This window comes from Hibiscus syriacus, unplaced genomic scaffold (genome assembly GCF_006381635.1).
Source record: "Hibiscus syriacus cultivar Baekdansim isolate YM2019G1 unplaced genomic scaffold, ASM638163v2 tig00116962_pilon, whole genome shotgun sequence".
Classification (NCBI taxonomy): Eukaryota; Viridiplantae; Streptophyta; class Magnoliopsida; order Malvales; family Malvaceae; genus Hibiscus; species Hibiscus syriacus.
Genome location: NW_024063488.1, coordinates 3422541 through 3494629, shown reverse-complemented (window position 1 = coordinate 3494629; position 72089 = coordinate 3422541). Strand labels below are relative to the sequence as shown.

Sequence of the window (72089 nt, the reverse complement as noted above, 5' to 3'; positions counted from 1 at the left end):
TTCGTGTGACATTGTTGTTTTAAAAGCCTTCTAATTTTGATAAATAACTCGGGTATTAATAGTATGTTTATGCACAAAATAAAGCAACATGAAAAGATGTTAGCAAAAAAAATCAAAGAGAGGAAATATATATTAATGAAATATGAAAAGATTAAATTCAACTGGTAAATGAACCATAAAATATAGTGAATAAAACACATAGAGGAAATTAAATCCCTAACCGCATAATTTCTAATTCACATACAATTATTCAAAAATAATCTATTAAAAGACGAATGTTAAAGTTCATTTATCCTTTGTGTACACTTATTTAGGTACCTATGGACAGAGTTTCGGCATGGTCTTAGATCGGGTGGATTTCTACGATTTATTATATGCAAAGTTTTGGCTCTATGAGTAAAGGTACTCGAATTGTCCTTTTTGGTGCCCCCTTAGGCGAGCCAGATCCTCAATCATCACCTATTATAGGCTTAAGCAAATCGAGTTCAATTCGAGAGGGCACATTTCCCTATGTCTAACACGAAGAATAAATCCTCACGAAGACATAGGGTATATGAACCCCGAAAGCTACTTGCTAGGTCTGACATAGAGAATGAATTCTCACGAATACGTTGCTTTCACTTCAACTTAAAAAGGAAGAGCTAAGGTATAAAGCTTATGTTATGTAATACATATATTGTGTGTGAGGAGAAATTCTCAAACCTTTGACTAACAACCACACTAAAATAGAGCTAAAATGAATCCAAAATTTCAGTATCTGAAAATCAATCAAATACAAACACTAATATACAAGGATATAAAAATTAAAAAAAATCAAAGGAATTGTAAATTAAATAAAATTGAATTATCAATTTCTAACTGTAGATACAATATATAATCGATTTAAGGCTTGACCCTTTAAGTCCTCAACGGAGTCACCAAGCTGTCGACACTGTTTTTCGCCCGGGCGGGGAATAACTTTGTACGACGTGGGGGTTTTCTTTTGAAAAGATTTTGAAATGTTTTGGAGTCGCCATCGATTTTTTTGGTTAGGTAGGTCGAATACCCAAAAAATTTCTTTTAAAAGAGTTTTTAAGAAAACATCATTTTAAAAGATGCATCGATTTATGTGTAACTAGAGATTCATTCTTTTTTGAAATAAAAAAAGGGTTCAGGGATTGATTACGTGTGGAAAAGGATAAGCACCCCCACAAAGCCCAAAATTGGTACCCCATCGATTATAAATTGTCTTTAATAGTGGAAATCTAAGAATTCGAATATAAATTTAAGTTAGGATCCTATTATTCCAAATTCAACCATACAACTTTTATATAATGGGAAATTCTAAGGAGAAATAAAAAATATTCTAATATTTTCAATTGAAGAGAAAATAATCCCTAAAATACTTTATGACATATATTTCTCTTTCCAACTGAAATAAAAAGAATATAATAATTTCCCCAAGAATTCGAGATTAAAATAATTTGATTTGGCCAAATAAAAATTTAAGCCAATTAATCCATATTATATTAATCATACTAGATAATTTAAATTAAAATGGTAAAATTATAAACACAATAAGACATTCAATATGATAAAAACATGAAACATGCATATATATATATATATATATATATATATATATATATATATATATATATCATGTGACTAAAATAAATTAAACAGAAACTAGAGTGCAATAATTAAAGGACTGAAATTAAATTAATGAATAATACGGGACCAAAATATAATAAAACAAAAAATAGTAGTCAAATCAGAAATAAAAAAGTGTCTAAAATGAATAAATTGTAAATATCACATCCATATCATAATAACATAAGAAATAAAATCCAAACAGTGGCTAAAATGAATAAACATAAAAAACAGTGATTAAATTTGAAAATTAATAAAATTAATATACATATTCAAAATAAATAACAAATTCAATGACCAGAGTGCAAAAGAAGCTAAAATATGAGGAGCTTAAAGATGATTTTACTCTGATAGTGACCAAAATGTAAAATACACTGAACCTATGAGAATCTAGACTGCGATTTGACCCTGAAACAGATAAACAAAGCAAAAAGTAGCTAGAAGCTGGGGACCTAGTGTGTGATTTACCCAAAATAATTAAAATGAAATACCCCCATTTATCTTCTAGTAACGTGCAAAACTAAAAAAAACCTTCCCCTTTTCATCTTTTCTCTTATTTCTCCATGGATGAGAATGCCATCTCGTCTACAAAAAAAATCACCGTAAGTCAGCACTCTTCAACTCTCCGACCACCACCCATAGTGGTTGGTTCACTAAAAAACAAACCCCAAAATAAACCAGTAAACATCGATTCTTTCTCTACCTCAAAATCGACGCAAGGCTTAAATGGCCAAAGGATCCGACTTTTCAGTTTTCGATCTCCGGCAAGGAGAAACTCGAATGATACTTCTTGACCCTAAAGGTAAACGTCTCTCTCTCCACTCTTTCTAGTTTAGGTTCGAAAATAAAGAAAGATTGCATGAAAAACAAAGAAAAGAAAATGTAAAACCTTTGAAAAACAAATGTTCTTTTTGTATTTTCTTCTTCTTTGTTTGAATGAAAGAAAAAGATGAGGGGAAAGTTTTACAATTTTTCAAAATAAAAAAAATGTGGGGAAGAAGACCCTTTTCTCTTTTTCCCCTATCTTCTCCTTTTACACTGATTTGAGTTTTTTATATAACCATTACATATATAAAAAAATTAATTTGCTGATGGTGGATGCATTTGGTGATGAAATGATGTTGTTACAGTGTATAGAACTGCTTCACATGGGAGTCTGCTTGAGTGTTTGGTGAGGTAGAGCTGGCCACGGTAGAGAAGCATCATGGTGTTGGCTGTTGGTGGCAGAGAAGTATAGCATTGGCAGAAACTGGTTATGGACCGGGTCAGGTCCCCCTTTGGGTCAGGTTATACACTGGGCCCAAACCGGGTCATAATTTGGGTTTGTTGGTGTTTTGGACCTCGGGTTGGGCTGAAAATTAGTGATTACAAGCATGATAAATCACATTCTAAATAACTGATTATTCTGTCATCTAATAAACTCTTTCAATAGTGATTTTAATTTTCGGCATTCTATCATTATACTGAAGAATCATGTTTTTCTGTCTGATAGGATTATCCAGTATATCTGGAACCTCTAGTGTGTTCCCTGATCATATGGATGTTTTCTCTGATTTCTGTTCTGATCTCTGCTCTGATTTCTGATATCTCTGTTTACTGACTAAAAATGTTTTATTTGGGGTACTCTGGGATTTGGTATGAAGACTTTGGCAGGTTCAGTCGCTGCGGGTATTTCCTTGTATAGGTTCTGCACCGACTGGTAATTCCTATCTCTGGCAGGTTTAGTTGCTATTGGCAATTCATTTTATAGATTCAACACCATCTGGTAATTCCTTATGGATCTAAGGCGACCCTTGGGTAGACTCTAAGTCCCCGAGAATCTTTCTTGGGTAGGCTCTCATGCCCAAGTTGATCCCTTAGGTTATGCAGTTCTGGGGAGCTGCATATGGCGTTCAATTGGAGGGATTATTATGGTTTTGAAAACATGTTTTAAATGGTTATTGTTTTAAAAAGATCTGTATATTTTCATTGGTTTTGTGGGAACACACTAGACACCCTATTCTGATCTCTTGCAACCAAACCTCCAAAATATTTTCCTTTGAACTGAAAGCTTACTGTCTGTTACTACTGGAGATAATAGTGAGACCTCAACTCAGCCTAAAAATCTATAGATGTCTGAACCAATAAGGAAGCATATGCTTATCTGTTATTTGCATGTTCTTCAAAATCATCTGGTAGTTATGTATTACTGAGCTTCCCAAAACACTCTGTTAATCACCTTTTCAGGTTAAGAGAATTGAACCAGTGTAGCTATCGACATCTGTAAGGGAGTTCCCTCGGCGTTGCTTTCGGAGTACTGTAACATCCTCAATATCGGGCTAGTGACTTAAAGGTGAATTTTGAAAGTATTGTGTTCAATTTTGAAATAAGTTAAAAAGTTCAGAATTTTAATTGGAGAATTTTGAGGTTGGATTTAATAGTAAAGTTTGAAAGTAATAAGGGTATTATGGTCTTTTCTAAGACAAGATTTTTATTTCTCTTTTAAGGGATATAAAACGAGGGAATGAAGGGAAATGAGTTTCCAGAGTTTTCTTCTTCTCCTTTCTTCTTCACGCATGGAAGCCAAGAGCTAAGGTGAGAATTTTTATTAGTTGATTATTATTTGAATTCTAAGTTGGTTTTGATTCTTTGGAAATAAGAAAGCTTAAGGAAGTCTAAAGATAAGTAAAAACTCAAAGATGAAGATGTTAGAAGAGATTAAAGAATATGGGGCTTTAAGTAAAATTTTGAATAAGAAGGTTTAAACGAATTTGGAGGATGAATTTGACTTGTCATCTATAAGAATAAGAAGTTGGAAGTGTTATAATTAAGTTTAGATAACATGGAAACTTTGGTATGATTATTGATTTCCATACGAAAGATGGAATTTTGAGGTTAAAGATGAAATAAATGAATATTAATGAGTTTAAGTATGTATATGTAAGTTAGGAATATGAAAGGGGATGAAAGATGAAGCGTTTGAATTGAATCAAGTGGATTTTCGAGCTCAAAAATGATTTCTGGGCTAGGGGGAATCGGTACCCATTCAAAGGGGTACCGATACCCTCTCAAACGAGCAGAATTCCAGAATGTTATGAGGGTATCGATAACCCCAGTAGAGTATCGATACCCCCTAAAGGAAAATGGAAATGTTGATTTCTTAAAGTCGTTTAAGCTATTAGTATCAAGTTATAAGGTTAGATTTTGATAGATTGCCTTAAATTGTATATTTGTGTAGATATCGAGCATAAATCAGTTCCGGAACATTTGGAAAATAAGATCGATCAAGGGAAATATGAGAGATCGGTATTAACTTAGTGAGGCCAGGTGAGTGCATCTTATTTTATAGGATTATAAGGAAATTGGACTTGTGATAAGTCTATTTCTGATAGTTGTTTTATTATGCATGAAGTGTTGATTATAAGTAGTCGAATGACATGAAATGTATGTATGATTGATTATATGAGCTGATATGTTCTTGTATGTGTTATAATTTATGTAAGTATAAAGAATAAGTCATATGATAAGATCTATGTAATATATAGAATGGAAAATATATGTTTATGAAGAGTTATAAGAGAACCTACATAAATCATATGATAAAGGGAGTATAGGATTATGAAATAAAATATGTAAAAATAAAAAGAATATAATGAAAGTGAATCCACGAGAAACGAAAGAAACTAAATAAGATTGAGTTATAGAATGAAATGAGAATAATGTATCAATTAGGAAACTTGAATATGGAGTGATATGAGAAAATTATAGGAGTTATATGAAATTAAATTAAGTAAATTGATTAATTTGTATATAAAAGAAATAATAGAAGTAATATATATGTTTATCAGTATAATATAGGTTATGTAATATAAGTGTATACTAAGAAATAAAGAATAAGATAGATGATGCGATGTAAATTATATTATGAATTAGTGATATATGAATGTGATATAAATATGTAATAAAACTTATGTGTTGTATGATAAATATGAACATATGAGAAGAAGAGATAAGATAAGTGACTTGTGATAGGAACTGTATGACAATAAATTATGTAAATAGGAATAATTTAATTGATATGTATCTATGAATATTTGGATATGTATATAAGTGATGTGATATATGAGGTCATATGAAATATTATATTATATGACTATGTGAGTATATGAAAAAGAATATAAGTACATGTGAATTATATAGAAACGATTTATGTAAACATGTTTGATATGTATTACATGTATGTGAATATAAGAGAATAGAACATAAACCATATGAAAATATATAAGTCCTATGATATTACCTATGTGAATATATGAGAAAGTATATGAGTTATATGTATTACATGATATTTGTGATTTCACAAGAAATGACATGAGCTATGTGATTACATGATTATAAGAGATCAGACATGCGATAAGAGATAAGTAATATGAATGTGTGAATATGAAATGAAATAAATGATAATGCCTATGTTATGTGTCATGAGAGCTAGGGGTATAGTTGGCATGCCAAGAGTCGAGGGTCTACGCGGTCTTTCGGGACATATATGTATTCTTTGGAACATGTATGGGGTCTGTTGAGACACCTATGTGATCCTTGGCATATATATATGGTTCTTAAGGAATGATATGTGGTCCTTATGGACATTATTATATGGCACTACGGTGCAATTCTACGTGGCACTAAAGTGCAATTCTACGCGGCACTTCGGTGCATTTATACGAGCTGTGGTGACAGCATTTGTGCACAACCTCAATGCACTCAAATATCTTTAGTTCTCACTAGTGTATCATGGGCTAATAAAGAAACAATAACAAATACAATATATATATATATGATGGATATGTTTTTGATTATACGAAATGCGTTATATGAATTGTATGATATTATGGGTGTTTCTAGGTGAAATGATATATGTTTTATATGATATGCAGAAATGATAAATACAAGATCATGTGATAAATAATTTGATGATAATGATATAAATAATGATAATAATATATATGATAATGCTAAGAAAGTAGATGATGATATATGTACATGAGTGTATTTGTTATATAAAAAGATGTGTGATTTTGTATGAAATTGTTATATGATTTTGTATGATAAGTTAGTATTAAATGTTCATGTGTTTTGTTATATGGAATGTTTTATGATTTCTATTAGATGTTTTATTTGCCTCACTAAGTCATCGACTTAGCGTGTGATTGTTTCACACGTAGGTTCCAAAAGAATATAGAGAGCAATGTGGAGCTAGACAGGTCAGTATCTCCTTTACAAAGTTCAGATCAGAAAATATATGTAATTGGTATATAGAGGTAGTTGGCATGTAAATAAAGTTTTGGAATTTGATATGCTCTAATTGGTTTGTAAAATCATATGATACTATTTTATGTAAATTAGTCAATTGTATTTAGTAAAAGTTTTAAAATTATTTACTGTTTTGTTCAAGTAAAGGTTTTGAAAAGTCAATGTGACATCTCGGACTCGTAGCCGGATCGGGTACGGGTTGGGGGTGTTACATTTAATGGTATCAGAGCTACGGTTTAGCCGATTCTAGGCTTAAATCAAAGTCAACAGTATTTTTTTTATAAAAAAATATGTACATACCAACACGAAGTGAAAAAGTTTATGGTCTGAACGGTAAGGAGTGTGTTGTCTTGTTAATAGAGTTCAATAGTTATATTATATTAGATGTGTGATATTGAGAGCTTCAAAAGTGAAGCACAAGGCGATAGACCTGAAGGTAATAGCATTCACCTGCCCTGGCCAGGCAGGGAGAAGAGCGAAAAACCTCAGGGAATGCCTGTACAAGATTAGAAAATGTCTTCATGATGTTGAATAATATTTTGATGTGTTTTCAATTTTCCACTTCTTTAACTCATAGAATGAATGTATCGAATTAGTTGAAAGAGTTAAGAGCACCCGAGTTCAAGGGATTTGAGGAAGATTTTGTTGTTACAGACCTTTGGGTTAAATGATATGAAGATAATGATTAGAAGGTTTTCATTTCTGCAAATGGAGGAGTTAAATTGAGTAGTTTCGTTACTAAGTGGACAAGTTAGAATATGGTGAACAAGTGTCACCATAATAACGTTAAAGGATCGAATGATGTGGTTAGAATTGTAAAAGAGTTCAAGAATAAGTGCATTAGTGATATGTTTATAAGATGAATGAAATCAGAGCTATGAATATGAATGGGTAGTATTGTGTATAAGTAAGATTGTGGATATGATAAAGGTTTGTATTTCAGATGGAAAGAGTTAGCGTTGACTAACAAGATTGTGTGATGAAATGTATTGGAGTTATAAGATTTTAAGATATTGTCAGGATATGATAACCAAATATGAAGTGAATCTGGATACAGTTGTATACTGTAATCATAGTAAAGTGATATAGTGAAGGAAGTGAGGATTTGTATGTTTGAGTAAAGCTAAGGATTGATAAGAAGAATTTAAGAATGGATACATCATTAATCAGTTTATAAGATAAAGAAGTTAGAATGTTAAGTATGAATAATGGAAATTGCATGGTGTATGAGAATAAAGGTGGATTTATAAGTTAAGTAAATTATTGTTGAGATAATTTCGAATAGAAATGATGTATATAATTGATTGATTGATTAGGGCTTGTGCCCTAGATTGAACACTTGCTATTGATGAGTTGTAATAGTAAAAGTGATAAAGTTGTAAGATTTGGAAAAGATGTAAGGTTAAGCCAATCAAGTCTGATGTGGATTTAGATATGGTAGTATATTCAGATAATGTAAATGTGGTATAGTTAAGAAGATACAGATTTGTGTATCTAAAGGAACCTAGAAGAGTATGAGAGTCTGAAGAAAAGATATGACCTATGCTATAAGAAGATTTTAAATTAGGGAAAAGTAATTGAATAAGGAAATGAAATGATTGAGTTTAAAGGATCAGATATGATAAAGGTTATGTTGAAGTATAAATTATAAGTTGATTAGAAGTAAGAAAGGTTTTTTAGAGGATGTGAAAGATTGTTTGATTCTGCAAGATGTATGTTTTAATTATCTATGATGAAGGTTTAAAGTTATGTTTCTTGGTTAAGTAGAAGTAGTTAGAGAAACAAAGAATGATTTATATGATTAAAGAAGTTAAGAGACAGTAAAGTGATGATAGAATGAAGTTGGAGTATGATTGCAAGGCAATTAGAGATTGATGAGTAAATTGATTAATTTATGATTCAAAGTGATAAGAACTGAAGTTAGTGTATACTTGATAAGTGATATGATATGGATGTACAAGGGAAGAAGGTAGATGAAGAACTAAAGGAATGAAAAGTAAGTTTTCTGATGGCGACAAGAAATATTAAGTAAATGAAGCAACATGAAAACATTAGAACATATGTTCTTATCAAGATGTACAGTGAAAATTCGAGGACGAATTTTCTTTAAAGGATGGGAGATTTGTAACATCCTCAATATCGGGCTAGTGACTTAAAGGTGAATTTTGAAAGTATTGTGTTCAATTTCGAAATAAGTTAAAAAGTTTAGAATTTTAATTGGAGAATTTTGAGGTTGGATTTAATAGTAAAGTTTGAAAGTAATAAGGGTATTATGGTCTTTTCTAAGAGAAGATTTTTATTTCTCTTTTAAGGGATATAAAATGTGGGAATGAGGGGAAATGAGTTTCCAGAGTTTTCTTCTTCTCCTTTCTTCTTCACGCATGGAAGCCAAGAGCTAAGGTGAGAATTTTTATTAGTTGATTATTATTTGAATTCTAAGTTGGTTTTGATTCTTTGGAAAGTAAGAAAGCTTCCAAAGATGAAGATGTTAGAAGAGATTAAAGAATATGGGGTTTTAAGTGAAATTTTGAATAAGAAGGTTTAAACGAATTTGGAGGATGAATTTGACTTGTCATCTATAAGAATAAGAAGTTGGAAGTGTTATAATTAAGTTTAGATAACATGAAAACTTTGGTATGATTATTGATTTCCATAAGAAAGATGGAATTTTGAGGTTAAAGATGAAATAAATGAATATTAATGAGTTTAAGTATGTATATGTAAGTTATGAATATGAAAGGGGATGAAAGATGAAGCGTTTGAATTGAATCAAGTGGATTTTTGAGCTAAAAATGATTTCTGGGCTAGGGGGAATCGGTACCCATTCAAAGGGGTACCGATACCCTCTCAAACGAGCAGAATTCCAGAATGTTATGAGGGTATCGATACCCCCAGTAGGGTATCGATACCCCCTAAAGGAAAATGGAAATTTTGATTTCTTAAAGTCGTTTAAGCTATTAGTATCAAGTTATAAGGTTAGATTTTGATAGATTGCCTTAAATTGTATATTTGTGTAGATACCGAGCATAAATCAGTTCCAGAACATTTGGAAAATAAGATCGATCAAGGGAAATATGAGAGATCGGTATTAACTTAGTGAGGCCAGGTGAGTGCATCTTATTTTATAGGATTATAAGGAAATTGGACTTGTGATAAGTCTATTTCTGATAGTTGTTTTATTATGCATGAAGTGTTGATTATAAGTAGTCGAATGACATGAAATGTATGTATGATTGATTATATGAGCTGATATGTTCTTGTATGTGTTATAATTTATGTAAGTATAAAGAATAAGTCATATGATAAGATCTACGTAATATATAGAATGGAAAATATATGTTTATGAAGAGTTATAAGAGAACCTACATAAATCATATGATAAAGGGAGTATAGGATTATGAAATAAAATATGTAAAAATAAAAGAATATGATGAAAGTGAATCCACGAGAAACGAAAGAAACTAAATAAGATTGAGTTATAGAATGAAATGAGAATAATGTATCAATTAGGAAACTTGAATATGGAGTGATATGAGAAAATTATAGGAGTTATATGAAATTGAATTAAGTAAATTGATTAATTTGTATATAAAAGAAATAATAGAAGTAATATATATGTTTATCAGTATAATATAGGTTATGTAATATAAGTGTATACTAAGAAATAAAGAATAAGATAGATGATGTGATGTAAATTATATTATGAATTAGTGATATATGAATGTGATATAAATATGTAATAAAACTTATGTGTTGTATGATAAATATGAACATATGAGAAGAAGAAATAAGATAAGTGACTTGTGATAGGAACTATATGACCATAAATTATGTAAATAGGAATAATTTAATTGATATGTATCTATGAATATTTGGATATGTATATAAGTGATGTGATATATGAGGTCATATGAAATATTATATTATATGACTATGTGAGTATATGAAAAAGAATATAAGTACATGTGAATTATATAGAAATGATTTATGTAAACATGTTTGATATGTATTACATGTATGTGAATATAAGAGAATATAACATATAGAGATGTGTGCTTTTGTATGAAATTGTTATATGATTTTGTATGATAAGTTAGTATTAAATGTTCATGTGTTTTGTTATATGGAATGTTTTATGATTTCTATTATATGTGTATTTGCCTCACTAAGTCATCGACTTAGCGTGTGATTGTTTCACACGTAGGTTCGAAAAGAATATAGAGAGCAATGTGGAGCTAGACAGGTCAATATCTCCTTTACAAAGTTCATATCAGAAAATATATGTAATTGGTATATAGAGGTAGTTGGCATATAAATAAAGTTTTGGAATTTGATATGCTCTGATTGGTTTGTAAAATCATATGATACTATTTTATGTAAATTAGTCAATTGTATTTAGTAAAAGTTTTAAAATTATTTACTGTTTTGTTCAAGTAAAGGTTTTGAAAAGTCAATGTGACATCTCGGACTCGTAGCCGGATCGGGTACGGGTTGGGGGTGTTACATTTAATGGTATCAGAGCTACGGTTTAGCCGATTCTAGGCTTAAATCGAAGTCAACAGTATTTTTTTATAAAAAAATATGTACATACCAACACGAAGTGAAAAAGTTTATGGTCTGAACGGTAAGGAGTGTGTTGTCTTGTTAATAGAGTTCAATAGTTATATTATATTAGATGTGTGATATTGAGAGCTTCAAAAGTGAAGCACAAGGCGATAGACCTGAAGGTAATAGCATTCACCTGCCCTGGCCAGGCAGGGAGAAGAGCGAAAAACCTCAGGGAATGCCTGTACAAGATTAGAAAATGTCTTCATGATGTTGAATAATATTTTGATGTGTTTTCAATTTTCCACTTCTTTAACTCATAGAATGAATGTATCGAATTAGTTGAAAGAGTTAAGAGCACCCGAGTTCAAGGGTTGATTTGAGGAAGATTTTGTTGTTACAGACCTTTGGGTTAAATGATATGAAGATAATGATTAGAAGGTTTTCATTTCTGCAAATGGAGGAGTTAAATTGAGTAGTTTCGTTACTAAGTGGACAAGTTAGAATATGGTGAACAAGTGTCACCATAATAACGTTAAAGGATCGAATGATGTGGTTAGAATTGTAAAAGAGTTCAAGAATAAGTGCATTAGTGATATGTTTATAAGATGAATGAAATCAGAGTTATGGATTTGAATCAAATGGGTAGTATTGTGTATAAGTAAGATTGTGGATATGATAAAGGTTTGTATTTTAGATGGAAAGAGTTAGCGTTGACTAACAAGATTGTGTGATGAAATGTATTGGAGTTATAAGATTTTAAGATATTGTCAGGATATGATAACCAAATATGAAGTGAATCTGGATACAGTTGTATACTGTAATCATAGTAAAGTGATATAGTAAAGGAAGTGAGGATTTGTATGTTTGAGTAAAGCTAAGGATTGATAAGAAGAATTTAAGAATGGATACATCATTAATCAGTTTATAAGATAAAGAAGTTAGAATGTTAAGTATGAATAATGGAAATTGCATGGTGTATGAGAATAAAGGTGGATTTATAAGTTAAGTAAATTATTGTTGAGATAATTTCGAATAGAAATGATGTATATAATTGATTGATTGATTAGGGCTTGTGCCCTAGATTGAACACTTGCTATTGATGAGTTGTAATAGTAAAAATGATAAAGTTGTAAGATTTGGAAAAGATGTAAGGTTAAGCCAATCAAGTCTGATGTGGATTTAGATATGGTAGTATATTCAGATAATGTAAATGTGGTATAGTTAAGAAGATACGGATTTGTGTATCTAAAGGAACCTAGAAGAGTATGAGAGTCTGAAGAAAGGATATGACCTATGCTATAAGAAGATTTTAAATTAGGGAAAAGTAATTGAATAAGGAAATGAAACGATTGAGTTTAAAGGATCAGATATGATAAAGGTTATGTTGAAGTATAAATTATAAGTTGATTAGAAGTAAGAAAGGTTTTTTAGAGGATGTGAAAGATTGTTTGATTCTGCAAGATGTATGTTTTAATTATCTATGATGAAGGTTTAAAGTTATGTTTCTTGGTCAAGTAGAAGTAGTCAGGGAAACAAAGAATGATTTATATGATTAAAGAAGTTAAGAGATAGTAAAGTGATGATAGAATGAAGTTGGAGTATGATTGCAAGGCAATTAGAGATTGATGAGTAAATTGATTGATTTATGATTCAAAGTGATAAGAACTGAAGTTAGTGTATACTTGATAAGTGATATGATATGGATGTATAAGGGAAGAAGGTAGATGAAGAACTAAAGGAATGAAAAGTAAGTTTTCTGATGGCGACAGGAAAGATTAAGTAAATGAAGCAACATGAAAACATTAGAACATATGTTCTTATCAAGATGTACAGTGAAAATTCGAGGACGAATTTTCTTTAAATGATAGGAGATTTGTAACATCCTCAATATCGGGCTAGTGACTTAAAGGTGAATTTTGAAAGTATTAAGTTCAATTTCGAAATAAGTTAAAAAGTTCAGAATTTTAATTGGAGAATTTTGAGGTTGGATTTAATAGTAAAGTTTGAAAGTAAAGTAATAAGGGTATTATGGTCTTTTCTAAGAGAAGATTTTTATTTCTCTTTTAAGGGATATAAAATGTGGGAATGAGGGGAAATGAGTTTCCAGAGTTTTCTTCTTTTCCTTTCTTCTTCACGCATGGAAGCCAAGAGCTAAGGTGAGAATTTTTATTAGTTGATTATTATTTGAATTCTAAGTTGGTTTTGATTCTTTGGAAAGTAAGAAAGCTTAAGGAAGTCTAAAGATAAGTAAAAACTCAAAGATGAAGATACTAGAAGAGATTAAAGAATATGGGGTTTTAAGTAAACTTTTGAATAAGAAGGTTTAAACGAATTTGGAGGATGAATTTGACTTGTCATCTATAAGAATAAGAAGTTAGAAGTGTTATAATTAAGTTTAGATAACATGGAAACTTTGGTATGATTATTGATTTTCATAAGAAAGATGGAATTTTGAGGTTAAAGATGAAATAAATGAATATTAATGAGTTTAAGTATGTATATGTAAGTTAGGAATATGAAAGGGGATGAAAGATGAAGCGTTTGAATTGAATCAAGTGGATTTTCGAGCTCAAAAATGATTTCTGGGCTAAGGGAATCGGTACCCATTCAAAGGGGTACCGATACCCTCTCAAACGAGCAGAATTCCAGAATGTTATGAGGGTATCGATACCCCCAGTAGGGTATCGATACCCCCTAAAGGAAAATGGAAATGTTGATTTCTTAAAGTCGTTTAAGCTATTAGTATCAAGTTATAAGGTTAGATTTTGATAGATTGCCTTAAATTGTATATTTGTGTAGATACGGAGCATAAATCAGTTCCGGAACATTTGGAAAATAATATCGATCAAGGGAAATATGAGAGATCGGTATTAACTTAGTGAGGCCAGGTGAGTGCATCTTATTTTATAGGATTATAAGGAAATTGGACTTGTGATAAGTCTATTTCTTATAGTTGTTTTATTATGCATGAAGTGTTGATTATAAGTAGTCGAATGACATGAAATGTATGTATGATTGATTATATGAGCTGATATGTTCTTGTATGTGTTATAATTTATGTAAGTATAAAGAATAAGTCATATGATAAGATCTACGTAATATATAGAATGGAAAATATATGTTTATGAAGAGTTATAAGAGAACCTACATAAATCATATGATAAAGGGAGTATAGGATTATGAAATAAAATATGTAAAAATAAAAGAATATGATGAAAGTGAATCCACGAGAAACGAAAGAAACTAAATAAGATTGAGTTATAGAATGAAATGAGAATAATGTATCAATTAGGAAACTTGAATATGGAGTGATATGAGAAAATTATAGGAGTTATATGAAATTGAATTAAGTAAATTGATTAATTTGTATATAAAAGAAATAATAGAAGTAATATATATGTTTATCAGTATAATATAGGTTATGTAATATAAGTGTATACTAAGAAATAAAGAATAAGATAGATGATGCGATGTAAATTATATTATGAATTAGTGATATATGAATGTGATATAAATATGTAATAAAACTTATGTGTTGTATGATAAATATGAACATATGAGAAGAAGAGATAAGATAAGTGACTTGTGATAGGAACTATATGACCATAAATTATGTAAATAGGAATAATTTAAGTGATATGTATCTATGAATATTTGGATATGTATATAAGTGATGTGATATATGAGGTCATATGAAATATTATATTATATGACTATGTGAGTATATGAAAAAGAATATAAGTACATGTGAATTATATAGAAATGATTTATGTAAACATGTTTGATATGTATTACATGTATGTGAATATAAGAGAATAGAACATAAACCATATGAAAAGATATAAGTCCTATGATATTACTTATGTGAATATATGAGAAAGTATATGAGTTATATGTATTACATGATATTTGTGATTTCACAAGAAATGACATGAGCTATGTGATTACATGATTATAAGAGATCAGACATGCGATAAGAGATAAGTAATATGAATGTATGAATATGAAATGAAATAAATGATAATGCCTATGTTATGTGTCATGAGAGCTAGGGGTATAGTTGGCATGCCAAGAGTCGAGGGTCTACGCGGTCCTTCGGGACATATATGTATTCTTTGGAACATGTATGGGGTCTGTTGAGACACCTATGTGATCCTTGGCATATGTATATGGTTCTTAAGGAATGATATGTGGTCCTTATGGACATTATTATATGGCACTACGGTGCAATTCTACGTGGCACTAAAGTGCAATTCTACGCGGCACTTCGGTGCATTTATACGAGCTGTGGTGACAGCATTTGTGCACAACCTCAATGCACTCAAATATCTTTAGTTCTCACTAGTGTATCATGGGCTAATAAAGAAACAATAACAAATACAATATATATATATATATATGATGGATATGTTTTTGATTATACGAAATGCGTTATATGAATTGTGTGATGTTATGGGTGTTTCTAGGTGAAATGATATATGTTTTATATGATATGCAGAAATGATAAATACAAGATCATGTGATAAATAATTTGATGATAATGATATAAATAATGATAATAATATATATGATAATGCTAAGAAAGTAGATGATGATATATGTACATGAGTGTATTTGTTATATAAAAAAGATGTGTGATTTCTTATGAAATTGTTATATGATTTTGTATGATAAGTTAGTATTAAATGTTCATGTGTTTTGTTATATGGAATGTTTTATGATTTCTATTAGATGTTTTATTTGCCTCACTAAGTCATCGACTTAACGTGTGATTATTTCACACGTAGGTTCGAAAAGAATATAGAGAGCAATGTGGAGCTAGGCAGGTCAGTATCTCCTTTACAAAGTTCAGATCAGAAAATATATGTAATTGGTATATAGAGGTAGTTGGCATGTAAATAAAGTTTTGGAATTTGATATGCTCTAATTGGTTTGTAAAATCATATGATATTATTTTATGTAAATTAATCAAATGTATTTAGTAAAAGTTTTAAAATTATTTACTATTTTGTTCAAGTAAAGGTTTTGAAAAGTCAATGTGACATCTCGGACTCGTAGCCGGATCGGGTACGGGTTGGGGGTGTTACAAGTACAATGTATGTGTTTAGGGGGCATGTAGGTTGTATTTTGTTTTTATATCCGAGTCCGAAAATCTGTTTTATTTCTTAATATTGATAAACTTTCCTTTTGTATTTATAAATGATTTTATGACTTTACGTGTTTTAACAAAAAAATTAATTTTTTCGTGATTTTTATGGGATACAAAATGTTATAAATTTTCTTTTTAGAATATTTAAGAATGTTTGTACCATTATGAGTAGTTATTCAAAAAGTTATAATATCCATAATAAAAAGTAAAATTCTCGCAACATTTTAAATAATTAATTAAAATAGTAAATGTTGTTAAGAAAAATGAATAATTTTATAATTTTTTGGATAATTAAAATAATACAATTTTTTAAAATTATACATTTGAGAGTTTTGTACCATTATTAATATCTACTAAAGAAAGTTATAATATACTAATGATGTTGATTTAAGTGATAAGTAACTTGATATCGCTTAAGTATGTCTCGAGTTTGAATCCTTGTGTATATAGAAAATCCTCGCCAGGAGACTTACCCATTAAAATCAGGTGTGACTCAGATCGATCCGTATTAATTAGGGCGAAACCTTAAGTACCAGAAGGGCATCCAAAAAAAAAGTTAAAACTAACGTGTACTTTTAAATATATGTATTGTTAAAGGCTAAGAAAGTTCTGAATAGATACTACCTTATAATCCCCTCAAACATTTAAAAAAAAACAACTTTGTAACATGGGGGTAAAACACATAAAAAACATGGTGAATGTAAAGGGGTGATTAATGTACACTTGCATAAAAACTATAGAAGTGACCGTTAGAAACTTGCAAGCAACAAATAAAGGACATGCATAGGTAATAAAATTTCACTTGGAGGTAAAACACCAACACAATCATATAAAGGTAGGAGACAACCATCATAAGGGCAACCCCCTTTGGCTCAAACACACCTATCATTTCCACCCAAAACATTCAAACCTCAATCCTCAAAAACATCAAATATATTTGGAGTATCATATATCCATACTCATTTTCGAATGAGTTCGGATATTAATACTAAACATGAATACTTTAAGAAAAATGAAGAATCTCGTACGACGTATCATAGCACTTTAGAGTTCATCCTATACCTTCCTGTTGGTCTGAGTGTATCTATGTAAAGCGCGTAAAATACTAGTATACATTAAAAAATTACAAATGCAATAAGTATTATGAGCTATGATTTGGATTCCTTGAGACAGTGATGGCCCTTAACTCCCCATACATTTTTGAACAAGCAAAGGCAATACCTGTCATTGCTCTGAAGAGCTCTGGCAACCGAGTTTTAAGGCTCACCAAAGACTTCTCCCTCACCTGAATACATAACCTCCGGTAGGCCTCTTCCTCTTCTTCCAATTTCGTTTTAACTGCTTCCACCATAAGTTGTCTCTCAGCGACGGCATCATTGCTAGGGTTGTCATCCGTCCTGGTTGGTTCCAGCTCCTCCGGTGTTCTTCTCTGCATATACTTATGGTACCAGTCCTCAAACTGTCGTTGCTTCTTCGCAAGCTCCTTCCTAGTTTCCTCGCATTTTTCCTTCAGCTTCATTTCATCTAGTTGATGCTGCATGATAGTATCAATCACGTGAGCAAAGTTATTAATGGCACTTCTTGCAATCTCATCTGGAAGTTTCTCAAGTTTTTCCAGCCAAGCAAGGATGAGCCTTTGAATAGGTGGAGTTTCAATCCTTGGTGGCGAAGAAACTTTCTCCTTAAGGCTGCTTTCGATGGGGATGAGATTTAGCCTTAACCAATTGTTTAGGGCTTTTATGTACTCTTTCTGGTGGTCTATAAGCTTACAAAACTGCATGTGCCAATCCTGCACAATTGCTAACAGCTGGATTGTACGCTCATGGTGGTGCTCGCTTGTTTCCTTCGGCGATTGAGAGAGGTCCAGATTATCCCTCAGGATTGCCACAATCCTAGATTGGCCTTCATGTTGAACTCTCATGGTTTCCCACATTGTTGCCATCCTGCAAATTGACACATCACAATGATCACCACAAAAACTTCAAAGGAAAAGGTTCAAGGACTTCGCCATCTGCTAAAGGATCTTAGATAGAGCCTATGCAAACACTGTAAATTGATGATAAAAATCATGAAAAAGTCCCCGATGGAAGGGGATAAAAAGAGGCAGAGAACTAAGACTGTAAGGTATCCATAAGTGAATGTTAATACTAAAAAAAGGGGGCTGCTCTGCCATTCAAAACTTTATTAGATCAAGCTCAGCCTTCTTTTCTTTTTGAGAAAGTCTAGTATAGAGTTAAAACAATGGACTTCAACTTACCGATCAATGAGCAGAACAAGTTTTGGGTAGAGCTGCTCATCTCGTAATCAATTTATCTCCAAAACTGTTGAATCCATGGATTGCATGTCGACAATGTATCTAGTATGTAGATGACTTACTGCTGCTTTTGCCTTTTCGAGTGCCTCAGAATTGGTACCTCGTTTCTTTAATTTGTTTAGAGTGGCTACCTTTCTTTGGTACTCAAACTTCATAAGCTCACCAGCCTATCCATAAACAATCAAACCCATCAACGAAGTGCTTAATTTAACGAATCTAACAAAAGAAGACAAATGCTGTCATTTCAAAAGGTGTTGGTGTACCCCTATGATATTATAAAAAGGTTACTTTTTAAGCAACTAACTCAATATCAGTCACTATTTCATGCCAGAAGATGAAGCTAAGCTCATTTGTAATTGACAGAAGAAGATATGTATATTTGAAGAAGCAAAACATACACTAGCATTAAAGAAAATCGAAAAATAAAAAAATAGTACAATATCTTGAACGAAAGTAGGCACCAGAATGACATTTTCCATTTCCTTCATCGTCAATCAGACACTACTAAAATGACTAAATTTTTTTTTTTTGCTTCATGTAGCTACAGCTTTCTGATGATCGCTGTCTATACAAGCATACATGGGTTCACATGATCCATATCTCATATGTGTCGATGTCAATGGTGACTCATTATTTTGAGGTATCATTTCTTCAGACAGCAAAGAAAAAGAACTTGACGTTGAGCAGTAACAATCTGAACTATGTCATAAATGTAAAAAATATGGGCCCAGAGGCAAGTACCAGCGGTGAATTAATGCACAACTATAACATCTCTAGCCTTGTGCAAAGTACTATTCAAGACAAGGTAATTACTTGTACAGGTTGGCCCTGAATTATTGAGTGTCAATCATGACAAAGGAATAAGAGGACAAAGAAAACAACTTTATGCCGGTTTAATTTATCAAGAAGCTATCAGTCAATCAGTACAAAATGAATAAGAGGACAAATGGCACAACAAGAAGAATAAATTCTATAATATACCTTCACTTCATCGTAAAGCTTTTTCTCCCATGCAAGCATTTTATCCAACACGGTGGCATGGGTCTCATTCTCCTCCGAAACAAAATCATCGTTTGCGTTATCAGCATTGTCGAAATTTAATCCTCTAAATGACCGGTTCCAAGTGATAACTCGCATTACTCTTGCGGAGTGATTAATGTGTCCTGCAAGCATGAATCAATATAATAAAAGCCCAGTCTAAGCTACATTACATGAATAATATATGCAATTCCAGGAGAAAAAGAACAGAGTTATTAGCCAAATTGTTAAACTCAATCTTATGGTGTGGCATAGCTAGACTCTAAAACAGAACCAGATAAAATGATCTCCATTCTTGAAAAGAAAAGTTATCCACAAATTGTATCAAAAACTTCAAAGTCAAAATAGCCTGAATCTATAACAAAGTTTAAACTACTGATATGCAGTATTCACTAGTTCTATGCTTCATGCAAGATCCGTCACTCAAAATCCAATTCCTTGAAAATTTTCTTTCTGCTAATTCAATGTTACAAAGGAATGAAAACCCATATCTACTTATAGCCACAGTCAATCCAAGACCGGACACATTTTTGTCAAAACACCCTTCAACTGCATGAAAACGCTTTACAAAAATTGAACATACAAACGTTGGAGACATACCCATATCTAAAACTCTCACCCTGAGTACAAGTACCAAAGTTTTTGGCAAACTCATGAAAGAGCTATTAACATTGGAAATCCAATCTTAGAATTCTCAAGCTGAATTGATGAAATACCAAACACTATGAAATTGAATGATAATCAAAATTCACTGTGATAGTACTTATCCATGTAAGAGAAATACCAAAAAATCCAAATTACCTCGATTATCAGCAAAATTAGAGTGATAATGCAACCTAGTAGCTTCCAACATCTTGGAAACCTCATGAGCGCTCTCTGAGGCCACCAAGAAATGATCATCAAGTTCAGTAAACACCTGCAACAAAGTGAAACTCCCCTTTCCCAACTTCTTCTCTACTGTACTACCAAAACCCACTTTCGCAGCTTTCTTGCTAACTTTCCCAGCCCCAGCTGCCATAGGCACAGGCATCTCCACCTCCACTGTCGCCTTCTGCCCTTTCTCCATGACTACTTCCTCCTCCCCCATATTCTCCTCCACCACCTCTTCGTCCTCTACTCTTCTCGGCATTTCCTCAGACACCTTCCTTTCAACCTCCCTATTATCCTCCCCCCTCATTTCTTCTACACCCTCTAAACTCGGTCCGGGCACACTATCTGCCGTGGGAAAGAAGTAATAGTAAGTTGAATCCTGGGGCGGCTGTGATTGCATTGCACGCGCCTGAATGGTCGTTGATGTTACTATTTCCTCCACGTCATCTTCCTCTTCTTCCCTCAGTTCCTTCCTACTCCTTCCGCCACTACCACTCCCTCGATAATTCCGCGATCTCCGCCTAACCAACGAACCACTGGCTTCCACGTCCTCGTCCTCCTCCTCATCTTCCATGATCGTGCGCGTCGACATCTCCTTTTGCTTCCCTTTCAACGGCATCTGTATCGGCATACTAGCCGATCGTTGGATTGGAACCACCGGATCGCCGGAAAGGTTCACGGGAGGAGGGGGCGGAGGTAAGAGCTTGTCTACCGGAGGTGGTTGCGGCGGTGGAGGTCCCACAAAGGACGGCCTGGGGTGAGGAAGGGGATTGGGATTCTGGACCACACCGTGGGCGTAATCACTTAAGGCGGCGCCAGTGTTCTTTAAGGACATGGCATAAGCAGAGTGGGCGGCGGCAAAGGCGTTTCGCGCGGCGACCGCTTCTTTCATGAAGTGTCTTCGCTCTTTGCATCGGGTAACCGCTTCTTCGTTCTCGATCCTCGACTGAGAACAACCCATGATTCCCCCAGAATTGAATCGAATAATTGAACGATCTTGAGCTACCGTTTAAAGTTGAAAAAAATGGAAGCTTTTTTAGACAGTTTTTTGTCTTGTGAGTTGTGAAAGTGTACGAATAATGAAACAGCAAAGCAATTTTTGTTACACAAAACAATGTCCGGGGCTGGACGATGCAGTGTTTTATTATCGGGTTAAACTACAATTAACGTCATTATTTTTTGTTTATCTTATTTTGGTCACAAATAAACAAAATGCTTTAATTATTTATATTATTAATTCAGTGTTTTATTTTTTTTATATTATCATCATTTGTATATGATCTATTAATTGATTAATCCATATCGAATATTGCATAAGCAAAGTGACTATCCCAACTCAATTTGCTTTGCAAACGCCAAATTTTAAACTTCTAACATTATTTAAGGATTTTAGTGTCTCATCTCACTAGACCACCTTATTATTTATATGTTTTAAATTCCTTTTTACGAGGAAAGGAGTGCAAAAGACATTCATTTGATTTTTATTTTTATTTTATTTTTTTTAATTTTTAATAATATAGATATTATATTCACGTTCGAGAGGTTAAAATTGATTAATTAAAATTTTTGAGGTCTCATGAATATCAGTGACAACGATAAGAGGTGAGTGATAGATTTTGACGATGACCAACAACGACAATGATTGGTGATCAACAATGTGAACTTTGATTAGATTCTTGAGTAAGTTAATATTTTATATAAAAATTTAACAATTAAATAAATATTTTATGTAAATTATGAGGTTAAATTGATATTTATCAATAAATCAAGGGTCAAACTAAAAACTAATCATTTTATTAACACGTCAGCAAAGTACTTGGAGTTAACACCTCTGTTTTTTGGGTCACCAATATAAACACATCTCTTCTCCGCCGCTATCTATTAGTTCAAGACCGTATCTTAGGGTTTCTACCGAATTAACTCAGTTCCAATGGTAAACGACACCATTCTTTTCTTCCTTTCCCACAGTTTGCTTCAATATATTTGTCAATGAAATGGATATTGTTATTTGCAGGGAAAGGGAACCGGGAGTTTCGGTAAAAGAAGGAACAAGACCCACACTCTCTGCGTCAGATGTGGCCGCCGCAGCTTCCACCTCCAGAAGAGCCGTTGTGCTGCCTGTGCTTTCCCCGCTGCCCGTAAGAGGACTTGTAAGCTGCCTGCTCCTCCTCCTCTCTTTCAACTCTAAATCTTCTAATTTTTGTTTGTGTTTTTATTGATTGAATCCCCTGCCCCATATGATGTCTTTCTGTTTAGTTGATTGATTCTCTGGGTTTGTAGTTTCCCTTTTGCTTTTTCGGATAAAAGTTCGTTTGCCTAAGATTAATGAAAATTAAAGAGGGATCTGCTCTGAATTTTTATTTCTTTGAAAAACTATGAACTCGTATACTTGCAAGAATGTGAATGTATTTCTTTCTGAAATATAAACTTGCATAACAATACTTGTAGTTACAGGTCATGGTTTTAGAATTTCTTAGCTTAATCTTACAATAAATGTTCTTATATTGGCGATCATGTAAACGGGGATAGGGTATTATTATGAATAGAGTATGTTGGTTTGATTCTTTATTCTTCTTGAAGTATCCATGTACATGGCTACGGATATGTAACCCGATTCCAGGTAGTACAGGCTATAAATTGGATATTAAATGTTTTTCGTTTGGATTATGATTGTGTTAATTGTTAAACCCAAGGGGAATTTTTTCTTTAATTGTGGAATTCAGACAACTGGAGTGTGAAGGCAATCCGAAGAAAGACAACCGGAACCGGTAGGATGAGGTATCTCCGCCACGTTCCTCGCAGGTTCAAGACGGGCTTCAGAGAAGGTAGGAAAATGCTAATTTCCTTAAGTTCATTGCCTTCTGATTTTAGTTTTCTTTGTGTATGAATTATGAACATTTTCTGTTGTAAAAATGTTTTTTTTCCTTCATATTGTTCTTATTTTTTATTCCGCGGTGGATCGTGATCTATAGGTACTGAAGCAGCACCAAGGAAGAAGGTTGCAGTAGCTTCTGCTTAAAAGGTTATTTATTTTGTATTGGTATTGAGGTTTTGTTGCTTCTTTGAGAGGAAAAGTCCTGTGGGAAACATGTAGCCTTGAGGAGTGACATTGGATGCTTTAGTATGTTTAAAATTTTGAACAATTATTGATGAAGCTAATGTTTGACCCTTAATTTCTTCACTCTCTTCCTCTCTGTATATATTAAAGAAAAAAAATCCTTGGCTTAAAAGTTTAAATCTCTGTTATTAAATTCAGTTGATCCAACCATTCAAAAAACGTGTAAAATTTGACAGTTATATATTGTAAGTTGGTCCTAACTATATATATTGATCTATTTTATCAAGTTTATCAATCTTGTTTCCTTGAAGATGCTCTTAGTCTTTAAACAAGATGCCCATTAAATTGATGGATCGAAACGTTTTATTTTTTTAGTTCTTTATATATAAAAGTATATATATAGAGAGAGAGTTAATTGCATCAAATGTCCTAATTTCATCCCTAAACTATGACCCTCTTTCTAAATTGGTACCCAAACTTTTGAATATTTCAATTTTATCTCCAAATTTATATAAATATGTAATTAATTTCAACCATAATGTAACCTAAATTTTGTTTTTTTCCCTCAAACATTTAATAATACAACTCGGCCTAACAGTTTTATTAACAAGGGATGTGATTAGTATATGTATGTAGCGTGAGATGAATTGGAATGTTCAAAAAGTTTTGGGGCATAGTTTGTGGATGAAATTGGAATGTTCAAAAATTTGAGGACTAATATGAAATGATACTCATACTTTAAGGATGAAATTGAAATATTTAAAAGTTTAGGGATCTGTTTAAAATGAAGCTCATACTTTGAATACATATGGTGCAATTGACTATATATATATATATTAGATTTATAATTATTATCCTTTGAGGGGAATGTTAATATTAATATTTGGATATTGATTATTTGTTTTTTTTAAAAGAAATCACTAATTTTATTCAAAATAGGAAACATACTCCATTACAGTAAACATTTACAATCATAACCGTAAGTTAAGCACATAATTAGGACAATTTCCTATAATCATTAAAACAAAACTAGCAACTTAAAGATCACATAAGAACCATACGAGGAAATGTTAAATCTAATCAAGAAAACTCGAACAAATATATATACAAACATATCTGATCGCATCAATAAACGAACCACAAAAGGGGATCAAGCTACTGAAAGATCATTGACAAATCACAAATCAGAATCGGGCGACGTGAAAAGCTATCCATGAACGCATAATGAATATCCAAATTCAATCCGAAGGTTCCAAACAGAGAAGGTCAACAATATATCTCACCATTTTGATCAGTCGTGGCATGTCTAATTAACCCTTAAAAAGATAAATGAAAATAACAGCCAACCGATAGAAAAACGTGTCAAAAGGTAGAAGAAAACATACTATAAAGATAAAGGAAAACGTATCATATAAGTAAACTTATTATAAAAAAGAGATAAAATAAAAAGACAATAAATATAAATAAAGATAAAAAGGAGATAAACGGCTTACCAATGAGAAAAAACTAGGAGAGGATAATGATTGAATGGTATTGATTATCTGATTTATGTTTATTTTGAAAGTAACATATCGATTATTTGCATTTGTTACTAATAAAATAACATAATTTTGGATTATTTTTTAGAAAATTAATTTATTAAACTCAAAATTTTTATTGTATTTAAATAACCAATTATTAGGCGTATTATAAACGTATTTGTATTTTAAAATTTAATCATATAAATTTCTATTCTGAATATTACAGAAAATGCAAACACTGTTCTCTTGGTAGGATAGTTGGATTTTCAGAACAAGTTCCTTCTACAATTTGCAATTTAATCACTAATTTGAAATAGACCGATCTTGTAAAACAAATAAAAAATCTATCATTATATTCTTAAAAAGATATTTTGGGGATTAAACAAACGATGCAAGTTTCTAATATTTCATAAACCCTAAACCCTAAACTATAATTTAAGACAACATAAGATATTTACATGTCTCATAAAAGGACAATTTTTGTTGAACTAATGTTTGATTTTACCACCGCAGGCGTAGCCCAATTGACAAAACAAAGACTTTTGAAATTATAAGCTGATCTCATGTCATAGGTTCGAACTTCGAACCACGCTAGTTGAGAATCCAGAAAAAAACGAGGGATAGAGTGGTGGATTATTTGAGGCTCTCCGGAAATTGTCTTATAGAGTCAGATTCTTTAGCCTAACCTTTTGGGAAGTCCTATGTTATCAAAAAAAAATGTTTGATTTTGATATAATAATTTTTTAAGCGACAAAGTTGTTAAAAAATTGCTTAAATTTGTGATTAAAATCGGTCCAAGTTGATATAATTATTTTTTTTATATTTTTGACATTTTCACTAACCAATTTTTTTAAATATATTATATTATTATTTTATTAAATTTTTGTCACCAGGACATTGAATACCACTAGTTTGATAACATGACAAATCAATAAAATAATTTAATTTTATTTTAATAGATAAACTTTAGATAAAATACTAATTATGGGCTTTAAATAAAAATTAACAGTGTATTCCTATACCATCATAAAGGCAACACCACGTCAACATTAAAAAATAATTAACAAATACCACATTAACATCATCACTAAATTTTCAACGAATGGAGACCAAAATAGAAGTAAAAAAATGTCGAAAAGCCCTTCATAAGTTGTGAATAGAACAATTAGCATTCCATACAATATAACAGTTCAAATGCTTATCAAAATTATAAAATAACAAGTATTATCTATTGTTATTAACACACTATTTGTTGCCTAATTTTCAGATGATACCTGAACAAACATGAACTCGAAAATGTCCGAGCATATGATCACGTCAAGCCTCTGCTAATTTCAAACGCGGAACAATATTCATTGATTGGAGTTCCTGAAAGAATGCCATGGAATGGGAAGAATGTTACCAACAAAGGAAAAACGAACTGAAATGATTGCAATGGATGCATAAGAAAAGAAAATAACCACATCGACCGAATGCAAAAGTAAGCACAGCATTCAATGATCATTGGACTGAATATGTAAGAAAAAATCAGAATGGATAAACCTGGTACGAGGAAAGTAAACAAAAAGCTTAATAAAAGAAATTTAATCAATTCATGAATACGTTACAACACCTAAGCAACCATAGCAAACAAGACACTTCAGAAAACTAATTCATTATCCAACTATCTGAATTTATACTAATGTTCAAAACAAAGGGACTGAAAATAAAGTCGAATATTTTTCTTATTAAATGCTCAAATGAAACTGGCAACCATGGACCTCTTATGTATCAACATGTTTGCATTCACATCATTTTCTGACATAACTAGTACAAGTTTATAAGAATCAACTATAGAGAAATCTTATCATATGAATATTTCAACTCTATGAAATTTTAAACTTGATAGAAACAGTGCTTGTTTGACACGTGATAACAGAAATAATAAACTGCCTTTTTTTCGCCATTTTGTTATCTATTTAGGGCAGAAATCTTAAGACACAAGTCATTTAGCATTTCTTATTCAATTCCTTTTTGACTGACGACTTGAATCTGAAGCCTTTTGTATTGGACGGTTTTAGGAAATAACTGATATACAGACACTGGCTGAGGTCGGATGAGGTGTTACTTCTGCTATCAACAAGGAAAAGGAGTAAGGGAATGAGCTATCTGCACCTTTAATGAGGCAGACGAAGGAAAAACTATGCTGCTGTTACTCTTTATTTTTTATTCAAATACTCCAAGTCAAAAGCATATCTCAGTACATGAATATGAGGATATTACACTCTCCAAGGCTCCCCTCCAAATACCATCTTTTTTTTTTTTTGAAAAGGTATGACATACCACTAAAGGCATACTTGCATCCGGCACTTACAATCCAAGTCTGAGTAACATTGATGAAATACATGCCTATCAACTACATGTGCTCACAAGTGGGACTAACAAATCACATGCAAACCTGTATGAAACAATAAGGAGTACAGAAATGATGCTGCTCAATAAACAAATGATATTAGTGACCAACAATATTAATTTTGAGATCAGATTCCAACAAGCATCCTACTAACAAAACTGGATATTTGACTTGAGGAGGTCCTTGTCCATACAGTCACGTGATAGTTGCAAATAGTCATTTGTATGACAAAAATGTTTGCCAAGTCTACCTGGATTAAAAGCTTGCATGCATATGGTAGCTTCATAGTAGAAACATTATTGCCATTTTTACATGAGGAACAAATCCCGGTTTTCAGCTTATGACTGTAGTATCCTAACAAACCACATTTTCTGCAAACCTGTGTCAAAAGATGGTTTCTATGAGATTGAAGCTGATTACTATCAATAATCCCCAGCATGTTACTGTAAAATGAATGCAGCATACGGAAAATTATGGATAAATAAAATTCACAAGTAATGCTTCATTCAATGTTAAGAAATATGAAATAACAGCTATTCTTGAACTGAACTACAATGTTCAATATGAGCAACTTCAACGTTAATATACTTGAGGGTTTAAAGCAAAAAAAAAAAAAACCATTTGTAACCTGTGATCCTAAATGACTAGATGTAATTTAAGCAAGAAGACCAAATTTTCATATCTGGGAGTGATTTGATGCTGGATTTAACTTCCAAGTTTGTTATGTGATGAAAAAAACTACAGTATACGCCAAGAACCTCGAGCATTATTTTAGATGCTGCCATTTCTTAAGCACTACAACATAACATTGTTGTAGACTTTGATAATTCTAAACAAATCATGACCAGCACCTTGTTAGAATTCAATTAGTCAATTTGCAAGCACCAAAAGCATAACCAAATACCTGGACTTCAAAAGGATCACTGGATATCATCAGGCGCTCAAAAATCAACATACTGGCACCATAAGCAATTAGACAATCGCGTTCCATTTCACCAACTCGTAACCCTGTGGAGAAAGCATACACAAGTTCGCACTTGTTAAACAAATGATACTTCCGAAAGTGAAAATTATGACAGAAAATCATCCAACTATAAGAAAAGAACCTCCTTTTCGAGCTCTCCCTTCAGTAGGCTGTCTCGTGATCATAACTCGGGGCCCATTACCTCTGGCATGCATTTTATCCAGGACCTAATGGGCATGTCATATTTAGAAAGGAAAATATGCAAGTGTCAGACAACCATCAGGTAAGCTAGAAAAAAAACGATATGCATATTGAGGTTATTACAATTACATGCCAAAGTAATATGGCAGAATAACCTATGAAGCACGGGTACGGTAACTCAATGCCGTTTCAAGTACACAATACGTTGTTGAGACTGGTACGGGCCAGGTACAGCTTGGGTACATACTAAAGACGTCCCATGTTGAAGGGGTAAGGCTGGAATTAGTTGGGAACATCGGAGAGATTTCTGGGGACGTATATGGAATGACATTTGTTCTTCACACACGTACCCATAGTAATTTTTGAGATTCGGCTTAAAAGATAAAAAAGAAGACTAGCCTAAAAGAAATTCTCAACCTTCCTGTTCAGAGATAACTAAGTCTGTTATTTGAGTGACAAGCCGAGTTTGGAGAGGACATCTGATATGAGAGACAATGAAGAGGCTTTTGAAGAATGGAACTATAGTTGCTGCTTTAAAAATAAAGTGATGGTAGGCAACCATTTGAAACAGTTTTCAAACATGACCTCTTAACTTGGTATAAACTACTTATTTTCATTACTTATTTTCATCCAAAAAGACAGACAAAACGAGGAAAAAGTAAATGAGCGAGGAATTTTAGTAGTTCCACACCTTCAGTCCTCTCACAGACAGGCTGTCCTTCAAAAATTAATGGAAAATTTAAAGCTTCTTTTGTATGAAAACTTGGAATGCCTTTTTCTTCTTTTTGAATGGAAAATGTGAATTTTTGTGACGAGTATTTCACTGATTTTTCTATTCAACTAAAAAGGGAAAAAAAAAGAACAGCCTTTAAATAGGTTGTGTTACATAAAGTAGAGTCCTAAAACTACTAGATAATCAGAAGAGGGTGCAATGCGAGGAAGAATTGACTGAACTTGATGGCTCACAAGTGCTTTTGATTTCGGAAAACTATAGCAGTGAAAGAAGTGGAAGTTTCAGGTGAGTCGCATATGACTATTGAATGGAGTTGGAGGTTAGGATGGTCTCCGACGACAAGACGAGCAATAAGTGGTAGAAAGGCGGATAGAGTGATTTTGAAGCTTGCTTTTTGTACTCTTATAGTGTGGAAGCTCATGGCTTTTGGGTTAGATTTTGGTTTTTATGGAATGAGTCAGTTGATATTGAGGCTGACAAGTTGATGGGTTCTTTCATAGTATCTGCAGATCCAGGCCCTCCAACTTTGCTGGAGCTTATTGTTATCAAGAGGGGTGTACTTCTTTTGAGCCATTCTTCAGAGGTTTAAGTATCTGTGGACCGTTGCTTCGGATAGCATCTTGCTGTGGATTGGGTTAAGAATTTAGAGAGCTGTCCAGGAGTTTTTTCTTCATTTAGGGATAGATATTGTTGTTGTTAAGAGTTTTGGAGGGTGCTATCAGAAGGGTTGACTGAACAGCTATTTCTTTTTTTGATAGGAATGAAAGGCCTTCACCAAAATCCCCTACTTGATTAAGGGAGTTTAGAAGTAAACTCCTTAATCAGCAGAAGGAGGAGAAGAGAGCCTTAGAAATTTTATTAAAATAAAACAGTAACATAAGATACAACCACTACTTCTACAAACAACACATAAAACTTAAAAACTTCTAGACCAGATCCCCACTAAACAAACGCAGCAGCTAAAACAGCAACAACAGTCAACCAATTCCCTCCTTAGCTAATTTATCTGCCTCACAATTACAGCACCTAGGAATCCATCTAATAACAACCTGTCTAGCAGAAACAGAATACACGATGTCCTTAACAAAATTAGCCAGAAAAACAGGAGAAGAAATGCCATCATTAATCCATTCCACTGCTGTCTTCGAATCACTTTCAATGATAAGCCTACCCTTCGACGCCCAACTTGAAGAAAGAAAGAAATCAATGCCTCTTTTAATTGCCTTTAATTCTGCTAGAATAGGAGTAGCTGGACCAACTTTCTCTGAAAAAGACGTAAGCGTAACCCGATTCCAGTCCCTTAGAATACCCCCAATACCCGCCAACCTCCACACACTACTAACAGCCCCATCCACATTCATCTTAAAAAAGTCTACTGGAGGAGGAATCCAGCTCAACACAGTGTTATTCACAGTCTTATGAGCAGTAAGATTGTCCGCCAGGGTAGGATCTCCAATAAGAGAATCAACTTGCAATGTGATTAGGGGAAACTTAGCCAGGAACCACTTTGCTAATCTAAAACGCACAGTAAAAAACAAAGAAATTATGTCCAACTTTCCCTTATCAAAGATGATCTCGTTTCTAATCTTCCAAATAGACCAAAAAACTACCCCTAGGATAAACTGCCAAATCACAGAATTAGGCCTCAATACCTCCCACGAACTGAGCAGACTGGGAGGGTTAGAAGGAAGCGCTAACCGTACACCCCAGAACCCTATGAGTTTAGTCCACAGAACCCAAGAAACCGGACATGAAATAAAAAGATGTTGAACAGATTCTTCCTCTAAGTTACATAATGGGCAAAGAAAATTATCGCCTATATTGACCCCCCTTCTCAACAATTCAGCTCTGACAGCAACTTTTTGATGAGACAGTTGCCACAGGAAAGTTTTGAAGCTGATAGCTTAGCTAAGGTTGGTATTGGGTAGTTACTGTTGGTTGGATTAGGATGTTGTTTAATGGAGTGAAAGATGTGTTGTTTGGTGTGTTTCGGGTTGCTATTGTAAGGGGATTGTTTGTCTTAAACTTTATGTAATCTTTTACTTATTAATGAATTTTGAGGCACTCTTTTCCTCCTTCCGCTGATTAAGGAACACGATTGGTGTTCTGTTAATCATGAAGGGGTTTTTAACGAGGCCTCCACTTCCTATAAAAAAAATTATGCATTATTATTTCTAGGATCATGGCAGCACAAGAACTAAGGCAGTTCTTTCGCCAACAGCCATAAATAATTCTTATATTACTACTACCATTTTTTTTGGAGTCCCCATAATCGATGTATATTCTGCATGGGTATAGGGATATATTCCTCCAAGAAGACTCCAAATAAATGGAAATCTTAAAAAGATAGAACATATCTTTCATGAGCACATATTCGTGTTCGTCACTCACACCCAAGCCCAAGTAACATAAGAGTATCCCAAAATTCAACATTCAGTTTGCACACAAAGAAAGTGCAAAATTAAATAAGCATAACAATTTTCAGTTTTGAATCAGGTTAACGATGTAAATAAATATGAACACCAGCATAAAGAAATGAAATCTGACCATATGCTTTAACTTCTGGTAGTAAATTGGTCCCATAAAAATATATGCCTGCAACGGACAACCTGTGATACCTGGAGAAAATTTGCAGATATTCATTGTAACAACCTATATAAGAATTTTGAATATCCAGAACAGAGAAATATCAAGTTTCCCAACATCTCAATGAAGTATCCAAGGTCACAAGTCAATCTAGGAAGGTGCATGATACACGACAATCATAATGGTAAAAATTCCGCTATATTCCCATGCAACTCCAACTTTTTGTTTTTCAAGTACCATGTCTGACACACATGTTGGGTGTATATCAGGACATCAGAATAGAGATATGAGCCCTCAAGGACCCTCCCCATACATGGTAAATAAAAAGCTTGATCATACACATGCAGGACACATCTTGTATCTGAAACACACAAACGAGTCGGAGTAACATAGCTTTATTCTGCTTTCCATCTGATTATGAGAATTATAATATATTCTCTACTCCATTTTTTAGTTTCAATAACAATTTCTCAGGAATTGGTCATTTCAGATTCTACTAAAGTTTGGGAGTACATCTTAGTGACTAAAGAACTCAAATCAAGGACCTAAAATATACATTTATACAATGTTATTAGCTGCCGATCATCTTCGTTAAACATCAGAGAACGTAAGAAAAGCAATATCACTATTATAGATATATTTTTGTGCACTGAAACTGCAAGAGAATTTCACATTCTTTGAAGGTGAAAGGCCTAGTTTTAGGATATAAAATAGTTGCATTTTCTAGGCCCCCTCTCTAATTTTCATTTACTTCAATTCAGAATTCTGTACTCATCTATATTCATACACACATCCAAATTGGTAAGAAATCCTAAATTCAGTCATATAAGTATGGTACCATAACTTATTGTCAGTTTGTTAGTAAATGTACCAAATGAATCCACATCATTAAAGATGGCTGTCAATAGAGAGCTTCTCAATACTTATTCCCTAGCAACGAATTTTATATATTTGTGACTTCTTGAGAAAAAAGTTTTAAACTCTAATTTTTCTTATTATCGAAGTATAGACATACTCATCATGCATCATTTTAAATAGGAAATGCAGCTCTAATAATCTCAACACCTGCAGTAGGCCCCATTCAAGAAAAGGGGAGAGGAAAGTTAGTAAGCAGCAAAACCTGAATATATGAAATCCTTGCCGTTGTAGCTGAAACCGTGCTTGATGAGGGTTTCACTAACAAAGATCAAAAGTTTATAATAAAGTTGCTATGCATGAAAGGAAACATTATAGGGAAAAGTTCAAGGAAAAGAAAGGTAGTAAGTAACCTTATAGTTTCAACCTTGTCCGCATGACCACTGGGCTCCCCAAAGGCACTACCGTAATGGAACCTACCACATGAAACTCCAGCTTTGCTTCCAAGAAGCTCTATCATCTTGCCTACAGTCATTCGACTAACAAAAACAAAAAGCCATCAATATGCATCCAGCAACAAGTTAAAATGTTTGAATGCTAGCAGCTTAATACGATAATTTTTTTTTGATAGGAATTTCAGGCCTCGTTAAAAACCTCCTTCTTGCTTAATGGAGCTTGGAATGGAAGCTCCTTAATCAGCGGAAGAAGGAAAAGAGTACCTTAAAAATTTTATTGATCACAAGAAATTACATAAGATTTAACAACAACTCCTTACTGGATAACATAAAGTTTAAAAACTCTACAAACAACATAAACCCACTAATACAAAACAGGAAAAACCACTGATGAGACCATATTATCAACCAATCCCCTTCTTTGCTAAACTGTCTGCCTCCCCATTACACGCCCTTGGAATCAGCCTAACTGAATGCACCCTATCAGAGATGAGCGTTGAGATCTCTTTAACTAGAGGCAATAGAAAAACAGGAGCCAAAGCCGGGGACTGAATCCAATCCACTGCAGACTTACAATCACTCTCAACAATCAACCTACTAACAGAAACCCAACAAGAAGACAAAAATACTTCAATGCCTCTCTTTATAGCCTTTAACTCAGCAACTGGAGGGGGACCTTGACCAACATTTTCTGAAAAATTCAGGAGAGTGCAGCTATTCCAATCTCTTAAAATACCCCCTATACCTCCATCTGAGCCATCTAGTCTTACAGCTCCATCTACATTCATCTTCAAATAGTCTACAGGGGGTGGGATCCAACGATTCACCTTACAATCCTTTAATTTATGAACTTGAATACCGTCTGCAAGAGATGGGTCACCTATCAGCACATCCTCTTGAATTGGAAACTTAGGGTACTTGGCTAAAAACCATTTAGATAACCTGAATCTAATAAAGAAAAACAGAGACTGCCTGTCAATAGTAGATCCTTCGAACACCATTGCATTCCTAGCTTTCCAAATAGACCAAAATACAACTCCCGGAATGAACTTCCAAATCAACGATTTCACCCTCAACTCACCCCAACAACTAAGCAAATGAGGGTCCTTTGGAAAGACTAGGGCTAGATCCCAAAAGCTTGCTATTTTGTTCCACAATTCCCATACTACATAACACGAAATGAATAAGTGTTGTACTGATTCCTCGTGTTTCTTACAAAAAGGACAAAGGATATCATCACCTAGCTGCATTCCTCTGTTCACCAATTTTGCTCTTACTGCCACTTTCTGATGAGCTAACTGCTATAGGAAAGCTTCGACACGAGGTGGTGACAATCCCAACCACACCCCTTTTAACCACAAATCATATCCCCCAAACTCCCTCCCGAATGCATTTCTGCAAGATTTTACCGAAAACAGTCCATCACCACTTGCAGACCAAGATAGAAAGTCTTCTACTGAATCTGACAGTTTAAGATCCTTCAGTTTTGTCATCAAATCCAACCACTGATCCAATTCCCAATTACACAAATTCCTTCTGGTTTGAATATTCCACACCCAACCGTTCAATTCAAAGCTGCCAAATTCAGCAACCTTGCCCATTTGTTTGATGATAGCACGTATATTCTAGGAAAAAGATATTTTAAGGGAAGCTCATCTACCCATGCACCTGTCCAAAATGAAAGACTTTCCATTACCCACTTTCAACTTTGAATAAGATCTTAAGCAATCACCCTCCGAATCATTCTTCAAGAAATTATTAGCAATTCCTCTCAAAATCCAAGAAGACTTGGGAGAAAAAGCCTTCCTAATAGACATAGTATTGCAACTGACCTTGTGCTTGCTACATAACACACTTTTCCACAGAGAATTCTTTTCATTGGCAAACTTCCACACCCATTTTCCCAATAAAGCCCAATTAGAAATATTCAAGTCAAGAACACCAAGACCACCAGAGTTCAAAGGCTTGCAAACTGTATTCCAATTCACCCAGTGTATCCTCCTCTTTTCCTCATTACCCCCCATAAAAATCTGGCCATTAAAGAATTTAACTTCATACCATAAATAAAAATATATTCCCTAAAATTCTAACCAAGAAGCTTATGATGTGTTGGCTGCGTATTTATTTCTGATGGAACACCACATGCACAGGTTTAGAGAAACACATGGATGTGGAGAAGGCATAAAATATCATGTTTAAACATATACCTTCTTTCATTGTAGTTATGCATAAATGTCCAGGACAAGAGTCGAAGAACGAAAACCAGCAGTGAAACTTGCATCACAAAAAAAATTAAAGTTGCCTAGATTCATAAAATCAGCCAACAAACATTTCATGTAAATCATAATCCAATAATGCTTCTTTGATGCCGCAACAAAGTCAAAAACTTCATTTCTCCATATTCCACCCCAAAACAGCTCCCTTGTTAGGACCATCTCCTTTCCTGTTTGTAAGCAATCACTGTAGTCTCATTGTGCTAGACCCAAAACAGACTCTTCTTAGACCCAAGAAGCAAAAAAGGTTTCGTTAATTTTGGTCGTTTATGTATCTTAAATGGGCATGTAGATTGATGCTATATGTTACAAGTGTAACCACAAGTATATCAAATAACAAGTGATTTATGGAGGTGACCATCTTTTATTTTCCTTTTGAGCGGGGTGGGGTGGGCAAATCATGCTAAAACTGATCCATGGTGTTAATTGTTCATGCATTAAACATGTCTAAATGAGAAAAGAAAGGGATAGAAATGGTAATTAGAAAACCCTCCTCAGGTGTTTATAAGTCTATGAAGTCCTTTATTATAGCCAATAGGAGCTAGATAAAGGTTGTAGGGGTGAATGCCTTAGACTATTCATTCAAATCATTAAATTATTCAACTAAAATAAAAAGATACAACCTTGGAAAACCATGAGGATTCATAATTAGATCAGGGCAAATTCCACGCTCTGAAAAGGGGAAATCCTCCTGTTGAATGATAATGCCACAAACACCTTTTTGGCCATGTCTGCTACTAAATTTGTCACCAAGCTGAGTGAATGCATATTAAAAGAGCAACAAAACGGAAAAAAAGGGGTCAACCCTGTGTTTCTGAGGAAAAAATAAATTAATGAGGCCAATTCATTATTGCCTACCTCAGGTCTACGCGTGTGGCGTATTAAAAATTTTATCGATGGATTTCCGTTCCTATCATTGCTCAGAGAAACTCTATCTAGCACACATGTCTCTCCTTCAGGACCTTTATAATATTCCTTTGCAGGTCTATAAGCACTGCAAGTTGGAAATTGGTAAAAAGCTTTTCAAAGCAATATAAGACCAGCAAAACTATCAAACAGAAATTAAAATGAATAACTTACCTATCCCGTAGAGATTCTGAAGATACAGAACTCCCACTTTTATAAATAGGGACCTCCTTATTAAGGAGGACATCTTTTGGTCTAATAATCTCCCCAGGAGTGGCAATTCCATCATTATCTAATTTCTACATAAAGAACTTAACAATTGAAACTTGATGGAAATAATTTTAAAACATAGAACCAGTGCTTGTGCAAAGAAAGTTACCCATGTGTAACTTTTCAAAAATTACAAATAACGAGTGAGCTATTTTTCCAGATTATTCATTACTTTGAGAACTGAGATGCATAAAATCAATTTTTTTGTTTTTTTGGTATGTAAAGGGGTTCGCTGGAGTCAGAAAGAAGGGGCTTTAGGAGGATATTACAAGGCAGCTAATTCATTTTCATCATTAGAGACTAAAACCGATTGAGCCATTAGTATTGCCTTAGCTCTCTTAAGATATACAAAGTGTCTACTATTTACTATTACTAGTTGCTGAGTGCAAACGGAGAAATAAAAACTTTCCTTCCCAGGGCATTTTCATTTAGATATTATTGAGCTAGTTAAGGATCCTCCATTTACATGGAAAATTAAGGAAAAAACTGAACATATCGGTATTGAACACATCCATATCCAACACTTACACCCAAGTCGAAGTAACTTAGCTATATAGTATGTTATAGTAAACCAGATCACTCGCACTTCTAGCAGTTCTGTTAGTCATGATGTGATACAGTCCTAGGCTCGTAGCTAAGTTTGTACAACTAGAGAAAATATGTAACTTCCAGTGTCAACTATTAATAGAACCCATCAGTATGAATATAAAATCTTGAGAGGATTCTGTTACCAAAGCTATCCCCTCTTATGATAAGACGGGAAAGTGTATATTTTAAAATGCCATCTTTTAAAGGTAAATTTCGAAAATAAATGGTTAAAGTTGCCATCAAAAATTAATTCTCAACTTATCCAATATGTTGGAGAAATTTCACCACAAATAGACCCTAGACTGCTAGGGTTAGACATTGGAAGGGGTCACAAGTTACAGAAAAAGTACTCGTATAATAACAATGGTCAGTTAGAAATTAAAAAAAAAAAAAGCAAAGGATTTAATTTCATGATATAAAAAAATAAGAACAGGTTAAAAAATGCTTAAAAATCAGTAATTTGACAATGCAGCAATTCATTTGTGCAGTCGGGAAATGCAAGTAAATACATTACCTGCATCCTCTCTGAACCAGATCCGGTTCTCAGTGGCGTAAGAAGTCTATCGGATGCACCTCGATATTTTTCAATAACGTGAGCATACCTGTTACAAAAAGAATGAACAATATAATATGCGATTGATAGTTGTCAAGCCATGCAGGATTAGAAGGTATAATCAGAATCATAACAAATGCCACCATTAGGATGAAAAAGTTGCATACTTTTTCATCACAATACAACGACCAAAACCCCGGTCTAGAGAAGACTTGTTCATGACAATAGCATCCTCTATGTCATAACCACTATAACTCATGACTGCAACAGTTGCATTCTGACCAGCTCCAAGTTTATCATATCCAACCTGAAAGTAAAGGCAGTTAATTTACAGCACAAAATGGTTTGCTCATACTCAACAATATACGGACTACTAACCAATTCAATTGTCCTTGTTGTCAATAAAGGCCTCTGTGGATACACCAATAGATAAAGTAATGAGTCCATCCGGCACAACTACAGCCCAAAATATACAACCTCAGCAAGGAAAAAAGGCCATTTTAATAAAAGTATATGGACAGAGTTTCAACCAAAACAGAAACATCAGAATATCTAGAAGAGAGACATGTCTCAATAATAAAAGATATTGTGAGTCCTTCACAGTTTGCCTTTGTTCCTGGAAGGCAGTTAATTGACTGTGCTTTTATAGCTAACGAGGCCATTGATTTTTGGAGAAAAATAAGAGGAAAGGTGTTGTTTTCAAGGTTGACTTTCGGAGAGCATATGACTCGGTGGAATGGCCGATTCTATTAAGATTATTGAAAATGATGGGTTTTGGAGATAGGTGGATTTCATGGATTAATTTGTGTATCTCTTCTGCCTCTATCTCGATTCTTGTGAATGGTTCTCCTACAGCAGAATTTAAGATGGACAAAGGGCTGAGACAAGGATGCAGTTTGTCTCCTCTGTTGTTTAATTTGGTAGGGGAATTATTGAATTTAATGCTTATTAAGGCTGTGGAATGTGGTATGTTTGAAGGGTTCAGTGTCGGTAGGGAGGACAATCCTTTCCGTTTGACTCATTTGCAGTTTGCAGATGATTTAATTTTATTCTGCAGAGATTCTCCTACTCAGATCCTTAATATTAGGAGAGTTTTGAGGATTTTCAGTTTAATGTCAGGGTTGCATCTTAATTTATCCAAGAGCAAAATGTTTGGTGTCAATTTGGATGAGGATATTCTTAAGGATTGGGCCTATGCTGCAGGCTGTGGGGTGGGGGTTTTCCCTATGAAATACCTTGGTTTACCGATAGGTACTAACAAAAATTCAGAGCTGATGTGGGAACCAGTAATCCAGAAATTTAACACCAAACTAGCTGGCTGGAAAGCTTCTACTTTATCGATGGCAGGGAGGTTGGTGTTAGTGAAGGCAGTTCTGTCATCATTGCCGATTTTTTTTTTTACCTCTATGTTCAAAATTCCGCTTAAGATAAGTAACAAGCTGAATTCTTTGATGGCTAAATTCCTTTAGGGAGATAGTTTCAACAAGAGACGGATTCATTGGGTTAATTGTAAAACGGTGTGTCAACCTTATGAGAAGGGCGGATTGGGAGTCTTGGATTTGACTATGGTGAATAGAGTGTTACTTGGGAAGTGGGTTTGGAAGTTTACAAATGAAAAAGACTCAACAGTGGAAGAAGATGATTTGCTGTAAACACAATACCTCTAACTTATCTTTATCGATTAATAAGGCTGTTAATTCGCAAGATTCTTGGATTTGGAGAGGAATTGTGAACAATTGCGAGAAAAATGATGATATAGGGGTTTGTTTGAGGTCTAATTCGAAGATTCAAGTGGGGAATGGAAGATTAATTGATTTCTGGAATGATGTATGGGTTAATAATTCTACCTTAAAAGAACAATTCCCTAGGATCTTTGCCTTATCGACCAATAAATGGGGCAGAGCTGCGGAGTTTGGTTGTTATGTAAATGGCCGTTGGGTTTGGAATATTCAACTTAGGAGGAATTTGTGCGACTAGGAATTGGATCAATGGATTTCCTTAATGTCGCTGATTATTAATATTGATTTGAAGGATTCTGTTGATGATTTTCTGTCTTGGTCAGGGAAGGGTGATGGCATTTTCTCGGTTAAGTCATGTAGAGCAACTCTCTCGTGTAGTTCAGGGGGACTTTTCAGTGGAACAAGTGGGTTTGTTCTGGATTGGCACCTCCAAAAGTCGAAACATTCCTATGGCAGTTATCTCACCTAAAATTAGTTGTTAGAGTGGATTTGAAGAAAAGAGGCATTCCCTTGGATGTACTACTATGCCCTCTTTGTCATAAAGAGGATGAAACAATTCAACATCTCTTTTTACTATGTCATGTTGCTTGGGATTTGTGGAATAGGTTCGTTAGGTTATGGGAGCTTTCTATAGTTTTGCCCAATGATCCCCGATCTTTACTAGCCTCTTGGTTTTTTCTAAGGCCGTCATCTACTATATGGAATTTTATCCCGGGAGTGATGTTGTGGTCGTTATGGAAGGCGAGGAACTCAGTGGTGTTTGAAAACTGGATTTTTGACAGTTCTATATTGTTCTTCATTTGCAGGTTCAGGCTGGCCAAATGGTTTTTAGCTAAATTTCCTAAGCAAATATTCAGGCTGATCTTTTAATAGGGGATCCTTTGTTGGCAGACAGGATCTCAGTTAAGCCTTTATATAAGAAGGATCAGCGCTGGCTTCCACCTCCACCAGACTTTTATAAATTCAATGTGGATGGGGCGGTTAGAGGCGATGGTTTGCAGGGTGGAATTGGTGGATTGTTGAAAGATTCGAATGGCTCTACTTTAATTTCCTTTTCTAATGCTACGGGACCAGGCCCTCCTGTGTTTGCTAAATTGAAAGCTATCAAACAAGGCATTGATTTATTTGTTTCTTCTGAATGGGTGTTGAAGGGCAGAATAATTTTAGAGATTGATTGCAAAAAAGCAGTGGATTGGATTTCGAAGACTGTTGTTGCCCCGTCGTTTTTTAGTTCTTTGGTTGGGGAGATTGGGGCTTTAGTTTCTGCTAGAGATATTTTGGTTAGGCAGATTCCTAGGCCTTGTAATTGGGAGGCTGACAAGTTAGCCAAGGAGGGGATTGGTTTATTGTTTTTTGTAGTATATTGGGTTTGTTATGTTTATTCTGGTGGTGTTTTATAATCTGTAATCTTATGTAAGTTTGGGTTATTCATAAAATGGGGTACTCTTTTCCTCGTTTGATAGTTGCCTCTTTACAAGAGGCAACTATGAGGGAGGTTTTTAATGAGGTCTCCTATTCCTATCAAAAAAAATTCTTGATGAAATTTAAAGAGATAGTTATCAACAAATAAAATTAAAATATATAAGGAAAATTTACACCATCTGCAGCATTTGGAAAGTAACCATTATTTTGAACAACTCTGTGCCTCAAATTATTAAGGCCACGGCCCATCTCAAGTTTAAGACAGAAATATCAGAAAACAAGTCATGTTTGAGTTTATATGTGTGCATTTACAAAAGCATGTGACTTGCACACTGTGATATCAAAATTATTTGATCATTTAAATTGAGCATAATTTATAAAAAAACAGAGAATGCTTGTTTTCAACTAATGAAACCTTCATAAATTTCTTCCTGAAATCAAGAAGCTGTATTATGTATTTAGTGAAATACAAGGACTCTTTGCTCAAAGTTAGAAAAAAGAAAAAGAAAAAAAGGGATGAACACAATACTAATAACACTGCTTGCCTGATTATATGCAATATTTCCCATTGCTTGCTTCCCCATTGCACACTACAAATACAGAAACATTTAGAGATGATAAGAGAAAAAATTTACAGTTCACAACCTTGCCAAGTTTAAGATATCAAAAGTGATGAAAAAAAAACCTGATACGTATTTCTTGGTGACTGATTATGATGAGGATATGGAATCAACCCGGCAATAATACCTAAGATCGTGAAAGGCTCTATCTCAATATGGGTTGTTTCAGGTGTCGCCTCTCCTTCATACAAAGCAATCTAAGAAGATAATCATGTTTTTAGAAGTCAATTATCCATAAAATGTAACAATTGAATTTAAAACCTTTAAATCATTTGGGGAAACAAACCAGAGCATTGTTTTCCTCGTTGACATCAAGATACTCCACCAAACCATCACTTAAAAAGTCATTAAAAGTTCGAACTCCATCCTTAACAAGCACAAAATAGAATTAGCTTTCAAACAAGACTATTTTCTTTGGATAAAATCATGAACATAACTCTTACCAACAACTGCTTCATATGGTGTTCTTTGATCCTTGATATTCCCTTGTCAGCTATTACCAAGGGTCTACAAACTCGACCTCCATCAGAAGCAATGTAAACACACCGCTGATCAACATTTTTGAATCTCAAATATCAGTAAATATTTAAAATGGAAGGGAAAAAATTACAGCATACAGGAAAGATGAAAACCACTAGTCACATCTACACTCTAGTCTAATTTCAATATAATCATAGAAAACAAATACAACCATATACAGAGATGGCAACATGACAGATTGAATGGGATTAGATTATAACATGCACACAATGGGATTCAGAATTAGAACATGCACCCAAGTTGGTTCCTATCATTTTTTTTTTATAGGAAAAGTAGGTCTCATTAAAAACCTCCTTCTTAGTAGTCCTTTACCATAAGGCAAGAACCGACTAGCGGAAGGAGGAAAAGAGTACCTCAAAGTTGGTTCCTATCATTGTATTTTCCTTCTTATCTTCTCCATTTTAGAGTATTTTTGAGCAATCTGTCATCATTTATAATTAACTGTATACCCCACAGATCCCTTCATTAGAATCTCATCAAATAATTATCTTGTGCTGTACATCTGCAATATAAATGATAAGGCAATCCACAATTTATAAAAGATTGTCAAACCAGACTTGTTACACTGAAGTTTCACAATATTACCAGTGACTCAAAAGATTGTCTTGAACCCACCTTTAAATCAGATTTTGCATTGATAAGGGAGTTACAGATACAGAACTATATCCCACAAACATACTCATACGAGATCTTCCAACTACATGATAAATAAATTGTCAAACCATTTAAATGTTCACACTGTTCTCAATTTAATTGAAAAAAGAGCTAACCGAAAGGTCATCGTTGGATGTGAATGTTTTAGGGTCAGCAACAAATTACACTTACCATTATCATTCGTACTTGCAAAATGCACAATATATGAGTACAGCCCACAACAATGGATAGGTGCATTGATTATCGTAAGATCCAAAGGAATTGAGAGTATTGTAATGGAAATAACCTATATCTATATACTAGCTAACATAACGGTTCTTATTCCAAACATGAGCTATAATAATAACTCTAGTGTTTTAAGAATAAAGAAAGCAGAGATGCATTTGAGAGTTGATCTTAGCAAGCAGATAAGGTGTTTAAGATAAAAGACAGCATAGTTATAGAAATTAAATGAAAAATGATAAAATGACACGCAAGATTGTTACATAGATTTTAAGTGAAGGAAGATTTTACCTGCTTCTCATTTACAAAGACACTCACAAACTCTCCAACTTTGCCAGCTCTTCGCAACTTTCTCATAGCAATAGCAAAATGCTACATAAAGGGGAGAGAATATTATTGAACTAGAGGAACAAAGTTTTTCAACGTACACATAAATTTTTACAAAACAAGGAGAGAATATTATAGAACTAGAGGAACAAAGTTTTTCAACATATACATAAATTTTTACAATGCAAGTATGCATGCCTAGGAATTGTAAGCGACAGAAGTTTCTAGTTCTTCTATTATCTGAATATAAAAATAATTGTTCAAACACTAAATGATTTTTCATTTTTATCAAGAAGCAGGTTAAATGAAATAGTGAAGTTTTTAGAATGCTATACCTATATAATCAAAGGATGCATTCCAACCAGAAAAAGAGATGTCATATAATGACGATAAGACCAAATCTTTGGTGATAATCAATCACATCAATGAACATGACAAAACAATAAAGAATAGAAAAAATGTTGCTTTGGTCCAGCTTATGTTGCTTAGACTCGGATGTGTCGGATTCGAGTATATGTCCAACACCAGTATATTCAGATTTTTTATAAGTTCTCCCATTTATTTGGAGGACTCTTGGATGTTAGTATTCAGATACGCATCTATGAAAATGCATTGGACATGGGTGTCTAATACAAGTACTTTCTTGTCGTTCAAAATTTCTTATTATAAATTCATAACAGCTTTTTTTGCACTTACGTCTTGTCAGAAGCTTAAGCTCTTGGGGTTTAAAGCTTAACAACAGCTTTTACAAAAGCTAAAGGCTGGTTGACAGATCTCTAAAGCAGAGGAATGCCCAAGAATTTCAATCTAAAAGGTGCTAACAAATTAAATTTACCCTTATTCACTTACAAAGGTACTACTTGGAGAAAATAGTAAGAACATATAATTGCATACATGTATTAGTGTATAACAGTGATTAAATTGAGATTAAAGCTGACAGAGCTGACTTTGCATATTAATATATAATGAAAACTTCTTATTACTATTTTTTTCTCTCTCCTTACAGAGACTATGGCCTTAAACCAAGCATTAAAGAGGCTAAACTATTTGTCCAACTCTAAACCAGTTTTGCATTATTGCAGTTGAATTGAGTGACTTTTATATATGGAAATCTATTGTTTAGGCCTCAAAGGAACACCAGAAGCACCTGTGGCCTTCTATGTTTTCCCAGAATGAGCCCATTTAACATAACCAGGAATGAATTTGGTGTATGAAGCTCTTCACCAGATAGTAGCTCCAAGTCTTCAACGCCCAAGCAATAACACTGTTGTACAAAACAATGAATTTGAAATTAAAAGTAGGAAAAATCATGATATCCATAGGCATATAGATAAGGAGCAAGCTACTGGATTAATCCTTTCAGTTTGAGATGCAAAATAACTATCTTCTTCATGTCTTGTTTCTAGATTTCAATAGTAAATAAGATGTAGTAATAGCTGAAATATATAACCAAGTATAATGCTTTATGTTATTGAAATAAGTGATTACATTTTAATCTTTACAGATTATAATCATACAATAAAATCAAATTAATAACTAATTTGCAGGTTATAAAACAAAATGTCAACAAAATACTTACAATTTTCTGATCATACACAAGAGATGACACAGATTTAATAACAATATGATAGAAAAATAAAAACTTTGTATGAAGAGATTGATGCTATTGACAGAATATTATAATAATAAAACAAACAGGTGAAACGGCTTATTATAATCATAGAAAAAAATAGCTTTTTCGTTTTTCTTAATATTTATTTCAATTGGCCATCTACAGAACTCGTCAGTCTCCAGACACCATCAGCAATCAAATAATTATCTAGGCTTTTCTTTCGTTTCAACTTTCACTTTGATATGAAATTCCAGGTCTACTGAACATGAAGCTCATACAATCTTCTTTGTGCCCAAAAAAAAAATTCCATGCATGGCTAGAATTTCTTTCCTCTATTTGCTTTCTTCCTGAACCATTCTAATTCTTTTCTGGTCAAATCCCTCCTTATGTACATGGGAGTATTTTATCTCCCTAAGCAGGGTTAAAAAAAGTCAAAAATATACCTCATATTGTTTTGGTTCTTTTCTCATTGTAAAGCAAGTGTTCGATCTCAGATTAATTTTTCTCTACTCATAGCATTTCAAATATATATTAATCCTCAGAAAGAAGTTTTTTTTCTTTACATCAAATTGCTTTAAGCTATACAGATGTTCTCTATTTTGATTTTAAATTCCTTAATGTGATGACACTACAAACCATGTAACCACCCTTAAAACAGAGGGTTCACATTGAGAAACATAGAACCTCGATGTGATTAGAGTATCTCCTCGGTATTAACTCTAGAATGATGCTACTAGTATGGCATTGACTTCACAGAAAAAAGAAATTCAAAATGAATAAGTACATACCAAAGAAATCAAAGGGCCCTCATCCTCATCGGTTGTAACATGAGTCATTAAGGCTAAGTTTTTAACCAGTCCACAGGCTTCACCTTCAGGAGTATCACAAGGGCAAAGCATACCCCACTGTAGTAAATTAAAGGAACAGGAAAGAATTAAAAGAAAAATTAATAATAAAAAAACAGTAACAGACTGCAAAAAAAAAAAAAAGTAACCATCACTGAATATCCCATTTTTAAGTATATCTCAAATGCAACAGGAGACATAACACTCACCTGACTAGGTTGCAAGGCCCTTGGTCCACTTACTTTCCGAGACTTCTCAAATTGTGGGGAGACTTTTGTCATGAAGCCCAAAGTCCCAATAAAGGATAACCTTGCCAGGATCTATCAGTGAAAGATTTATCCATCAGTCTACGGTGTACTAAGAAAATATGAATGGATAAACAAAACCAAGGATGCAAAATACCTGTGTCATGCCTTTTCTGTGCATTCTGAACCGCTTGATATCAAAGTTCCCAGTTGAAAGGGTCCTTTCAAGCCCCATCGAAATGATGTCTTTACCAAGCAAAATCTACAATTCAAAGGGGAAAAAACAGGTTACAATGGATTGAGAATTTTTCTATGAAATGTAGAAATGGAAAACAGATTCAAAACAAAAACGAACAAATCAATGCAATACAAAATGACAACGAGATATAATACATTTATTTATATGTAGAACTAGCTTTTACTGTTTTTTTCTGTTTTTGTGTTCAAGCTTTAAATCAAATAAGAACTGTCATTTACTGAAACTAGGCAGTTCCAAAATACAACATTCTTTGTAGAAGAACAAATCAGTATGTTTCTCTCATAATAGTGAATAAAGGATAACTATGAGGGGCAATTTGCATGGGCGAGATTCCAGTTCATGATTGTGTTAATGTGAAACACCAAAAAAACTTTCGGACTGACTACACAGTAAGACTATTGGTACTTGAATTGACTCAAGTTCGTTAATCACTATTTTGTAGATTCAAAACCAGTTAAAAGTCAAACTTGACTATACAGTAAGACTAGTTGGACTTTCAACCAGTTGACTCTCGACTCAGGTCAGACCAGTGTTACTTTGTTAGCACTGGGACCAATACTCATTGTTAAATGCTTTATACTGTTCATGTTCTTAAAAAAATTCTGCAGAAGCCCAAGTAGAAACGAATTATGTGACTCAATGGAGATATTTTCCTATAAAAATCTTCCTCCATGACCCCCAACTCTCCTTGTTCACAACCTCCCCGCATACTTAACTCCACAACCACCTACCATCACTTCATGACAGATCAACTTTTCCAAATCCCCAAAAAATTAACAGGATTTAAAGCCGAGTAATTCACAAAACATCAAAATCTCATTAGTATATGCAAAAGAACTTGGCTTGAAAATACTGATTTCTGACACTTACACTAGAGGGATCTAAAACACTAGATCTGCTGGCCTTTGACAGGATAAGATTAATATTCTTCTTAACCTCAGCAATCGTGGTCTTGAACAAATCCTATTACATTAACAAGTCAACAAGGACAATGGAAAACATTAGGAACACACAACAAAATAAATAAGGTTTCAAGAAATAAGCATAATTATGAATAATACCTCAAAGAGAAGAGAGATTAATTGTCCTGATAACTCGAGACGCTTGTTCCCCACATAATCCTACAAAACAAAGGAAATCTGTTAACATACCTGGCACAACTAAGCTTAAATATATCACGGAGTGTAAAAGTTCATCAATTTTCATGTATCCACAAGCTCTTTGAATTCATGAATGGCCAGTATCTATGACACACCACAACACCTGATTTGATTTGGAAAGATGAACATTGAAAAAGGAATATAACAATATTAGCAGCAAACTCATCAGAAGGATGAGCCAATTTCCTGGCATAAAAATCATAAATAAAAATGCAATGCCACCCCTCATACAAAATGCTTTAAGGGTATGACTTTCTCTTTGCTTGGGGGTGACCTAGGTTAGAATAGAAAAATGACATGAACCATTTTGATCGGGTGGGATAAGAATAACACAGCAAAAACTTCCACAAGTAGTTGCAGTACATTTAGAAAGTATTTTTTGGAGCTCTAAATGAGTGAATAGGCATACGATTTTAACAGCGTAGCCCTTCTTGTACTGCTTTTCTAGATGAACTGGCAATCAATGGAGTTTCTTCTGTTTGCTCGCAAGCAGTTTCTTAGTATACAGCGACATAATAGAGCTAACTATCAGTCCACACTTGTAGTGGTTTCAAATTTACCAAAAGCTAAAAAATATCGGGTAATTTCATAGATATCCTTGAGTGACCATAATCACAACCCAAGGAAATTATGAAGAATGGTACAAACAGACTTTGAAATTACTAAAAATGCCCAACACAGGAATAAAAATTGATTCTTTTGCAATTTATTTGAAGTGGCAATTTCACCACTTAGCCAAATATTTCCAGAATTTGGCCTCAAACAATACAAATATGAAAAAGGTTGAACAACTTTAATTAAAATCAACAGGGAGAAATAGAAATTAAGTTAGAGATTGAATGACTGACAAGTGAATAGTACCAAAAGGAAGACAGTTTTGAAAGAATTCCCATCAATGTCCATTGCAAACGGAGGATTTTTTTTTTGATAGGAATTGAAGGCCTCATTAAAAACCTCCTTCTTGATTAAAGGAGCTTGTAGAAAAGCTCCTTGATCAGCGGAAGGAGGAAAAGAGTGCCTTAAGATTTCATTAACCATAAGAAACTTAAGATACAACCAGATCGCCACCCCCAACATAAACAAGCAACCAAAAACAACCAGAAAAAACCCTATACAACAACCCTAACACAACGAAAACCATCTAAGCTACAACAACATTCACAAAACTGACTGGGCAGACTTAACACCTGAACTAAGCCCGAAAACCAACACAAAAACAATACAACTGAAACAGAAGCCGAATACCACAGCTGACTCAATCCAAAAAAGCCAGAATCAAAAACAAAAGCCCTGAACTTCCACACGATAAGAGTACAAGATCTTCTTCCGCCTTACAGCCTCTTCTTGCTCGACTTGTCGACAGAGACTATCCGAACCTCCAACTCCATATAAATAAAAAGTAAGGAATCGCCTGAAAATACCAAAACTCCCACTGCCAGAATCTTCTGATATCGAAACCACTATAGAGCCTTCAAGATCAGAAAAAACTTCCTCTCTATGCACCTTTCTCTGAGAACTCTTGCTTCGACTCTAACGAGACTTCCTTTGGTGGGCCGAAAATTTTTCTTGAAAATTTCAGAGAGAACTAAAAATAGCATTCCTCTCCTCCAAAGCTCTTAGTTTCTTACGCCCATCCACTATCTCGGATTTCAATAGTTCCATCCCCTGACCAGCAAGCACTTCCTCGTGTACCACCATTACCTTAAATCCATCTGTAGGTGTGGACGACACATCTGGCAATTTCACGTTACCTTTGATTGCATCCTTAGACCCAATGTGCGCCCTACTAACACTCTCCAAGGCATGAAAAGTGCCACCAAACACATCCTCTGACCAACTGAACCGAGCATAACAGCCCCATTACGAATTGTCGGGTTAGCACAAATCAGCAGCTTATGCCCATGCACATTGTCATCGATAGCATCACACAAATCTGACTCAGACCCCACTTGCGCCCCCCTAACAACCTCCAAGGAATTAAAAGAGCCTCTCTTCTTGCAATCAGACCCATGCACAGCTATCGGGACTGTCAGGGACACAATTTCAGCAGCCCGTGCCTCTTCGGAACAAGGACCATCTCCTACTTTCTCGGCACCAGCATCTACCACCAACTCGGAAGACTTAACTGACGAGACAGCAGCAAGCTCCCCCTCCGTGGGCAACGGGGTGGCAACTGACGTATCCAACATAGACGAATCTTCCCACACGGAATCTGGGCTAAAGCAAGGTTCAAACTCAGAAACAAATACTGTAAAAGACTGTTCCCCGACTTTCAAAACAAAGGATTCTTCTACTCGGTCTTTGCAGTTCGTAATGATCTGAAACAAGGCCCTATCAAACGAGCCAGTATTTAAGGTCCCTACATCAATGGAGATAAGAGCTCCCCATTTCTCTGCAATGTTACTGAAAGTTGAATGGCTCCACACAAACGGTGAGATCCCTCTGCATGATAACCATGCCCGTCGGTTGCTACACTGAAAGTTTTCCGACCACAAATCCACTTTGTCGAAGCATTTATTCAACACTCCAATCTGATTTTTTAGAGTATAGTCCCTACTCTCTTCATCTTCAAATATGATCAAAATTGCTAAACCACTCAACCTCATAATTTTCGGGCCTAAAATGCCTTCCTTGTGCATAATAGCAGCTAACTCTTTCATTTTTATAAATTTTCTGCACCAACCAACCAAACTATCTCTAAGAGTAAACAACTTATCTTCGTCAACTACACCAATAATGGGCACCTCTTTGACATCCTCCTCTCTACTCTTGACCACAGCTGAATATGAACCAGAAAACTTTATTCTCCAGAAAACATCACGAGGTTGAAATCTCGCCAAGAAAACTCTAACCTTATTCCCTTGAATCCAAGATCTATCAGCACGGATGATAGCCCTCATCGCGTCCTCCAATCTAGAAAAGCGGACAAAACCGAACCTGCTTCCTCCCTTGCTTCTTTTGAAAGGGATGAAAGAATCGACCACCTCGCCATAATTATCGAACAATAACCTAAGACCTTGATGATGAAGACACTCTGGAATATTGAAAATAATAACTGTAAAGCAATTTTTCCCAACAGATCTTCTCATCTGACTCGCCATCTAAAGGATTTGAAGGGGATAGAGAGAAATTTTTGAAAAACGCCTAAATTTTTAGAGAGAAGGTGGAGCTTCTCCCTCCTCGCGTCCTCCAATCTAGAAAAGCGGACAAAACCGAACCTGCTTCCTCCCTTGCTTCTTTTGAAAGGGATGAAAGAATCGACCACCTCGCCATAATTATCGAACAATAACCTAAGACCTTGATGATGAAGACACTCTGGAATATTGAAAATAATAACTGTAAAGCAATTTTTCCCAACAGATCTTCTCATCTGACTCGCCATCTAAAGGATTTGAAGGGGATAGAGAAAGAAATTTTTGAAAAACGCCTAAATTTTTAGAGAGAAGGTGGAGCTTCTCTCACTAAGTAGCTATACAAATAGAGGATTTTGATTTTTCTGTACTAGTGGGTATTGTCATTTATGTCTCCTGGTAATCAATAATCGTTCATTTCAGTGCTGCAAAGACCAAATCTTCTCTTCTCTTTAGCTTGGCCTTTCTCTCCACAAAAGGCTTAAGGCCTTTAAATTGAAGTGGCCTTTAGCTCCTTTTTGATAAAACTATGATTTGTTTTATTCAATTCTCAATTCGACTCGTATACAAAGGGATTACATAGTTCAACTGAAGACTTAGTAAGCAAGTAACTAAAAACAAATACTCCAATTGAGGAAAGACCTTTAATAGTATAAGATACTCATAAATAAGATATCCTAATACTTCTAACAAAATATTAATAAATTGATAAACTAAGAAAATAATAATATTGGCTACAAATTGAAGGTGGATAGTGGTGATTGGTTAAAAGGGGGCATTGGCGGGATTCTCAAAGACTCAGGGGGTTTGCTGTTGGAGTCCTTCTCGATCCATATGGGTTCCGCCTCCTGTGGGTTTCTTCAAATTGAACGTGGATGGTGCTGTCAGTGGTGATTGGTTAAAAGGGGGCATTAGAGGGATTCTCAAAGACTCGGGGGGGTTGCTGTTGGAGTCCTCCGAGGCTGTTGGGCAGGGTCCTCCTGCAGTAGCTGAACTGTTGGCAATTAAAAGGGGTTTGTTGCTTTTTATAGAATCTATATGGTGTAATATAGGGAGACTAATTTTAGAATGCGATTTCCATTCTGTGGTAAATTGGATCAAAAACCAGGGTGGTTGTCCTAATTCATTGAGTCTTATGTTGAAGGAGATTGTATTGTTAATTAGGGATAGAGATGTGATTGTTAGGCATATTTCCAGAGGGTCCAATTGGGAGTCTGATAAACTGGCGAAAGAGGGAATTGGATGAGTAGGTTTGTGTGTAGGCAAGAGAGGTTAGTTATGGGGTTTTTTTTGAATAGGTGTGATAGTGGTAGTAGTAGGGTGATTGATGTTAACTATAATGTAATATGGTTTTGATATTCAATACAATTTTGAGACACTTTTCCTCCTTCCAAAGTCCTGTGAAATAGTTATATTTCATAGGTTATGAAGGGGGATTTTAATGAGGTCTCCCATTTCTATCAAAAATAATAATAATATTGGCTACAAAGAAAAACCATAACACAGATCACTTGATTAATCTAATCATCATGCTTTACCATTAAGCAAGGGCATTTTCATCATCATTTGCCCTCATGTGAAGCCATGTCGTAATCCTAACAGATGCCCATGAAATTTTAGTGATTGGACTGGATCATAATGTAGAAGGTATTTCTTATCGGTAGATGTAAATCTCCCAATTAATTTCTTATCGGTAGAAGGTAATATCATAATATCTTCAACCTAAGTGCTGTGCAATTTACCGAAAAGAAGAATTTTCAGTTATATGAATAGCTACCTTGTCATCCATGGCATCCTTGTTTAAGATTGCCTCCATCATCCTTCTAAGCATTACCGCAACATACAAACATTTTGGACGAAAATTATTGCAAGATACCTAGACAAAGGGGGAAATTAATTGTAAAAAAATTGTTGATTTCAAGATACCACCATTAAATTTTTGAAAACTTAAACAAAACATACTGGAACATTGGCAAGAAACACATCTCGGAGGATAGAAAAAGCTTTCCCTTCCTACCAGAAAAGGGGCAAAATAAAAATTAAGACATTAACTTAAATTAGTAATGAAATAGGCCATCATAGAACTTTGTTTTTTTGCATTTTTATTGATGAAAAGCTCTAAACCACATCATTATGTGCAATAATGTAAACACGAATATTTATGCAGAGAAAGACTAAAGGAAGAAAAACCTCGCTAGATCCGGGACCAGCATAAAGAGACTTTGTCGTCTGCAAAAGGAAGAAATTGGCGTGAAAATTTGAGCCAACCAGAAATATCGGAACAAAATTTTATATAATATACATCCATACAACAGTTAATATATCGCAAAAAGGAAAACCCGCAAACTAAACAATGCATTAACCCTTTAAATGGGCTAAGACTTTAACAAGAAAGCTTTCATAGGATATGAAAATGACAAAACAGATTATTAAACTAGTAGGTTTAGCCAAAACTATTGCTGATAAAAGAACAAACGCAATTAAAAATGTTTGATTTAACTGTAACTCGTAAACTGGTTGATTTCCAAAACAGAGAAAGTAGGGTAAAACATTAACACCCAAAAGAAAAAATCTGGAAAGTCTTCAAAAACTACAGCAGCCTTCATGTAGTTGAGAAACTCCCTGTAATCAGGAATGCAAATAGACCAAGCATAATGACTAGCTCATGGTTGATTCTTACACTGAAAGTAGATTACCATGCGGCAGACAACATAAGGAGTTTTATGAAAGACTGAAGGCCAAAAGAGTAAAACTTCAAAAGTTCTAATCCATTTCCGTTTATACTTTAGACTGACACTATTATGAATTTGACAAGGCTTCAGAGAATTTTTACCTTTAAAATGTTACATTAAAATAACAGAAAATGCAGACTGAATTAAAGTAAAATTAACATATAAACATCAAAGTAACCTTCAGGTTCCATGTACTGCACTGAAATCTAGACATAAAAAGCTAGGTTCCTAAGTTTTATTACAAAAGTAAGCGAGAGTATTGAACCTTCGTATCAAGGTACGCCAATGCTTGTTCCCGGGTATATATGCCCACACTTGCACATTCCTGGAAAAGAATAAATGGATTTTTGAGCACCACTATGTAAAGACAAGAACAACTCCAGAATAATCGAGAAGACATTGTATAAAAATATTTTTAAAACAAGCATGAAGGTCACACCATGTTATAAAACTGAAATAACAGATGCAGATTATTTTTATAATGCCAATGCTTAGAATAAATCATAAAATGGGTCACAAAAAGTAAATTGTGAAATTAGTTAATGAGGATTTTGCATGCAATAATCTGCAGCCATCAAAGCAATAGACACATTACCAAGTTAGGAAACATCTTATCTAGATAGGAGTTGAAAAGGGTTTAGTGGAAGCCAAATCTAATTGACGAACAACCCGGCATTCAATGACATTGTGTAGGAAGGGATAGATACGTACAAAGTGCAGGTTTTGGAACGGATGTGCTTCCAGAAGATTATAAGAATGCAAAAATATTACCAAGAAAATTTATGGAACAGACAATATACGATAGAAAACTGAAATTCTTTTCAAAATCTAATTTCAGTATAATTTCTTATAGTAGAGGGTGCACTTGAGAGCTATGCTGCTCCAACTATTCATTTTTGTTGAAATACCTGCATCTAACACACATTCAGACATGGGTATAGAGATATGATCCTCCAAAAACCTCCAAATAAATGGAAATCGTAAAAAAAATGAATATGCCCAAGTTGGATGCATGCCCCTATCCGACACTAATACCAGTATAATTACAAAGTAGTGTAGTTTTTTATAGTAGAAGATGCAGTTGAGACCTATGTTGCTCTGACTATTCATTTTTTTTTTATTATTTTTTTTTGAAATACCAGTATGACACAAATCCAGGCACGGGTATAAGGATATGATTCTCCAGGGAAGTACATAGGACACTAACACCCTAGTCCGAGTAACATAGCATCAGAAACTTTTCAGTTTCCTCGAGAAATCTTGAGACAGTTACAGAATCCTGCCATGATCTGGCATAAGATCTCCATTGAAGTTTAGAAATTAAATCAACTTTCATGAGTCTTACCCAAGTCATTTTATGTCCATCTCTAGCTTCATTTCTGTAATCCACTGATGAAATTTGCTCATATATTGATGCATTCATAGATCCACAAGGCATATTAAATAATACAAATTATGAACAGTTTTGCACCCTTTAGCTTACCTCTATAGAAGGCAAGAGAAGGGCACTGTAACGAGGATCTCTACCAACCATCTGCACAACCTCTTGATCACTCTCCATCCCCATCGCTTTCATGACCACCATGATAGGGATCTATGAGAAAACAATGCTCAGCAACAACTGAAGTCTAATAATGAAACATTGATAACAATTTTTTTCTCTTTTTTTTTTTTGAGTGGGGGTGGTGGGGGATGGAGAAAAAAATTAACTGAGAAGAAGAGAAAGTAAGATGCAACAAAACCTTTTTCGCAAATTGGTTGAGTAACAAATATATCTTCTCTTTCTCCATCTGAATAATTGTTTTACTTTTTGTTGCCTCCGAACTGCTTGTCACAGATGCATTTATACTGGGGGCAGAGAAGAAAATAGTCAAAAGAAAAGATATTCCGTCAAAATAAATTCGAAGGAACAAGCAGAACTGATATAAATTAGAACAAATGAAAAGGTTAAGAAAATTGATGGAAGTGGGAATGAAAATAACAAAATGACGGCTAAACTATATGGCCGAAGATAAATATAACAACCGGGTAGAAATGACAATAAAAGGATCACAGTCCCAAGTTGAAACAATAAGTCCATACAAGACTTTCTCATCCTATATTTCAAGATGAATGCATAAATACTTTACATTCTGCACACACACAAAAATAATAATAATAGTAAAACAATATAAAGTTTAACATGCTAAAATTACAATGGCTTAATAGAAGTCATTGTTTCCTTCTCAATCCTTCCATGAGCTTCAACACATACTTCCAACAAGAAGAAATGCTAAATGGCCATAAGGTGGACCAATTTAATTAGTTAATTGCTAAGAAAGTCTCCAATTGTTCATAAAATCATAGTAAGCAATGCAATATATGACCAATTATATTATAACTTCAAGAACAACTAGACTAACAACAAAACTTTGACCTGCTACTTTACATTCTTCTTCAACAAGCAATAAATTTTATGAGCAGAGTTGTATATGGAACCAAGGAAATTCTAATAAAGCATGTGATAAGGTACTGGAAGAGTCTTAGCTAGGTGTAAAAAATTGAAAGAACTCACTTTCCCTTCTTGTCTGCATCAATAATTATCCTATTCTTGGAGAGTTGTTCCTGTATTAAAATCACCTGAAAGGCATTGGCAGAATCATGACATTACAATGACAAGAATGTATCAAGAAATGGAACAATAAATATTTGAAAAATAAGAGACTACCAAGAGAAGCAAAAAATATAAGTCAGTTCCATTAAGAATAGAGATTGAAAAGATGTATAAAACAAATATGACAGTCAATATGTCTATTTCACACAAATTGAACTCATAAAGCACATAAAAAGTGCGGGTGTGAAAAACAAGTACTTAAAGTGAAAATAAGAAAACAATTATAACTTCAAAAGCCTTGATATGAATTACTCTTAAAGTAAAAAAAATAAAATTTGATATGTATTATTCTAGTAGAGGAAGATTGTTGGATTTGGTTGGGAAATGGAGAGGGCTGTTTTACAGCAAAATCATGCATGAAAACTTATTTTGATAGAGAGGGTATTGATCAATTAGAAAGTAATTGGGAAAGGTATGTTTGGAAAGGAGTAGCTCCACCACGTGTGGAATCTTTTGTTTGGCAACTTGCTCATCATAGAGTTGCGGTGAAAGAGGAACTGCTGAAGAGAGGAGTTACTGGGGTTGAAGACTCTGTCTGCCCTATGTGCAGGAAGTACAATGAGTCGGTCTCTCATTTGTTTCTTCACTGTGAAGTGGTATGGGTTTTGTGGGCTAAGTTTTTAAAGTTATGGAATGTTTTCTTTGTGGTTCCTGGTTCGTTGATGGATTTCTTAATTGCCTGGGATGACCTAGTGCCGCGATCTCATATATGGAAGTTTATTTCAAGAGCAGTGTTGTGGTATGTTTGGAAATGTAGGAATGAGGTGATTTTTCATAATGGGAAGGTAGATTCAGCGTTGTTGTTCTTCATTTCACGTTTCAGAATTGTTTCTTGGTTTGAAACATCAGTTAAGGATGTTCATTTTCATTTTGATTCCTTGATGGGGGATTTAAAACTAGCATATCAACATGTCAATCTGAATAAGAGGTATCTTCCTTCTTCTGGGTGGAGTCCTCCGGAAGGGTTCTTAAAAGTAAATGTAGATGGTGCAATGGTCAAAGGTTGGGATAAGGGTGGAATAGGTGGCTTGATTAGGGATGGCAGTGGGTTGGTGCTTGGGTCATTTTCAGAGAAGGTAGGGGGAGGTCCTCCCTTTCTCGCAGAGCTTTTGGCGATCAATAGAGGGTTGATTCTTATTGAGGAAGTTGAAGCTGATTTCTTTTCAAATCAGAGGATCATTTTGGAATCGGATTCTTCTAATGTTGTGAAGTGGATTAATAATCCGAACCTTAGTACTACTTTGCTTCAATCCTTGGTAAGGGATATAGCTTCTACTGTGGAGAGGAAGAGTATTATCACAAGGCTCATCTCGAGAGCAGCAAATTGGGAAGCGGATGAATTAGCTAAAGCTGGTATAGGCTGATTTTTAGGTTTGTGTTATGGTTAAGGTGTTATGCCTTGGTTGTTCTTATTTAGGGAGTATTAGGGTGTGTTATGTTTTCAGATTTATGGTTTTCTGTTTTGTAAGAAGTTGATAGTTGTTGAGGTGTGGAGGTGTATTATTGTTCTAATTAATAAAAGTTAGAGGCACTCTTTTCCTCCTTCCAATGTCCTTCATGTTATGTTTGTAACATGTAGGATAAGAAGGGGGGTTTTAATGAGGCCTTATTTTATCAAAAAAAAAACTATGTTTATACCATCACTTCATCCTACCAAAATCCTATCCAACAGGCAACAATCCAGAGAAATATCAAGACCATTTTCTGATGGGTCCATTCAACATACTAGATCAAATGAGGTGGAACTAGAAATTAGCACAAAAATACTAATTCCGTTTACTTTCATCCATTTTATGTATGATGATTCACCAACTACTTCACTACAAATTTCTGGCCCATCATGAATATTAATTGTATATTGTGTATGGAAATTACTACCAAACTAAAACCATGTTATAATGAATGTGTATTCATGTGCAAGGTAAGTGAAGAACAAAGCAAACAGATAAGTATACAATAAAGATGGTCTAATTACCTTCTCTGTTCCTTTGATGACAAAATACCCTCCGGGATCAAGAGGGCACTCACCTAATATCAGACAATGAAAACCAAAAAATATAATAAGAAAGTGAGAAAAGGAACAACCATTTTTGAGTTTAGTGAACACAAACCAAGCCTTGCAAGTTCAGCTTCATCTTTTCCATACAACACGCAGCAGCAACTCCTTAACATGATGGGCATTCTTCCGATAACAAGATTATTCTGCAAGGAAGAATATTTTGTATTACATTCAAAGCACCTATCTTTCTGCATCATACACACATCAAAAAAGTATCTGATGTACCTTTTCTAGTCTAGTTTTCTGCCCATGACTCCCATGAATGTACTCTATGTTGACCAATATCGGTGCAGAATACCTTAAATTAACGCCATATTAGCAAGATGAAAGAGAACAATATGCACTACTCACTATTCCATTTAAAGTTTCAGTTGTTATAACACCAGGAAAAAATTCAATTATTCCAAAAATGCCTATATGAAATAGTTGAACATAGAAATGTATGAATGTATTTAGTACATACGTCATATCTGACAATCGGCATGTATGAGGATTGATTTTTTCACTGATCCCATCAACCGTCATGGAGGGATCACCAATTCTAACATCTTTGAACCTGCACCAGAACACCAGTAACAATTGAAGTAGAGGCAGAAAAAAGTCTAAATCCAAATTATGCCAATAGGAAACTTAGTTCACTGTATGCAGATAAGTCATAACCAGAATTCCAGGGACCAAATACAAGGCAACCAAACTATAGCATGGAAGAAAAACAGCTAAGGCTCCCTGAGGTTTTTAATATCACTAATTCATCGCTTGCTCTTAGCTTGCTCAAATGCTACTGACAATAAAATTCCTCATATTTTATTACAAACAGCAAATAGTTAAGCCATAACACATCCGAAGTTAATATTCCATATAAAAGTAATATAGCATGTGATCATTCGAAAAAAGCCTTTCTTTTATTTATTTTTAACTGTTCAAAAGATTATATCTTGCTTTTAAAAGCAAATAAAATAATAATAATAACAACTAGCTACAATCAAACGGAACCTGCATCAGCTAGTTGGCAAAATATAATTTATAACAATCATAACCCAAAAAATAAACAAAAAAATGCTTTCAAACCTGAGGTAAATACTGGGGTCAAGATCGGCCACAATCCGGTCATTGGCACGAACAATCTTCTTTATCCCAGTATTAACGAAATAATTAAATGAATCCAAGTGCTGCTTCACTAACCCTCTAACCTATTCACCCAGAACCCAAAATTCAGTTCAAAAACATATACACATTCACATAGAAAAAAATAATAAATTAACATCAAACCACCTTTAAAAACTCCGGAAGAAGTTGAAACTTGTCGACAGCTGTTTTGATTGGAGCAGCAAGCTTTTGCTTGTCCACTGCTATCTCAGAAGCATTTAAGCTATGGGGTTTTCCCAATAAACAAAAAATTGAAGTTAGAAATTAAACAAAATAAAATCACATTTGGTAAAAAATAACATAAATATGGAAGAAAAAATTACTTCCTCGTGCTGTTATTGAGAAGTATATCTTCTTGCTTGAGACCCATTTTTTATTTTGATTGAAGTTTAGTGAGCTTTCTGGAAATTAGATTAAATTTTAGCAGAAGAGTGTTTAAAAACTGCAGAGAGGTTTTCGTGGAGTATTTGGCTTGTTTGGGAACGCTGTGTGCACTAGGGGCTTGCTGAAAGCTTTGCTGGGACCACCTAGAATTTGGAAAGGCACAACTGGCATATGGAGGCGGCAATAAGATATGAATAAATCCTAGCTTGCTAGGTTTCTTCAAAATGTTAACAAATGAGTTCTTAGGGCTTCCAACCAGTTGGGCTTGGGTGTTTTAGGGTCATTGGTTAATGTTTGGTTTAAGTCAATTTGGGTCAAATGTGGACTGCCAGATTCAATGTAATGGGTTGATAGACGCTGTGAATTTGGGCTTCAATGGTGTAGGCTAATTTGTATGTAATGGACTTAAAATTTGGGGTTGTAAATGGACATTTAATTTGGGAATGTTTATTTGTTTATATTTGAAAAAAAAAATGCAGAGAAACCGCGTCACCTTTTTGTTTCTAAAACCCTGGCTTAAAACTTCAAACCTTTGTTTCCAAATGGATGCATACCATTCTTCATGGGCCAAACCCATGAAAATACGGGTCTTCGAGCATAGCCCTGTTCTTTTTCATTAATGTTAGCTTCAACTTACTAATTACAGCGGGTTGAAAATCTATAATTTTTGAATTATTCAATTTCATAGTTGTATCTAAAGATTAAAATATGTTTTTATTTTTGAATAATTTTATTGTTATTGTTATTTAAATTCTAATTAAATATTATTATCTGCTAAATATTTGAATATACAAAATAAAATTTTAAATTATATTTTGGATACTAGAATTCATACAAATATGTTATTTGAATGAACAATGTTCAAATCTGTTATAATTTTTTAATCCAAAGTTAAATTCAAATATTAAAATTTGAAAATGCATAATTAGTGTGAACTCAAATAATAGATATCCAAAAAACTTTATCCATAAATTAAAATAGTTTAACTGCAAAGAATGTGAATGAATATAAATTATAATTCAATATTTTATTAAAATTTATTTATTCAAAATTTCATATAATTTTAATTCAATAATTTTATTTTTGAAAGAAGACATCTTTAATATTAACTGAAATAGCATCCTGTAGTACATAATCGAAAATAAAATCTAGGCATTCATGAAAAAAAAACACAGAAGTATCTAGAAAAACATAACTATTGTGATCAGAAATTCAAATCATGGTCGCTGTCGTGTTTTTGGAAGGCACCGCTACTGCTATATCGCGGGCATAGCAAACGCTATTGCGGTGACTACAGGTGTTGCAGTCAAATAATAGCGTTTTCAGAGGGCATCGCTACCGCTATATCGAGGACGCTATTACAGTCGCAGACCACTATTTAAATCTCTAGTCGTGACTCAACCTTGATAGATCAATCCGACGCTGGAGCAATTGAACAACCAAATTGGAGGCATCACTTTCGACCGTGATCTGCCGGTATCGAAGGTCGACCGCTAGCCGAATACCAGATGTTATCGTTTGTGCTTCAACAGGATCACCGGTAAAGGGCCAGCAACTACCAGGCCATTGTTATAATATTTTGAACTATGATGAAATATAATTTATATGTATCATACTTAATTTATTCAATTTTTTAATTTTAAAATAATAAAAAAATATAGATTTAAATATTTTAGATTATATTGAAAATATAATTTAATACGAACATAACGTGCAATTCAATATATATTAAAAATTACATATTTAATTTCTTTAATTTTAGTATAATAATAAAAATAATAGTTTATATTTTTGTAAAGTGTAACTCGTCTATATTTGATTTTAACTCTGTTCTTTTAAAAATCTATCCCCAAGCTGAAATATTAAAAAAATATAATCTTATAAAATTATCTCAAAGTCGTTCGTTTCAAATTTTTTACAGGACCGTGTTAAAAAGTAAATTGTAAGGAAACCCCTTGTATGGTATGAATTTACGAAGATCGTACTCATATAATACATTAAAGGGACGTTGAGTTTGTGGAAAAAATCATTATTATTAAGAGAAATGTTCTTTATCAGATAATAATTTATTATCGATAATAGTATTCTTTTGGTTAAATGTTATTACATTCAAATTCTTAGATATTATACCATTTTCATTATTTTGGACAAAAATAACCCTAAAATAATAAAAAATTTCACATGAATAATTCTCAATTTTTATTCTTGGTGTTTTACTCAAAATTATAAACATAATAATAATATACAAAGAGTTTGATTTAGTAAAAATATTTATAAATTTGAGTAGTTAAAATTATTTTATATTTTTAATATTAAATATATTAATCATTTTTTAATTTGATGAGGTGAAAATGATATTATTGTAAAAAAATAATTATTTAAAATAATATTTAACTTTGAGTTATTAAAAAAATGAATCTTATACATTAAAAAACAATATATTTATCCACTCCCACAACATTATTTTTTTCATATTATATTATATTTTATATAAATAAATATGATACTTATAAACTTATTTTAAAATATAAATTCGATATACTAATTATATTAATTATATGTTAAATGTATTTTTTCTTCAAAAAGTAAAACTTTAATATTCAATTATAAATATTTGAATACAAAAAACTATATATGATATACATCTAAATAATCTTATATTCCTCAAATCAGACGCTATAATCTTACATTTCTGCTGAATCAAACCAAACAAGATAATATAACATTTCGAATGGATAATCTTGCATTATGTGTACCAAATGCCCCTACTGTGTCTGAGGCTCGGCGGCAAAGTAGTCTCAGGCTTAATATTACATATTCAAGCTCTCCATCCTACAAGGCTTGAACCCAAAAACTAATAAGATTTATGTTGTTTTATCAAGCTAGAGTTTCACAGTTGACCGTCATTTTAATGAGCAGAACAGAAGAATATACAATCTTGAGCCATATTACAATCCTGTGCTACGTTCGCACATAAATCATTTATGTTGGTAGTTGAGCCATATATATATTAATGATGTAGGCAAGTGAGAAAAGAAGCACTTGTTGATTGGACATGGTTTCATGGGAACAAAAAATAACCTTATTATGCAAAATATCTAAACAAAGAAACTACAATCACTATATAATCAGAGCAAAGATTAAAAGAAAAATGATGGAAAATTTTCAGCACCCTACTTTCAGAGCTTCACTCACACTCTTCAAAGACCCACATAGAGATGGCCATTTTAAAAATGTCTTATCCACTGCATCCTAATTCTCATTATTGCCCATATTGCATTTGATGGGGAAAATCAAATAGCTTTTTCAGTAATGGAAAGAGAGCAATCAAAGCAAGCTGTAGCTGTTCCGAGCTATTTAGTCGCAAACCGACTTGTCCTGCACCTTTGTTATTCAGATTGCCACGAGCTATTAGGTTTGTAGACCGTCCAATGGGCACTTGTGACTGTATATTGCATCCCATGGCAAGATCTCCATGCCAATCCATTATAGATAGACCAAGAGTAGACAATGAGCGACCCAGGGGGTAATCTTTATCCCTCAATTGGGCTTCCAAGCCCCCATAAGCGAGATCACCACGACCATTCATGGCACCTCCAGTCATCTACCTGGAACTGCTTATTAGCAATCAATTTGTCTTCAACTTTCACACCAGCCGACAGTGCATCACCCAAGAGAGTAACCGAGATTCCTGCTGTAGCCTTATTCTTCTTGAGATTACTAAACCTGGTATCGCTGCGCAGTGTATAGGCTATGTCCTTTCCAACAGTCTGCATATCAAACCCCACTGAAGTTGCTTTACCTTCCCCATGCTTTAAAGAACTTGTCAATTCCATTTGGACATTGGCATCCCTTTTGTCCTTGGTAATCTGGCCAGAAAATGAAATAGGAAATTTATCTTTAGCAACAAGCAGTCTTTCTACATTAATACCTTCGTAACCTACATCGTGATCCCAACCATGAGTATCTAGAACAGGCCTCACAAGCCATGGGTTGGAGGAATCAAGGGAACGATAGCGATGAGTAGGATTATCTGAATCAAAAGAAGCAGGCAACGCTAAATCTGGCATGGGAACCGGAACAGAAGAAGCACCACTATTTTCTTCTTCTGCATTTTCACCATACTCACTTGGCAGATCCTTAGCTGCAGCAGCCATTTTCTTCATCATCTTTCGCCGCTGTTTCTCTTCCTTCAGTTGCTTTTTCATAAAAAGTTTTTCCCTATATTCTAACTCATCAAAATATGCCTTCTTCTGAGCTTTACTAAGCTTTGCTATTTGTGCTTTAGTCAACTGCTTGAAAGGTGGCAACTCATCATATTCCGGTTCTTCCTCAGAGTCTGAGGATTCATCCAAATCATCATCTAATCATCCTCATCACCATACTGCTCTTCAGGCAGCTTAACTTGTGGTCTTGATTGAAGAAGTGATGAAAGAAGGAAAGGTAAAGGAGGTGCTCTTGTTCGAGTAGCAAAAGGCTTTCCTGGAGGAGTATCTTGCAACTTCAAAAGTGTATTTGCTTCAGCCAGAATTTTGGATGCAAAGGAAAGCAACAACAAATGAGGCTTCCAGACCTGACCATTAGGCAACTCTCTGACCTGCCCTATTTGTTCTACATGCAGCGTGATTCTCCACTAACGAAACAGGATTCATGAGCCGCATATCCCCAGCTGCCTGACGAATAGCCTGCTGGACAACATGAGAACGTTGAGTGACAAACATGTCATAACTAGAAGCAGTACCATTTGGACCATCAGGTGGAGCAGAAGCTGCATGAGTCAAAACCACAATTGCATTAAACCATATAGATGGACCAAAGATCTCAGTGATGGTACGCAAGAGGGGCATATCACCAAAATCCCTGGTTTGCATGTCCAACCTATCAAGGTACAAAATATGGAGGTGTTTCTTGATGAAACTTTTAACAGAGCGAAGGATCTACTCATTCTGGCATTGGTCAGACCAGGAAGGAAGAAGGCCTGGTGTATCAATTACACGGACCTTTATACCATGTACCGTACCCACAACATCCTGAACCTTCTTTGTACCTGTCTGGAAAGCATCGATACCAAACTTGACTTCATCAAATATTGAATTGATGGTAGCACTTTTACCAACTCTTGTCTTTCCAAGCACCAGAATTGTACAGGGTAGCACTTGCACGGTCAAAGCTAAAGGCACCGACACGGCCCCCATTTCTCCCCCGGAGCTGCTCAGCTAATCCAAGTCTGTATAGAACCTGTGCCACAACAACATTATGGGGAGTCTGCCCAAGCCGATTTGCAAGCCGCAAAAACTTAACCCTAATCAACTGTAGCTTTTCACGTGTCTCATCACTCTCCTCAGCCTCAACATTACCAGGATCTTCAATTTGTTGTGAATGTGCCTGAGAGACACTTCCATTTGCACGAGGCTGCTGCACCACCCTGGGTGAAGGTTCCAACAGCGGAGCAGCACGCCCAAGGCCAGCAGGATGAGAAGGGGTAGCAGGATTTGTACATTTAACAGGTGTTGACGATGCTGGAGCTGGTAGAATTTCACGTACTCTAGTCACATGGGTGTTTGGCTTAGGCTCCTGATCTATGTCTGCTTTCTTCCTAAACTCTTCGGTTTTGGAAGACAAAGAAGATCCTGGAGCATGTTGCACTTCCTGCTCTAGAGTCACTCTGGTGCTTTGCTTATCTTGATGATCTTTCTCTGCTTTATTTTCAGATTTTTCGGTCAAAAAATGAATATCTTGAGCCATTTCATCAGGAAGCTGAGATTGAAAACCATCATGAAGCTCTGTTCTCATATCAGTTTTCCCAGCCGGGATTTGCTCATTCCTCTCACCTGTGGACTTTTCCGTAGAAGATAAGTTTCCAGATGCAGAATCAACTGTCCCTTCCACAGATTTACTTAGCTCAGACATCATATTTTTCAGTTCATCAATCTCACCATTATGCTTTATGTCCCTTGCAACTGATGAATCTTTTGCTTCACCATTCATGTTATCCTCCACCTCCTCCGCAGCATAAGTGTCACCTGCTTTTTCATTTTCATCCACACCATCCAGTGAATCAAGATCAGATGTGGCACCTTTTAATTCCCTACTCTCTGTTCCCTTATCTCCCATATCAACATTAGCTGACTTGTCATTCACAGTTTCACTGACTTTGTCATCTTGAAGCTTGAAAATCATGCCAGCTGAAGTATCAGCAGATTCCAGCACCTTTTGTTCTTGATAATTAGTAGCCATTACATCCTCTCTTGACTCCTCACCTTTACCCTCTTGATTCAAAACCTCCAAATTAGATTCTGATTTCACATCTTCCTCCACCCTATCACTTTCCAGAGTGTCCAACTTTTCATCAGCCAATGTTCCCTCTAAATGTGCCATATCAGTATCTCCTTTTACAGGCATCTCAGTTACAGTATCAGACTTCAGATTTCCTTTTTCCTCATCCCTCAGAACATCTGTTTTTCCAGTACTTCTAATTTCCGGCACTTCCTCGCTACCATTCAATTCATCAGTCTTTGCTCCCATTTCAGTCCCTCCAACGTCAATCTTATCCAACACCACACCGCCACCAACACTCTCCCCACTCAACAGTTCCTTCTCTTTCTGCTCAACCACCAACTCTGCCACATCCGCCTGAGTTCCAACCTCACTTGGAATCACATTCTCCTGAGCTCTAACCTCAGTCAGAACCAGTGCCGGTCCTGACATTTTAAGGGCCCTAGGCAAAATAAGAGATAAGGGCCCTTAAAAAAATAACTTAAAATTCAAGAATAAATTTCGGCCAATAATAAGTGAACAATGCCTTAAGTTTTAAAAAAACAATGCAATCAAACAAAATTTTATTTAATCCTAATTATTCTAAAATAAATTAAGGCTTTTTCTAACTTACGGTGTCAAATTATGAAAATTAAAGAACTTAGGGGCTCAAACCTAAAAAAGTAGGCTCTAATATTAATCCTTTTTTATTTTAATTAATTATTGAATCGAATAACCGAAGTGGTCCCTCGAGCGTTTACGCGAGGGCCAACTCGAATTATCCCCTAAATTTAAAGACTAGTTTGAAATCTAAGCTAAAATGGAAGCTCTATTTAACCTATTTAATTATGTCAATATCAAAAATCGAATCGAAGTTCGGGGACCTAATTGCATAAATTTTAAATTACTAAGCTAAAATTAAACATGAAAATGGTTAAATTAAAATAAATCAAAAATTAAAGCTTAATTCGAAAATAAAATAGAAGCGAATAGACTATTGACTAAAATACAAAACACACACAACCTAAGGACCTAAACGAAATTAACCCAAAAAAATTAAAATCATGCATAAAAAATGGAAAAATTACAAAACAGCCTACAAGACTAACATGTAAAAATATAGAATCCTAATGTCTAAACAACGAAAATTAAAGAAATTAACACTAGGACTAAAATTAAATGCACTTAAAATAAATAGACATAATTATAAACATGCAAACTTCGACCTAGAGACTAAAACGAAACTTGAAAAAATTAAAAGTGAAATGTCTAAACAACATAAATAAATACAATACATTCAAGACTAAAATTATAAGAGAATAAAGTATAAAGTATAAAGACCGAATTAAAAACTTAAAAGACTCGTTTTGAGGACTAAAACGTATCATTTCTAAAACTGATGGATTTCACGCACTATTATCCCACTCACAAAACACGGGTTGACTAGCCCACTGAAACGCAACCGTTTTAATGAAATAATATATATATACTTTAGATGAAAATTTGCCCTAATCTTCATTTGCTAACACCCCCCACCAGCGTCGTTCTTCACTTCTCTAGTCTTTTCTTCTTCGATGGATGATACCCATCACCTCCTCTTCTTTTATTTTTATTTCAAAACCCTAAAATAAGAACTAAACCTAATACTATTATGCAAAGTTCCCGAAGGAAACCCAACACTCCATCCCTGGACTCCGGTGGCTCGAACAATTTCAATGAGCTTGTATCTCCTATTTTGTGTCGTTACTTGCATTTCAATTTCATAAACACACAAAACATTTAAAAGTAAAGAATATGTGTAATACCGAAAATTGATTCTTTCGCATTGCTCCTTAGAAAAAATTATGAGGAAAAGCTCCCTTGATTACATTGACTGTGTAAAAGAAATGAGATGGGGAACCCTTGTTTTTCTCCACACTTACAATCTGTTTTTTTGTTCTCTCCTCCTCCCTACCCCTGATTTTGGTTACGTTTGTATCTCCTATTTTCGCTCTAGTTTCTTTCTTTCTGACCTTGTTGATAACCTCAATTTCTTTCTGTGTTTTATGTTTTTGGTCGAGAGACCCCATTTAATATTGTTCTCATTTGCTGCCCATAATATGCTGCCCCCACCTTAATTGTTTACTGATGGAATCTCTTTTATTTTGCAGATGGCGTGGGTAATTAGTGGAGCATGGGCAGCAGTTGGAAATATTAAAGAAATAGGCCCTTTTTTAAAAAAAAATATTGGTGCTTACAGGAAGCAAGATATAAAGTTGAGAAGAATGGGCCCCCTCCAAGATAGATTGAGAGTCATGTTTTTCCTGTATATTTATTTTTGACGTCATTTTGTGCTTTGCGAGGTTAAAAATATTTGGGAAGAATGGACCCCCTCCAAACCTGGGCCCTAGGCGGTCGCCCTCCCCGCCTGGCCTCAGGGCCAGCACTGGTCAGAACCTCAATAGACTCTTGAAAATTTCCAATTGCATTGGCAACTAAACCATTGTCATCGAGCACGGATTTTTCTGCCAATTCTTGCAAATTCACCTGTGTTACAATTGTCTCCTCAAAATCCTCATCTTCTCGTCCCTTTATTTCACCGAAATCCCCAACAACCCCCACATCAACTTTCATATTGGCAACCCTTTCTTCCCAAATTTTATTGTCCCCCGTAATAGAACCATCAACCATTGCTCCCCCATTTTCCATTTTCACTAATGTTGCTTCAAAAACCTAAACTCACCAAAAACCATAAAAGATGAGTCATTTAACAACATCTCAATAACCAATAAACAATCAATCATAAGAAAACACTCACAAAACGAAAACCCATCAATTCCTAAAACCCGAACATAAAAAATGCTATATCGATCCACATGCCAACTGTAGACATCTGTTTTTGTCCGAGTATATATAAATATTATATATTATTATTATTATTAAGAATTTTGGTTACAATGTTTACAGGCCCACATTACAACAAGACCCAACACTAAACCAGATCCAGAGTACTCCAACCCGGTTACAACTGGAACCCGACCCAAGGATCCAGACCCAATACCCAGAACCGATCTAATCCGGCCGAACTAAACTCTAAGCAGATTAAGGTTTCTACCCTAATCCCTTAGCAACTGCTGCAAAAACGACAACGAGTCGTTCAAGCTGAGGTCACCATCGGAGCCATCACCGAAACCTGTCAAATAATCAAACAAAAGTCAAAAAGAAAAATAAATCCCGAAAATTACGGGATTACATCATACCGCTACCCACTATTGGTCTCCACATGCAACGATAAAAAAGAAGACAAATTCGAACCAAAAAAGAGGGAGGGGAGAGATTCGGTGTTGAAAAAGAAAAAATCCAGAGAAATAAACTAGGAAAAAACGATGGTGAAAGATTCAAACCCAAAGCAAACAAATCGAGAGGAAAGTCTAAGATCCATCAACAACTAAAAAAATACCAAAAAGAGAAGTAGAGAACCCTTACCTTTGACGGGGAAGCGTCGGGAAACCCAAGGGTCGTCGGAGTTGCATGTTCTTCGAAAGGTAAAGGCTAGATCTAGGCTTGTGGGTGTTTTTAGGTCGAGTAAGGGTGATTTCGGGTAAGTGGTGAAAAGGGGAGCATTTTGGAGTCGTTTGGCTTGTTCCGGCCGTCGTGCGCCGTCGTGAAGCGCCATCGATGGCGAACATTTTTCCTCTCCGATGAAGGAAAATTGAGAGAGCCTTTGGGGACTCTCTCTCTCTGTTTTGGGGGTAGAGGAAACAAATGAGAGGATAGGGTTTCTTGGGGTATATAACCCACACACCGAACGACGTCGTTTAGGCCAAGAGGGGTCTGCGTTTTTTTAAAATGGTAAAATAGCATTTAAGGTCCCTCTATCTTTGTAATGCATATAATTATATCACTTAATTAAGTTTCATTCTTCTATTTCAAGCACTTTATTTGTTTTGTGTTTCATTTTAGTCATATTTTCTTATTTTTTTACTTTTCGATGTTTAGATATTTGTTTCATGATTTTACTATTTCCTATTTCAGTCCCTATAAATTGATTATTGTAACCCCTTCAAACCGATGCGGGTAACCTGATCCGATCTGGAGTGTCACATTAGGACCACCGGAGCAACCCACTGTAAAAATAGCAGAAAATTTAAAACTTTTATTAAAACATATACTTATAAAATCATTTATCAATATTCAAAAATAAAACAAATTTCATACTCGTATATAAAACAAAATACAATTACATGCCCCCTAATCACATGTACCATACTCTGCAACAATGCCAGAAGAATTCCCTTTCTGAAGTCGATAACTGCACTGGTACAATTATTTTAACCTGCAATGGTGAGTAATAGAGTGAGCTTTGGAAAGCTCAGTAATACAGAACTACCAGATGATGCTGAAAAACGTACAGATACAGATAAATATATATTTCCTTTTCGGTTCAAACATCTACAGATCTTTATGCTGAGCAGAAATCCTACGGATATTTCAGGTAGTAACAGATAGTGAGCTTTCAGTCGAAAGAAATATTTCGGATGACTGAGTTCAGGAGATCAGAATAGGTTATCTAGTGTATTCCCGCAAAACCAGTGAAAAGATACATATCTTTTCTTTTTAAAACAGTGGCAGTTTAAAGCATATTTTTTTTTATTCAAAAACCATATTAATCTCTCCAACCGAACACTCCATAATGTGTAAGTTCCCCAGAACCATACACTCACCTACACACCAAGTAAGGCTCTGAGCACAAAGGAGATGAGCCTACAGTAACAGTAACAGTAACAGTAACGGTAACAGTAACTTCCTCCACCAACACCCTCCCATAAAACATTTATCAAAACCATAGTAATTTCTCCAACCGAACACTCCATAAACATTTTCCGTCAATAAACGGAGATATCAGAAATCAAAACATAATTCAGGTCAAATATCAGAACAGAATCCAGGTCAGGTATCAAAATAGAACTCAGATCGGAAATCAGAATAGAAATAAGATAAAACATTCATATAATTAGGGAACATACTAGAGTTTACATATATTATTCATATAGATTGGATAATCTTATCGGCAGAGAAACATGGATCTTCAGTATACCGATAGAATGTCAGAATTTAGAATCACTATTTGACGAGTTCATTAACTGACAGAATCATCAATTATTCAGAATGTAATTTGAACTGATAAAGAAGAAATGAAAGTTCAGGACATTTACAGTCTGTGTCGATCTATCGGATTATCGAAATAACTCAAGCTGAACATCTCCCAAAACTAATGCATGTTGACCGGTCCATTCGTTGCCCTTCCAGGTATTCACTCTTTAATACCAATAATTCTTGTCCATAAATCATCTTCTGAGTCATCGCTGAACGAGTCTTAAGGAGACAAACAAATATTCTAATGGTCTTTATTTCATTTCCATGTTTCAACTATATCAGGAAATGCTGACGTACTTGATTTGTGGTTCATAACACATAGGGATGATACATCTTGTAAGATCATCAAAGTTTCCAAACTTATCCAAATCATTTACTTAATCCTCAATCATTGAGGTTGCTAAGTTCATTTATTAGTCAAGTCTATCTCAGTTACCTCAGAGTTTTCCAGAGTAATTCAGACGTTTCTGAATTTTGGATACATATTGTACTTCCGTTCAGTTTAATTTGGTCTTCTTGGTTGATTTGTCTAACGAATATCCACTTCTTAGTATCGAATGCGATCTAGAGTTGAGTTGAGCCGGTTACTTCCAAAATTATAATCGAGCCAAACTTGAGAAGACGAACACACATTCAAGTAATATCTATGTCGTTTAGGTACTGACATATCATTAAGGTTGATCAGCTCTCTTAAGTTGCTCCATAACTTTTAATGGTAGCACAACACCCATATTGACTTGGATTCCTTAATTAA

At 34.4% G+C, this 72089-nt stretch overlaps 4 protein-coding genes and 1 pseudogene across 5 annotated transcripts; 1 reads left to right on the top strand and 4 right to left on the bottom strand.

The window, feature by feature from the left end:
• Nucleotides 1-17655: 17655 nt before the first annotated feature.
• On the bottom strand, nt 17656-18655 carry LOC120190452 (protein ALTERED PHOSPHATE STARVATION RESPONSE 1-like). The gene is made up of 2 exons (XM_039193530.1): nt 18619-18655; nt 17656-18582 (listed from the first exon to the last, which is right to left on the bottom strand). The coding sequence occupies exons 1-2, from the start codon at nt 18627-18629 to the stop codon at nt 17760-17762; spliced, it is 834 nt and encodes a 277-aa protein (XP_039049461.1). The 5' UTR covers nt 18630-18655; the 3' UTR covers nt 17656-17759.
• LOC120190451 (protein ALTERED PHOSPHATE STARVATION RESPONSE 1-like) lies at nt 17656-21852 on the bottom strand. Of its 2 annotated transcripts, none has more exons than XM_039193529.1 (4): nt 20772-21852; nt 19914-20095; nt 18876-19099; nt 17656-18561 (listed from the first exon to the last, which is right to left on the bottom strand). In XM_039193529.1, exons 1-3 carry the CDS (start codon nt 21799-21801, stop codon nt 18923-18925), a joined length of 1389 nt encoding a protein of 462 aa, XP_039049460.1. In that variant the 5' UTR covers nt 21802-21852; the 3' UTR covers nt 17656-18561; nt 18876-18922. The 2 variants fall into 2 exon arrangements, with proteins under 2 accessions (XP_039049460.1, XP_039049459.1); XM_039193528.1 differs by having other exon boundaries at nt 17656-18564; nt 18879-19099; nt 20772-21851.
• Nucleotides 21853-22684: 832 nt separating this feature from the next.
• On the top strand, nt 22685-23970 carry LOC120190453 (60S ribosomal protein L37-3-like). Its single transcript, XM_039193531.1, has 4 exons — nt 22685-22773; nt 22855-22990; nt 23564-23665; nt 23813-23970. Exons 1-4 carry the CDS (start codon nt 22771-22773, stop codon nt 23857-23859), a joined length of 288 nt encoding a protein of 95 aa, XP_039049462.1. The 5' UTR covers nt 22685-22770; the 3' UTR covers nt 23860-23970.
• Nucleotides 23971-26594: 2624 nt separating this feature from the next.
• LOC120190447 (DNA-directed RNA polymerase III subunit 2) lies at nt 26595-60076 on the bottom strand. The gene is made up of 39 exons (XM_039193527.1): nt 59884-60076; nt 59687-59783; nt 59483-59604; nt 58878-58970; nt 58640-58712; nt 58467-58557; nt 58331-58383; nt 56257-56321; nt 55445-55550; nt 55186-55296; nt 53968-54027; nt 53161-53199; nt 52933-52983; nt 52748-52846; nt 47741-47800; nt 47550-47642; nt 46578-46682; nt 46385-46495; nt 46119-46235; nt 44866-44982; nt 43683-43763; nt 42419-42523; nt 42262-42342; nt 42041-42172; nt 41901-41945; nt 38573-38650; nt 38362-38501; nt 38156-38243; nt 36958-37082; nt 36736-36871; nt 36501-36631; nt 33563-33688; nt 33415-33470; nt 32256-32326; nt 28917-29001; nt 28715-28818; nt 28061-28189; nt 26708-26786; nt 26595-26623 (listed from the first exon to the last, which is right to left on the bottom strand). Exons 1-38 carry the CDS (start codon nt 59928-59930, stop codon nt 26736-26738), a joined length of 3474 nt encoding a protein of 1157 aa, XP_039049458.1. The 5' UTR covers nt 59931-60076; the 3' UTR covers nt 26595-26623; nt 26708-26735.
• A 2922-nt stretch (nt 60077-62998) lies between these two features.
• LOC120190449 lies at nt 62999-68883 on the bottom strand (annotated as a pseudogene).
• Nucleotides 68884-72089: the final 3206 nt, after the last annotated feature.

Excerpts from the sequence above, each read along its gene's own strand:
- LOC120190447 (XM_039193527.1), bottom strand. The coding sequence starts at position 59,930 with ATGGGTCTCAAGCAAGAAGATATACTTCTCAATAACAGCACGAGGAA. Across the intron at positions 52,984-53,160 it reads CTGGTCCCGGATCTAGCGAG|GAAGGGAAAGCTTTTTCTAT; the intron begins GTTTTTCTTCCT and ends CTTTTCTGGTAG. Across the intron at positions 43,764-44,865 it reads GAAAACATAGAAGGCCACAG|CATTTTGCTATTGCTATGAG; the intron begins GTGCTTCTGGTG and ends CCCTTTATGTAG.
- LOC120190453 (XM_039193531.1), top strand. Across the intron at positions 22,991-23,563 it reads CGCTGCCCGTAAGAGGACTT|ACAACTGGAGTGTGAAGGCA; the intron begins GTAAGCTGCCTG and ends TGTGGAATTCAG. Across the intron at positions 23,666-23,812 it reads CAAGACGGGCTTCAGAGAAG|GTACTGAAGCAGCACCAAGG; the intron begins GTAGGAAAATGC and ends CGTGATCTATAG.
- LOC120190451 (XM_039193529.1), bottom strand. The coding sequence starts at position 21,801 with ATGGGTTGTTCTCAGTCGAGGATCGAGAACGAAGAAGCGGTTACCCGA. Across the intron at positions 20,096-20,771 it reads TAATTTTGCTGATAATCGAG|GACACATTAATCACTCCGCA; the intron begins GTAATTTGGATT and ends TCATGCTTGCAG. Across the intron at positions 19,100-19,913 it reads AGCTTTACGATGAAGTGAAG|GCTGGTGAGCTTATGAAGTT; the intron begins GTATATTATAGA and ends GTTTATGGATAG.